The sequence below is a fragment of the Chiroxiphia lanceolata genome, chromosome Z (assembly GCF_009829145.1).
Source record: "Chiroxiphia lanceolata isolate bChiLan1 chromosome Z, bChiLan1.pri, whole genome shotgun sequence".
In the NCBI taxonomy this organism is placed as follows: domain Eukaryota; kingdom Metazoa; phylum Chordata; class Aves; order Passeriformes; family Pipridae; genus Chiroxiphia; species Chiroxiphia lanceolata.
The window spans coordinates 72,670,488-72,742,576 of NC_045671.1; the positions used below are offsets into that span (position 1 = coordinate 72,670,488).

The window sequence follows — 72,089 nt, forward strand, 5'->3', positions numbered from 1 at the left end:
ACTGAATGTTTGGGGCTAGGCTATAATGAATTTGAGCAAACCAGTAAGGATTTCTCACAGTGTGCACAGCTAAATTGCAGCACTGGAGCACAGTCCACTGCTTTTGTTCTTTGTCTTTAATAACACAAAGAAATGAAGGAGGAAAAATGGCTCATTGGTTCTAAACTCTTCTCACTGGGAGCTGTGACGTATGGAGGAGGAGAGAGTGGAGTGTTTTTCTAGTCCCTGACACCTATAGCTCACATTACCGTAAGACATAGCTCAGACTGACTGCAGAAACCATGGCAAGTGTCTGCCCTGCAGAATAGGCTGGCCCACCTCTTGCACACAGCATTGCTTCATTGATAGGAGCCTTCAAGCTGTTTATTGGCAGCTCACTGAGCAAGGTGATCTCCATCAGCACCCTGCCGAGACAGAGCACTCTCACAAACTGCGGGGATTGCTTTTACAAACTGTTGGCCCAACCAACACCATCGTCCTCTGTTTTCAAATGATTCTGCAATCTTTGATATTTCTTTGATCAGTAATAATGGTTATCAGCATTGAGATACAAATTATTATCAATTTTATAGAGAATATACACACAGTGAAATAAATCAGGCAATTATACTTCTGTCAGACCAGTCATTTTATGCTTGGCAAGTTGGTCAGATGATGCAATTGTATTTTCTGTTTCAAAAGCTCTCAGTCTGTGAATCTGCAAAGATTTGAGCCTTAAAATAGAAGAGCATATATGTAGAGCTACACCAAATTTATGCCTATCCAAGTTCTGAAACATTAGCTTATGCTTATGCAAATAGCGGAAAATATGAGCAACAGCAGAGGGATCTTCCAACTAACTCACCCATGTCTGTGCAGCTGGCAGACTGGGGGACTTTGTATGGTTTAGTAGCCCTTAAGAGAGTTTTATTCCATGAAACAATGTAATTGTCTTTTAAACCACTTGTACTTTTTTAACCAAAATATCTTGTGGAAATGATTTTCATGATTACTGACAATTTGACTGGTAAAACACTTGCTTCCATCTGTTTTAAACTTGCTTCTCGATAATCCCATTTAATCCGAGGCAGACTCAGCTACCTTGGACAAAGAAAAGGCTGAGGTTTTCTGTGCCTCAGACTTCAGTAAGTGCTCTAGGCAAGCCTCCCAAGTCAGAAAAAGCAGTTGCAGGGACTGAGAGAATGGGGACCCTAAACCCACCGTACAAGAGGATCAAGGTCAAGACCTTCCAAGGAACCCGAATGTGCACAAGTCCATAGGACCTGATGAGATTCATCTGAGGGTCCTGAGGGAGATGGCAGATGAAGTTGCTAAGCCACTATCCACCATTCTTTAAAAATTGTGGCAGTCAGGTGAAGTCCATGATGACTGGAAAAAGGGGAATATAACATCCATTTTTTAGAAGGAGAAAGCAAAAGACCCAGGGAACTACAGACCAGTCGGTCTCACCTCTGTGCCAGGCAAGACTGTGGAGCAGATTCTCCTGGAAACTGTGCTAAGGCAGATGGAAAACACAGCCAACGTGGCTTTACTAAGGGAAAATAATGCCCGACAAGTTCGGCGACCTTCCATGACAAACTATAGCATTGGAAGATGGGGCAGAGCAACTGACATTGTCTACCTGAACTTATACAACACATTTGACACTGTAGCTCATGACATCCTTGTCTCTAAATTGGAAAGACATGGATTTGATGGATGTACCACCCAGTGCATAAAGAACTGGATGGATGGGTGCATGCAAATAGTTGTGGTTGATGGTCCACATGGAGAACAGTGACAAGTGGTGTCCCTCGGGGTCGGTGTTGGGGCTGCTACTGTTCAACATCTTTGTCAGCGACATGGAGAGTGGGATCGAGTGCACTGGGAGGTAACAGGTTCTGACTCCTATGATGAACCTGGGGCACTGCCTATGACAAGCAGCTGGCCTTGCAGTACTGTAGAGAGAGGAATCAAGCTCACTGTCGTACTTGCCTGATGATGAAGGACTGAAGGGCCCAGCAAGGTTTAACAGAGCCACACACGGCACTAGTTCAGAAGAGATTCGCCTTCTGTATCAGAAACAGTGTGGCCAGCAGGACCGGAGAAGCGATTGTTTCCCTGAAGTCGGCACTGGTAAGGCTGTACCTTGAATCCCCTTTTAATTTCTGGGGCTCTCAATTCAGGAAGGGCACTGAGGTGCTAGAGTGCGTCCAGAGAAGGGCAGTGGAGCTGGGGAAGGGTCTGGACCTCAAGTCTTATGAGGACCGGCTGAGAGAACCGGAGAAAAGGAGGCTCAGGGAAGACCTCGTTGCTCTCTGAAATTACCTGAATGGAAGGTGTAGAGAGGTGTGGATCGTCCTCTTTTCCCTGGAAAATAGTGACAGAACAGGAGGAGACAGACTCAGACTACGCCAGGGGAGGTTTAGATTGAGTATTAGGAAGAATTTCTTCACAGAAAGGGTGATTAGACACTGGAATGAGTTCCCTGAGGAGCTGGTGGAGTCACCACTCCTGGAGGCATTCAAGGAAAGACTGGACGCGGCAACTCAGCGCCGCCGTGTAGTTGCCGTGCTTGCTGCTCGATCGCACGTTGGGCTCCGTGACCTCGGAGGCACCTTTTCCCACCCCCCGGCCCGGCGGTGTCCGGCGGGAGGCCGGCGAAGGGCTCGGCCCCGGTCCCGCCTCAGGGGCGGCTCCGCGGGGCGGGCGGGGCCGCGCGCCCACAGCACCGCGGGGAGGCGCCGGAGCTGCCGCGCCCGGCCCGGCCCGGCCCGGCCCTGCGCGGGCACCATGCGGGGAGCGGCATGAGCTCCGAGCCGCAGCCGCCGCCAGCCCCGGCCCGGCAGGCGGAGGAGGACGAGGAGGAGCCGCCGCTGCCGCCGCCGCCATCGTCGTCGTCGTCGTCGTGGGAGGGCGGCGGCGGCGGCGGCGCCAGGTGGGGCGGCTGCATCATGCTGGTGAAGAGGATCGGCCTGAAGGCGGGCGGTGGCGGCGCGGTGAGTGCGGGGTGGGGCCGGGGGCTCCTTGGGGATGGCGGCGGCGGCTTCGTGCGGGCCCTGCCGGCCCTGCGGCGGCGGTGCGGGCCGGGCCGGGCCGTGCGGGCAGCGGGGATCGGCGCCCGCCCCGCCCCTGAGGGGCCGGCTGTCCCCCTGGTTATGCCCTGGTTATCCCCTGGTTACTCCCTGGTTACCCGCAGCTGACCCCCTGGTTACCCCCCGGCTGAGCCCCGGGGCGCCCTCCCGGGAGGGCTCCGTGCCAGCCGGGGCGCGGCCCTGCCCTGCCCGTCCCCCCGCCCCGGTGCGTTCGTTACGAGTTTTGTCCTCCAGCAGCCGCACCTGCGAGCAGGTGGCCGTAAATAAGTTTTTTTTCTTCCAAAATAAGCGATCCCAGGGTGGTAGGAAGGTAAAGCTTAAGTTTTCCTTTGGAGTTGTAGGACGTGCCCCTTTGTGAACTGAAGTACTGCAGCTTTCGTGACTTACTGCGCTTTCAGTTTCGTCTCTCCGCACTAAGCACTAAAGTGCTTTTGTGCAACTGAGGGAAGCTGGAGATGAGCGATCTGTGCACTCGCCTGAAAGTGTCTGTGAGGAAAGTTGCGTTTGTAAGCGTGGCAACGGTGCTTGATTTCTTCCCAGCAGAAACGTCTTTCTGGTGGCTTAAGCCTGTCCCTCCATCCGTGTGTGCTCGCATGGTGCCCTGGAACCAGACCAGAGATGACACTTCCTGCAGTGAGTGGGGACGGGCGGCTTGTTTCAGGCAGGATGGACCTGGCTGGGGTGATACAACCCATCCTGTTTTGTTGGCAGTGAGGCCAGAATTTAAGATGGGGCAGAAGAACCCAGCGGAAGACACAAAGTAACAAAACAGATGATCCTGTCATTGACGGTTTTTGAAGGCAGTGCCTTGCCGTGCTGCATCTCTTTCGGCAAGTTGAATGAAATCACACGATGTTTTTTAGCAGCCTGACTTGCTATCTAGTAATAACTTTTTGTAGAGTGTATATTCATGTTTATGTGTTCCTGAATGATTTAATATTCGTTTACTCACAAAATAAGGCACGCTGAAAGCACTGTATATGCCAAAAGCTATAAAACAATGTAAAGTTTGTGTCAGGGAGCCAGTGTCTGCTCTGTGTGTCGCCTGCCCTCCGAGAGAGGATGGTGTGCTGTTTTATGTGAATGTGAGCAAGTATGTTTAGCTGAGCATTAACAGTGTAGCATTAACATGATCATGGCTAGAGCTCAAGAATGTAAACAAAAAAATCTCTCTTTGTACATTAAGAAGATGTTAAGGTACTTTTAATACTTGAATAAACCAGAGGGGATGTTAAAAAAAAAAAGTTATTCAATGGAATTCGTTAGTCAAGTAATTAATTTTTCTGTAAGTTAATTCCAAAATGACTGTTTCACGCTTCTTGTTACCCATCATTTCTATGTTTGAGTCTTTCAGTTATTTTTTAGAAGTGGTTGTGTCTTTCAAAACTCAGATTTGACTCCTTCAAGAGGTGCAGCTGATGTCTGCTGTGTGGTATATTGGCTGTTCCAGGTTTGTGTACAGCAGCTCCCATTAAGGACTCTAGTGTATATAAGATGGAGTAACCAAATCTGAAGTCAGACTAGGAAAATTACTCTAGAAGAGTCTAGGAGAGTTAATGTTTTAATTAAGAAATGCAAGCTTTTTTGTCAGCTCAGATGATGTTGTGAAAGAAATAGAGGATGATCCCAGTATATAGAAGAAAACCAGTTACATTTATTTAAGCATGAACAGAGAATAGGAAATGGAAGGCAGAGGTAGGACAATTTTAAAAAGTATCAAAGGACTTTGATTTCTTTCTCTAACTTTGAGAAAGCTCAAATGGAAATTGAATCCATAACTGACAAAGGTGCTAACCTGTTCTTTTATTAATGGATGGAATGTTTATTACAGTTGGATTAAATGTTAAAAGAATGCTTTTAAGTACTTAAAATATATTCTTCTATCAGTTTGAAAACTTAGCTTCTAAATTATATAAATTTTTGCTATTATAAAATGATCACAGGTTTTGCTTCCTAGGTTTATTTTTTACCCCCCCTCCCTCCTAGTTGAGTGCTTAGAGGACTTTGTGTTCCTGTGGAGCATCTCCTACAAGAGAGAAAGGCTTGGGGCTCTAGCCTTATCTTTTGTACATTGGTGTAGCAGTGGTGCAATTATACTTACATCATCTTCGGGTCTGCATCTCAGTTCCTGACTGAACAGTCTGTTTCCTGCTCTGTTGCTGCGGTTCCTGCACCTCCCTGTGATTCTCATGTGGCTGTCACACTGCTAGAACTCTCTCTGCTTAGACTTCATTGAAAGAACTTATTCACACTAAAATATGAGGGGCCGGATCATGGCTTTAGATGTAGTTGCAGAGATCTGTTTGATACCAGTGGGAGTGCATCCCTGACATCTGAAAGGGGAAGCTTGCTGTTTGGTCTGCTGCTAAACAAGTAAATACAGAAGTGAAATTTCTGTGAGCTGCATCTTTGGTCTTTGAAGAATGTCTTAATTTTTTATTTTCGTTTTTACTCTTTTGTCACATCAGATCTGTAGGACAAAGAGGAGGAGTATGACCAAGTCTGTCAGGCTGTGCAAGGATTTTTCCTTTTACCCCTCCAGCCAGGGCACAACAAGCTTCTGGTTTTTGATTTATCTGTAACTAAGTTTACCCTGTTGAATGCATTGGCTTCACTGAATCAAAGAACTATAATATAAATTCTGAACAAATGACTTTTTTTGAATTGAGTTACTAGTATGTAAAACTAGTAAAAACGATAGAATGTTTAAGTAAATTCCAGTGGAATTAAATCAGTGAGGTTCAGAAATTGAAATAAATGATGCCATGGGACATTTTGTTACTGGTTATGCAATCCTGTTACATCCGAATTATGAGCACTGGTAGTATAAAACTTAGCGTGACATTGACAATATTCATTCCACACACTTCCTCTCTATGCACCCTATTGTTGGTAAAGTAATGCCACACTAAGGAAGCTTTGCAACAAAATACAGTGCCATACTCTCTGAATCAAGTGCTTCTATGGGAGAAGTCCCCAAATGGGTATCAGAGAAGTCACACCCCTGTACCTCTTTGAGAATTAATCACATGTTACTTTAATATTCTTGTGCCCTATAAAATGCCCCAGCTATTGTGAAGCCCAAGACCTTTATGTTTTTTAGAAACGTAATGAAAGCATTCTGAACTGTACATGTTGGAAGTATGTCAGCCTTATTTAAGCTGTTTTACTCAGCTATAAGTTACAGGTTCTCACCCTTACTGTTAGCGTTTTTCTTTTTGATATTTCATAAAAAATACAGTACAGTGAAACCGAGGCAGCATGATTTAATGTTAGGAGGCTTTTCTGAAGCAGCTCTGAGTTCAGTAAGCTGGTTTCTTAAATTTCTTGTTTGTAGGATTTAAATTGGACTGCTAGTAGTAAACACGTTCAGTTGTCAGTTTGGGTGTTGAGTCCCATACAAGTTATTTTTCATGTTAAGTCTGAATAATTAGAGATGAACAGTATTACCTTCTCAAGGTTGCCAGTGTAATTCCAAATCTTCCCATCACGTTAAATTGACGCTGAGTCTGTACTGTTGCAGGAGTGATTAGCTACTGTCTTTGAAAACAAACCACTCTGGCTTATATTTATACTGAGAGGACGGTTTTGCTGTTATGAGTCTACTGTTACTGATCCTCCAAGTTCTGTGAATGTGGAAGGTTTTGTGTTCAGAAGTACACTAGGCTAGAGCAACAGAAGCTTTGTATGACTATGACTTGTAATTTATTTAGTACTGGAGATCCAACCCTTCCCACTGCACAATGAGCTTGAGTAATTATCTGCCCCGTGGAGAAGCATGTGAATTAACTAAGCAGTGGGTGCTTTTTAGAGGAGTTCTCAGTGTCATATGTCTTTCTATATTTTAGGAAGAAAACTTCAGTAATAGATAAATCTGCTTGTTATTTGGTGTAGCGTAATATGCTGGTTACATGTTATTTCTGTAAGAAGTAGTTTAGTTAGGCAATTACTACTGTCTAAAGCTGAGCTTTCAGAATGTGGCAGGGTGTATGGCAGTTGTTTGGTTGGTTGGTCTTCCTCCCTCAGTGGCCTCAACCGTGAAGACAACCAGAAATGGAGTTCATGTTTTATGTGCCTTAGAAGATTCCTGCTTCATAAGCTTATCAAGTCTAAACTTAAACAGGAATGTATTCCCAGGAGAAAATATAAGATGTTTTAGACACCAAGTGTAAATTATGTAAAGTACCACTTATTTTCTTGTATCTTTGTATAAGAAGGCAGTGACAATTGTTTTGTCACACCCTTCATGACGCTCCCAGTTCAATGAATCCCAGTTGTATCTGCAGCTATTCTGACTGCAGCTTGGAGGAAGCTGCTTCAGCATTCCACTATACCTTTGACAGTGTACTTTTTATTTCTGTAGGCCTCCTGTGCTTCTGTAAAATAGACATTCAGTAATGTGTATTGCTTAAAACTTCTGAACAAAGCATGGGGTAAGAGGAGGATCTTTTTGTAGATCTGATAAAAACTGTTAGAACACAAGAAGCGGAAGGTTAGCAAGGCAGGCACATCATGTGTTTATGCAGTAACAGAGCAATAATCTTTTTCCTATCGAGATATATGTTTGAATACACTTTAGTAAACCACTGCTGAATGCTGAACTCGTGTCTTTCATTGACTTGTTTTCTCCAGGATCACATTCCTACATAGTAGTCATCCCATATGTGGAAATAAAAAATTGTTTTTTCATGCTTGGATTGGTTAAATTCAGCTACATTAATTTCAATCTGCCATCGACTTTTGTTGTTCTTCACCATTGCCTTATAACTTTTCCAATGTGAGTTGTGTTTTGTCATCAGTGAACTTTGTCACTTTGCTTTTACCCTTTTTTACAGCTCAGTTATGAATGTACTGAACTGCATAGCTGCTAGGACAGAGCACTGGGACTGGTCTGGTAACTTCTCTTTGTTTTTTGTTTATGTATTTTCTTTTTAATTCCTGTGAAGAGTTAGCTTGCTTTAAGAACCTTGAGTGAGCATCTTTGAGGATGTTTACTGAATTTCCAGAAAGCTTATTAATGTGATCTCCCTTATGTATACATGTTCGTTTGAGAACTCCAGGATCTTTTTAAGGCACAGCTTCTCTTTACAAAATCTGCACAGACTTTTCCTCTTTGAACGAATTGTGGCTCTGATACTCCAAACCTGTGTGATATGATTTAGGTTTTTCTTGAGAGAGCGCATTGCGATCTTACAATCCAGAGAGAGATCTGCTGAAGGTATTTCTTTTGCAAGTGAAATACAAGTTTGGACAATGTATAACCTGAACTAGTTGTGATTTATATTGCAGTTCACAAGGCATGTCTAAAACGCTGTACTGGTTTGGAAAGTGCTTTCATTTGTGCTCTGTGGTTTTTTTTTCTACTGAATTTTTGCCAATTTTGACAAATGGAGCATTTGTGGGAAACAGTTGGAATTAATGTTGATCCCAAGTACTTCTGTTTGAAAATTAAAAAGAATAAGACACTAGCAAGAGGTAAACATGCACTATCCCTAGAAAGCTACCTGGCTAATATGTGTGGACAAAAAGAGAATCTGTAATGTGGTGGGATGGATTGGAGCATACTATTTGTGCAAGAATAAGCTCAAATGATTAAATAGTCATGTAGAGAGGCCTACCAGGAACAATTTGCATTTGAAATGGTTGAATTTTGGGGGAAAACTAACAAAATATTGGAAAGTGAATGCACTTTATAATTTGGCATGATCTTCAAGATATGAATGATTCATACATGAAAGCATGTTTCTCAAGATGTTTTTCTGATTCTGTTAGTTCAGTTGTTTTCTTGAAAACATGAGAGTTGACATAGTAGACTGCAGTGCAGGTGGTAGTGTGAAAAATAAGCACTGGTACCAGTTAATTTTTGTGGGGGGGAAATGTTTCTGTAAGCACTTCTTAAGAAAGAGAAAGTAAGAGAATTTGTTATCCTAATGCATATGTTATAGAAGGACAGTAAGTGCTGTTTGCAAAGTGTGTCTGTACTGGAAGTAAATTAGCAGGTAGCAGGCTCTCCTGAGAGGCCCTATTTCCTGGTGGGAAAGAATTTCCAGAGCATGGTGTGAGGGGGGGAGAAAGGCAAGTTCCTGTGGTTTGTCAATTCAGAAGTTCAGCTTGAGTTTGGTTTTTATCTGCTTGAGAGCTAATAGGATTATTTGACTGTAAAGGTACTTTAGGGAGATCCCTTCCCCTTCAGGACAGGATCAGCTGTGAGGCCTGGGCAGGTTGCCTGGGGCTTTTCCAGGTGAATATTGAAACAAACCCTTCGAGGATGGAGAACTTGTGTCCAGCTTTGTGGGCAGCAGGCTCTGCTGCTTCGCCCTCGTGGAAGCAAAAAAGCATGCTGTATTTATCCAGTTGAATCTTTTGCTTAATTTGTGTGGCAAGACTACATGGCCTTCATCAAAATATGAAAAGTTTGAAAAGGTGCTCTGGAGGACTTCGGGATTTTAACAGTGAGAAGTGATTTTTTTCTGAAATAAGCACATTTCCTAAGAGACACAAACATTTAAGCACGTTTGAAATGGATGTTCTAGTTCTTTTGCAACCATTCTAAAAATTTTAATAATTAAATTACAGATTTAAATCAACAGATAAATAGTTACCTAAAAATTTGTGAATAAATGAATACTGTCAATTCTAGCTTTGCTCTGAAGATCTGGGACTGACTGTAAGATTGCATGTTGATCTTGAATATTTTAGGATGAATTGTACTAGCTGTTCTTCAGAATGTCTAAGATAAGGTATTCTTACTGTTACTATATTGTGTCCCCCCCCAACATTAGCAGTTGTTGCCAGCTGGATTTTTGATTCTGACATCCTCTCATTGATTTATTAAAGTTCAACAGCTGTTTGGCTTTGAAAAAAAAATAGTTGTATTGCCTCCCAGTAGTATCCATGTTACCTTCAAATTAACTTTTGGATTTGTTCTGACTCAATAACAGCAGAAATAAAAGTTAGTTGTTTTTAGAATTCGATAGTGAAAAGAGGCATAGAAGGAGCAAAAGTGTAAAACTGGAGAAACAGCAGGTGTTTTGTTAGAACTTCTAGGACTTCAGATTTTATAATGATGGTCTTAAACTTGTATCGTTAAGCATTTGAGATTTATAATTGCATAATCAGTAATGAGCAGAACATTACTTAAAGTTTGACAAACAGCTGCATTCGAAAGCAATTATAATGTTCATACATAGTTTCTCTGCCCACACACTGGTCTGTCATGTGGAGATGATCCATGTGCATTCCCAATACAGCCATTTGCACAAGGGTTTTTTAATTAATTTAGGTGTTTAAGATGCTGTAAAGAAAACTGCAAATCATCAACTGCAGTCTGTGTGGATCATAGATTGGTAGCTATTAGTATATTTGACATAGAATGCTTGTCTTAATTTTGATAGGTACATGTTCCTTTCAGGATTTAAATTCTACTTTTCCAGGTCACGTCTTGAATCCAAAAGGTGATTTCTGTTTTTTTTGTTTAGTAGTTCAGTGCAGCTGACTGTAAGCTGCATGGTGCTGCAGAAATGACTTGCAGACTGTTTTGATCTCCAGGAAAGATTCGTTGAGGCTCAGAGGAACAAAAATAGTTTTTAAAATGACTTCTGAGTTAAAAACATGCATGTCTTTCTCAGTATGTGTGTACGTCATCTTTCTGTTAAATCATGTAAATCTCAGATCAAATGTGCATGTAATAACATTATTAAAAAATCCACAAACAGACCAAAACTTTATTTTTAGTAGCATTAAAAATGTTTGCTGAATACAGAGCAGATGTCCAGCATCATGCTTAGTGATATAAGGGTGTGAGAGAAGTAGAGGCAGGAGAAAGTTCAGGGAGTCCCTTACTCACTCCATAATATAAAATTTGCTTTTTCCAGAGGAAACCACTGTGGAAGGGATGTTCAGACTTCAATGTAGTCAGTGTTAAGTGCTAGTCTGGCTGGTATACATATTGTCAAAAAAATACTCTTAAAATTGTTATCCTGTTACATTATGTAGAAGTACTTGCAGACTTCTTATATGAGGAAGAATTTTTTTACCTCCATAATCTTTGGAATCTTTGTTATTTAGAGATTTAAAATTGCATGGTAATCTATGGAGAAATGTTAATGATGCTTGAAAGTTATCAGACTCCCAGAGATAATCTTTTATGCATGATATTATATTTTTTTCCAGGAGAAAGAAAACTGTTTTTTTCAAGTCTTCACAGTTTGAAGCAAGCTGCAATGTAGAAAATAAATTGAATCTTATTAGGTGGGATACACTGCTGTTACAGGTTTTGATAAACTCTGATAGATCTAAAAATTATTAGAGATCTAGGCATTTAGACTGTTTAGGCTATAGGGATTTCTTTAACTTTTTTTTGCTATAATCTGTTAGCTTAAAGGAATCTTGTAATACAAGCATTTTCTAAACCTGTAATTTCTACCAATTTGGATAAACTTTACTGAGTAGGGGAGAAATTCCAAAGGTGTCTCTGCTCCTCCTTCACCATAGACTGTCTTAACTTTTTTTGAGGTTCAATGGAAGACCCTGAGTTTCATGCTCTCCCTACTCTCCACCTGCTGAAATGAGGGTCTGGTTGATACTTGTCACTGGATGATGTCTCTTCAACTTAATCCTGAATTATTATGTTGCACAACAAAAGACATGTTCTTTTATATTTTGAGTAAACCTCAGGTATCTCTGGGAGTACTAGCTGAGAATCCTGTACTACTCCTTTCTAAGAATTGCCAAATCCTCTTGGAGTGTAATGGCTTTGGAATAGCTGGAAGCACTGGAAAAAAAATAATCTTTTGTGGCACAGGTGTTAGGGGAAAGAGAAAGAGTAATTTCAGAACACAAAACAGCTACTCTGTCAATGGGAAGATATAAAAGAAGCAATCATAGAATGCTTTGGGTTGGAAGGGACCATAAGGATCATTTAGTTCCAACCCCTCCACAATGGGCAGAGATTCCACCCACTAGATAGGTTGCTCAGGGCCTCATCCAGCCTGACCTTGAACACTCCTAAGTATGAGGCATCCACAACTTCTGTGGGCAGCCTGTTCAGTGCCTCGTTACTCTTTGAGTAAAGAATTTCTGCCTAACATCTAGTCTCAGTCTCTCCTCCTTTGCTTTAAAATTGTTTGCCCTTGCCCTATCACTTTTTGCCTATGTAAAAAGTCACTCTCCCTCTTTTTTATAAGACCCCTTCAGGTAGTGAAAGGCCACAATGAGGTCTCCCCAGAGCCTTCTCTTCTCTTCCTGGAGGCTGAACAACCCCAGTCCTTTCAGCCTGTTGTTGTAGGAGAGGTGCTTCTCATATTTGTGTCCCTCCTCTGGACCCACTTCAACAGGTTCCTGTGTGTTCTGTGCTGAGGACCCCAGACTTGGACACAGTGCTCCAAGTGGGGTCTCATAAGGGCAGAGTAGAGGGTCAGAAATCCCATCCTTGACCTGCTGGCCACTTCTCTTTTGATGCAGCCCAGGGTGCAGTTGATCTTCTGGGCTGTGAGTGCATATTGCCAGCTTATGTCCAGCTTCTCAGCCATGAGAACCCCCAAGTCTTTCCTTGCAGGGCTGCTCTCAGTGACTTCTCCAGAATGCGTTCCTATCTGGGGTTGCCCTGACCCAGGTGCACCACCTTACACCTGGACTTGATAAGCTTCATTAGGTTCTTGTAGGCCCACTTCTCAAGTTTGTCCAGGTCTCTCTGGATGGCATCCCTTCCTTCTGTTGTGTCAGCTGCACTGCTCTTGATCTCACAGGCTGTGTCACTGATGAAGATATTAAAGGGAACTGGTCCTGAGACGGAGCCTTGAGGGACACCAGTTGTTGCTGGCCTCCACGTGGACATAGAGCCATGGACCACAACTCTCTGGCTGCATCCAGCCAGCCAATTCCTTATCCATGGAATAGTTGATGCCTTAAATCCATGTGTCACCAGTTTGGAGATAAGGATGTCACATGGGACTGCATCAAAAGCCTTTACAGAAGTCTAGGTTAGATGATGTCTCTTGGTCTCCCCTTGTCAATCGTTGCTGTCACTCCATTGAAGGCCACTAGGTTGTTCAGCAGTTCTACTTGACTCTGCTTTGGAAAAAAAAAAAGAAAACAGCGATTCTGGTTAAATACGCTTTACCCAAGGGTTCTGCACATTTTGTCTGAATAAAAAGATTCCAGATGTTTTGTCTGGGATCCAGTCCTTGGCTCTTGAATGGCAGCATTTTCACAGAATCATGAGCACTTCAACAGTTTGCTAATTCTTTCTGGGATTGTTGACCTGTAGAATATGTCCTCAGTCTCTGGCGTAAGTAGCCCTTTATTTTCTCATACTTTGATGTTTTCAAATACAAAACCAGTTGATCTTCTGATTATGTATATAGTTTTGGTGAAACAGCACTGTGACCTTCATAAAGTGGATCTGTTTTGTTGTCACTTGTGGGGGTAGCAGGGAGAGGTATACCATTTGTCATGCTGCTGTGGAAGGGTTGTGAATAATGCTCAAGGGGAAGAAAGCCTAAAGGCATGCTGAAAGTGAGAGCAGTACAGGCAGTGTCAGGAATGCAGCAAATGATTCTCTTCAATCAGGAAGAACTCGAGGGAACAAACTTTTTCAAGTTCCCTGGGTATCTTTATTTGTTTTGTAATAGTTTTTCTCCTCCCTTTTTTTGGCTTATTGTTGTTTCCAAGGGCTTGGTTTGTAGGTCATCGTGAAAACTGGTTATGCTCAAAACGTGTTTGTAAGAGATGTTTGCAGGTGTAATGAACTGGATGTCTACAACCACTGCATGTGTTTTTCTCTCTTAGCACCAAGGTGTTGGCCGGCCAAGTGTATACCATGCAGTGGTGGTCATATTTCTGGAATTCTTTGCCTGGGGACTCTTGACAACTCCAATGCTAACAGTAAGTATCATTCATCAACTGTTATCTTGGCAGTAATGACAAATGTTAGTTTCCTAATTCCTAGGGGTTTGGGTTTTAATTTGTTTTGCCTATCTCATTACCTGAATTCCAGAAGTCTTAGCATTCAACACTGTGCAGTAGTTAATATACTACAGCTGAGATCTGGACTGCTGAAAGACTGAAAGGTAGTAGAAAATAAATCAGCAATATGCTGTACTGCTCTTTTACTTGCCTTTTAGAGTAACATCAGTTTAGTTCATTGATGGAAGTATCTCTGGAAATTCTGCTTTTTTAAGACTTCATAGTTCAATTCATCTTCCAGTTCTGACAATTGATTAAACTGTGTTCACTGTTGTGGTCTGGCTGTGTTACCAGCAAGTAACTGAAAGTAAAATGTAAAGGCATTCATGGAAGTTAAGGATTTCATAAGTATTTACTCTGTTCTGGAATTACGTTGTTTGCCAGATAAACACATAATTTGTGTTTGGTGATAGGATATGAACCGTTTCATCTGAAGACATGGATCTCATTCATTGAAATTGGGCCTGCCAGAGAGAAGCCATCAAAAGTCTGTTAGTCCAGGTTTTCATCAGTTAATATCTGAGAGCACTTTGAACACATGACGAGCAAAGTTTTGTGGGATTGAAAGAGTTAATTATTTTTCTTCCCCAAACTTCAAATAAAATAATCTGCATAACTCTTGAAGTGTGTTTGTCTAACCTTCCTAGAGCCAATCACTGAACATAGCTTGATAATAAAAAAGTCCATATAAAACAGTTAACCCATTTCTGTAAAGCAGGTGTCTCATTAATGACCATCCTGTCATGATGTCCTGCCAGTGTCAAAAATATGGGCAAGCTTACTGGGTGGTCTTTTTTATTTTTTTCCTTTGCATTTTTTCTTAACCAAAGTGCTCGACTTCAACTTGCCCAAGCCTGACACTTCTTATTTTCTCCAGGTCATTGTCAACATTCAATCTTATTAAAATGTTACGTATTATGAAAATAAATTGCATGTATGCTACAATAGCTGAGATTATTTAAAGTTAATTTTTTAAATTGCTTTTTCACTTCTTTTGGCATCTGTCAGCAAAGCTGTACTGTTTTTTACATGACACTGTATTTGGAGAAGAAAAGATTTAAAGTGTTTGTAAAGCGCACAAAGGCTCTTTTGGTCACAGACTGCCCAAAGCTTACTGACATGTTCTGTCTTCAGTATGATTTTTTTTTTTTAATATGTATCGTTGGTAGAACTTGAGTAAAGCAGTTCCCTCTACCAGCTTGTCAACCTGCATTTCTCTAATCTATAAAGTTACAGAAATTAATCTCAAAAACTTGAACCAGTATCAGCAGTGGTTCCCTCCCAGGAAAAAACCCCGGAAAACACTTCACAGAAAGACAATTAGATTAGGAAACTCTGAGTTTCCTGCTCTCTTTTTTTTTTAGCTTAGAAGACATCTGCTTTTGGATCTCTAATTTGAACCCTAACTTTTTTCTTCCATTCATATAATCAGATCTGTGATCTTAACAGGTGAAAAATTGTTTTAAATATCTAACCAAATGATGACACCAGAAGGGAAAAGGGGTATAAATGAGAAGAATTATCTGACCAGTAGTTAATATAAGAACCACCACCTTTATTAAATGTATGATTTGAGAATCCCAGTCATCCTTGAAAAACGTTGCTGACACTTTTCAGTGACACTGCAGTATTCTGTTTCTTCAGGCTAATGGCTTTCTCAGTATGCATATAAATAATTTTTGTAGTTGGCGGCACTTACCTCTAAATAAAGAGCAAATGAATTTGAATTTTGTCTGCCTACTTGCTTTGATCACTTCAATAACTTTTTTTAATCGACCCTGTAGCACCTGTGAGGCCCCTTAACTCTCTTGCATATTTATGGTAAATCTGTTTAGCGTAGATTAACGTTCTTGCCCTTGAATTAAGACTGCTGGTAAAGCACCTTAAATGAATTTATAGCTGTATTTAAACACTCAGAACTCTTGCTAGTATTTATAAGTATCTACTTGTTCATCAGTTGTGAATATGTAACTCTTTTTTCTCATCAGTGTAAGTTAGACAAATCTCATTTTCACTCCTAAGTATTGACAATGTTTGAGTCAACCTTTTGAAGGAATTAGCTATATCAAAAATTTTGTAGTTTTTACTGCACAGAGATGCTTTTTGCTCACATTGATCCTCTTATTTTAATATTTTCTTACGAAGACAAATAGGAAGTATAAGATAATTTTTTCTGGGACTTTTTTTTTTTTTTAGTTTTTAGTTTGGGATAAGATAAAAGTTCACATAGAGCTATCCTGTTTTACAAATCAAATTTAATCTTGGAATCAACTTTATTCTGTCTCTCCTGATTCAAATAATGTTTTTTTTTTCCTGTCAGGTCCTACATGAAACATTTCCCCATCATACATTTTTAATGAATGGTCTTATTCAAGGTTTTAAGGTAAGATCTTTTTAAAACCTTTGACCTAAATATTGTGTGTGTTCTTGTATTTTACTTGTCTCACCTGAATTCTCCATAAGAACTTACAAAACAAAACAAACTTACAAAATGGCTTTCTCAGTATGCATATAAATAATTTTTGTAGTTGGAGGCACTTACCTTATAAGGATTTGGCAGAACAGGGATTTAGTGCAGTAGTCTGTACACTTATGTTAAGATTGAGAGTGACTATATTAGAATAACAGAGGTAAACTAAAGTTAACTGGAGTTGACTTCCAGTGTACAGAACCATGCATTTACTGAGGTTTGGACTTACAGCAGAGTTGGATTGATGAGTGAACAAAATACTAATTTGGAGGAAAATGTTCTTCTAAGCTAACAAATGTTAGCTAAAATGTTCTTCTGCAGTTAACAAACTTAAGAAATCCTTCACTTATTTTAATTCTGTGTAACACTGAACAGATTTGAGATGAAGGCCTAGACTCTATGAAATGCTGAAAAACCTAGTATTTGATCCTTCATCATTGATTCTGTACATCGAACTCTCACCTTTGCCAGTGGAATATCATAATGGTGTCCCATAATCTCAAGTTGCCAAGCTTGCTCAAGTGATCCTTGTAGTTCTTGCAGTGTACAGATGTACTGTACACGATGAATACTTGATATAAAGCCATAAATGTTATCTTAAATTTGTTTCAGAGGACAGTTAATGTTACCCAAAACTCTCTTAGAACAGTCCAAAAGACCCTTCAGTTAGAGAGGAACTTGGGTTTGAAATCTAGCACGAAGTCTCTTGATAGAAGCGTGGAACTAGACTGTATTTTGGAGATTTTAAAGAAGGTTTTTCGATCTGTGATACTCCTATATTGAATTAAATGCATCTAGAAAAAACGTATGCTGTTTCTTTTTTTTTTTTTTTTTTAAATTCACTGGGGTTTAATAGATCTGAAACATAAAACATCAGAATCATGGAAAAGTAGGTTGTAGAAAAAATTGTGTACATTTTCGATTATCAACAACTTTGTGTTTAATTTCAAATCAGTTTTAAATTTTAGTCCTTCCTTATATGGTGGTTAAAGTGGGCCTTGGAAATGTATATATAGACATATTAATTGTTTTTCTTCTGTCCCAGGGTTTTTTGTCCTTTCTCAGTGCTCCTCTAATAGGTGCTCTCTCGGATGCATGGGGAAGGAAATCTTTTCTTCTGCTTACAGTTTTCTTCACCTGTGTCCCAATTCCACTGATGCGAATAAGCCCATGGTAAGTGGTACAGACTTGTCAGTAGAGCAGATATTCAGTCAGAGGAGTAGTTTGGATAGATGGGAAAGGGGCAATAAGACAGGAAAGTAACTTTCTTTTCAAGACACGACTGCATTATTCTGGAACTTTTCTGTTTAAGAGATGTTAAAACTGAGTATCTTAGAAGTGGAAATAATGAAATGTGATTAAGTAACTGTATTCACACAAGTAAAACAGTACTTGAAAGGATTTGATAGTCCTGTCTAACTCAGTTTTAAGCTCAGCTGCCAGTTTTTTCCCCTTGATGACTGACAGTAATAAACATGTTTTCAAAGCTAAATGAACCTTAGCATTGATTTGCCACAGAAAAGTATAATTGCTGCAAATGAGATCTTCTATCTCTTTGGTTAGGACTTTGTTTCAAAGTCAATAACCCTCAGTTAAAACTTCAGTTTCATTTACATTAATTGTGAAACTTGTGAGATTACAAAAGAACTTCATGCACATGGAATGCATTCAGAGTTCAGCTTCCACAGCATTTTATGATAGTTTATTCCTTAACTGACTGAGAAAATTAGTTCTAAAATAGTTTGTTTTTCTGAACTTAAACTTGAGAGTGTAAAAATCCCTTTGTGTCCTACAGGGGCCACTTCTTTTAGGCTGATGTAAACGGGGGAACATAAAAAATTGAGATGCTGTTTTCCAATGTTTAAGTGAGATTGCACAAACATTCATCTCCACGAAAGCTCTATTTTAGTTCTCGAGGAACATTTCTCTTAAGCTTAAATACAAACTTGCTTATTAGTAAGATAAAAAGCAAGAAATCTTAGCTCAAACTTTCTGATTGTTGCTCTTAAATTTTTAGGTGGTACTTCGCAATGATTTCGGTATCTGGAATCTTTTCTGTTACCTTTTCTGTAATATTTGCCTACGTAGCTGATGTAACACAAGAACATGAAAGAACTACAGCCTATGGACTGGTAAGATATGAAAAAAGGGTCAGATTTTGACCTCCCTGTTGAATTGGTTTGATGCACAGATTGTTTTCTAGTTGTGATGGTTTGAGACCCCTCAAAAATCCAATTTCCAAGTTCAAGCCCCCCTCCCACAATTTGCTTCAGTGTGAGAGGTTTTTCAGACAAAACACAGCTACTCAGCATTGGGGGAAGGGGAAATACTTACAAGGTTTATTTACATACATTTATATAGGTAACAACTATCTCTTCTGCGATGCAATAATATATTTACATTAGATTAGATTTCTCTTTTTCTTCAACAAGAGTCCAGGAAGAAAAGAGAAAAGTCGTTTTCATAGAATCATAGAATCAGATGGGTTGGAAAGGACCTCTGAGATCATCAAGTCCAACCCTTGATCCACTACCACCACAGTTCCCAGACCATGGCACTAAGTGCCACGTCCAGCCTCATCTTAAAAACCTCCAGTGATGGAGAATCCACCCCTTCCCTTGGCAGCCCATTCCAATGGCTGATCACCCTCTCTGGAAAGAATTTCTTTCTAATATCCAACCTAAACCTCCCCTGACACAGCTCAGGGCCGTGCCTTCTTGTCCTACTGCTGATTGCTTGGGAGAAGAGACCAACCCCCACCTGGCTCCCCTCTCCTGTCAGGGAGTTGTAGAGAGTGAGGAGGTCTCCCCTGAGCCTCCTCAAGGCTAAACAACCCCAGCTCCCTCAGCCTCTCCTCAGAGGACTTGTGTTCAAGTCCCTTTCCCAGCCTCGTTGCCCTTCTCTGCACCTGCTCCAGCACCTCAACATCTTTCCTGAACTGAGGGACCCAGAACTGGACACAGTACTCCAGGTGAGGCCTCACCAGTGCTGAGTCCAGGGGCAGAATCACTTCCTTGGTCCTGCTGGCCACTTGCTTGTCACTTTTCAGGTCACAGTTCCTTTAAATTAATTTCTGTGGTATTAGTTAGTGTTTTTTATTTTTAAGGCAGCAGGTTTGAGTATTGCAGTCAGAATTTTTCTCTTCTTGCTTTGTGAAAATCCCAACCCCTCGAGCCCGAGCCTTCAGGGGACTGCCTTAGAGACTTTCACTCCTCCTCCTCTCCGGTGCTGCTGCATTTTGGAACTCCCTTCAAATGGAAGCCCATCTCTCTTTCCAAAAGAGGGTCTCTGAAAGAGGTTTTGGGGAGATTTAATTCAATCTTACCCCCAAAACCGTCTCTGCTAAGTTTTCTCTGCTCTGTTGCCAGCTCTCCCTCCCTGCAGGAACATCTCTGCGTCTCAGCCGGCTCTGTGCCGTCTCTGCCGCTTGTTATCTCTTGGCTCTCAGCCACAGCTCTCCACTCAGCGCTGCCTCTGCTGCCGCTTTTCCATCTTCTGCTGCCCACTCGCAGCAAGGAAATGTCCTCCAGTTCTTAGCTACAGTACTTGGCCCAGTTCAATACTGTTCCAAGCTCCTGCAGCCCCCAGCCAGGGGGGCTGGGGACTTTGGCCCCCAGCGGGGCTCACTGGCCTCTCTCTCCTCATGGCTCAGACCGTGGCTGCCTCCTTTTCAACTACCTCAACTTCCTTCTCTTCCACCTGTGCCATGTGTTGATTTTTACAGTAGCGAAATGTAGCTTTTGATTGGCCCTGGCACACCAGGAACACCACCCCCCGGGGTTAACCACTTTTCTAACTCCAGGGGAAAACACTTCTTATCCCAGGACACTGGTTAATGTGAAACAGTTGGTAAAGGAATGAACCATGCCTCAAGACACAGAGTTCAGGCAATGAACAGCGTGCTGGGCACTCATAGGAACACCATAACAATTTGACAGCTTCACCTGCAGAGAGGGCATGTGTAACAACACGTCTTAACTTCCACAAGCAAAACATGCAGTGCTGTTAAAGGCAGTGCAGGTTATTTAATACTTCATCCAGCAATACCTTTATCATATGGAAATTGCACTTTTAGTTCATATGACTTGTTTTTAATGTAGAATGTCTTTTTTCTATAGTCAAAACAGGTAGGAAGGATGAAAAGGCATAATGCAGCATTCGTAGTAACTTAGTCATGACCTTTCTTAATTAGCAAAAGATGAGGAAAATGGTTCAGTTAGTACAAACTAGTCCTTTCAGTAATATAATTCCTGCTTAGTTTGCTTTCCTAGTATTTATATTGATTTAAGGTTTGGAGATCTGTTGGTAGATGCACTTAGCCTTGGAACATTTTTTATCCCTTTATCTTCTGTGCATCTGTTTTCACTATGCAGATATTCATTGAATTCATTTTTGGCTGATTATATGCTACTTTGGGCTATTAAGGGTTCCCTTTATTTTTAGCCTTATGAATGTATGATTACTGAGATGGTCATTTAGCAGTTAAGAAAATAAAGGACTTAGTTCTCTTGGGCTTGTGTGTGTTGTTACAGCAGAGCACAAAACAGATTTAAAAGTTCTGAAATTCTGACATTATTTCTGCTATATATAAAGAGGGCCATAGGTATATTTGAAGCATTCAAGCAGTTTTTCTTGACAGAAACAACTTTATCTAAAATTCTATGAAGTGATAGACAAAAGTGCAGTTGTTTTAACGAGGTCTGTTTCTGTTTGTTGTACCTTTTCCTTATTTTTTTTCCCCCTAAATTGGTATAAACCTAAATTTCTAGCTTGTGTTCTTATTCTGTAAATAGTTATGGTTTAATTTTGGGGACTGTAAAAGAGCAACAAAAAACCAAACCAGCTGCTATTTAACCTTTTTCTGGTTATTTTTATAGTGCAGTTTAGTTACAACACTTGATTTTTCATCATATTTTGCTGTATGTGAATATAGTATGTGATCTGTTAGTAGCTGCATGTCACTACTGCACAGTATGATACAACACAGTCTTGTTGAAGTTGTTGTCAGAACTGTTGTCATAGCTAATGATTTCCTAGTTTGCTGTGCTATCCAGTGGTAACTACATATTTAAAATGCAAACTGTTAACAAAGGCATTATGTATTATGTTTCTCTGTGTATTACCTGGGAGTGCTGACAGCCAGGTTCACTTAGGCAGGCATTTAAATGTGCTGACAGCTTTTTCAGTCACATCGCTTCAAATTCATAAGTAGGAAACAAAAAATGATTTTAGTCTATTTGAAAGTAAGAGCCATTTTCTTTTGAGCCAAACCCTCTCTTTGACTGCAAATCCTGTCTGGTGTGGTGTGCTGTTGAGGAGGTTGGACCCATACTTACTGTCATAAGTGGTGGGTGTTATTTTTCTGGGGTTTTGTTTGTTTGGTGTTTTTTGTTTTGTTTTGTTTTTAAAACTTGGATTTTTACCAGTGTGGTTTTTTTTTTTTTTAAAACCTTGGCAAGGAGTGGTGGTGTCAATGAGCTTGTGAACTGCTCTTTTGCACAGGTATCTGCCACTTTTGCAGCAAGTTTGGTGACTAGTCCTGCCATTGGAGCATACCTGTCTGCCAGCTATGGAGACAGCCTTGTTGTACTAATGGCCACGTTGGTGGCAGCTGTGGACATCTGCTTCATCCTGCTAGCTGTACCAGAATCTCTGCCAGAAAAAATGAGACCTGCTTCATGGGGATCTTCTATATCGTGGGAGCAGGCAGATCCTTTTGCAGTAAGATGCGCTTCAATAAGTAATTATTGAATATTTGATGATTAATAAAGAGTACTTATTAATTGCATTTTGTAATGGTGAGAAATCTTTAATCTCGGTAGCTTGACTACTCAGTATACAATAATCTTGCTTCTCTGTTCTTGCCCAAAAAATCTAGATGCATTTAAAAACCAAAATCAAGCCAAACTTTGTGGATTAAATAATTTTTTATTTGAAAATAATGTTTCATGTGAAAGCCCAAGGGAGAGTGCTGTAGTTTTGTCACTTATGTACTCTGTTTTATTGTAAGAGAAATGCTTAATTCTTACACCACAAAAGTTGATATTTTAAGATTTTCCAGATTCACTTTATGTTTGTGCTTTTGTCAGTATCTCTCCTGATTTCCAGTTTTGGTTAAATGTGATTTCTTTCTAATACAGAATGGATCTACAAAGCCTGATTTTTCTACAGGCTTATACAGAAAAGGCTAAAACTTGTTGTCCAATCTTTGTAGTAACTTGTTCATTTATTCAACTTGTGTTTGTGTTACACCTTGATTTCTTAAAAGAGGAAAGAGTGATTGTTCTTCATGAGATGCATCCTGCTGGGAGCTGGTTGTGAATATTGAGAGATGAATGGCATGCTTGAAAGACTGCAGTTACAGAATTTCTTCTCCACAATGTGTTTGTTCCTCAAATTAATTATTATCATGGGTAAACAAGTAAAAGAACTGTACAAGGAAAAAATGCTCTAATAGTTTTTGAAAAGAAACAGTTGTAAAGAGGCTATATTATTTGCTAACATCTTTCAAAACAGATTATTATGGAGATCGATTAGAAGATGTACATTTCCCTAAATAGTATATGATGCTGTTTTCAGGGAATAATTGTAAATTTGGCACTGAACAATAGCTTCAAAAATCTAGTGGAAGCTTTGCAGAAGAATCAGTTACCACAAACTTTATTTAATGAGGTTGTTTTTAACTTGACATTCACCTTAACAGTTTCCATGTGTGTTTTTTTTTGGGTTTTTTTTTTTTTTTTTTGGTACAGTAAAATGGATGGGTAAATGCATGGGTAAAAATGGAATTAAAAAAAATTTACTTTCTGCTTGTTTTATGCTTTCCTTAGACTTTGTATAAATGTTGCAATCCTTGCTTTGTTACTTTTTTTTACAGTCTCTGAAAAAGGTTAGAAAAGATTCTGCGGTTCTCCCGATCTGCATTACAGTGTTTCTCTCCTATCTGCCCGAGGCTGGCCAGTATTCCAGTTTTTTTCTGTACTTGAGACAGGTAAATGTTGGTGTCTTCACATCTTAATAAGGATGTTTAAATAAGTATTGCCTGAGACTTGTCTCTTGTTGAAGACTTTTCTCAGAAACCTACTTTCTGGCAAAATACAGCTTTAAAACTGCAGGCAGGGTACTTTGCTAAGCAAAGAACTGAATAACACTTGACTCCCGATGATAAACCCTACAATAGCTTAAACATGTGTTAACCTTAAGCAGACCTTTGTTCCCATTCAGTGCAGCAGTTTCTGGGTCTTGAGGCGAGATCATGCCTTGTGAAGAGCTGTTGTGTTTATGGGAGGGAGAGAGAGCTCTAGTTTCGGGATACATGACTTCCTCTGTGTCCTATTTTAAGGCATTTTTTTTATTTCTATGGTTTTCTTGGCAAGCAGTCAAGGATTATTCTCGAAAGTGGACACTTCCTGTATGGATTTAGAGTATAAGCAGGGATCAGTGTTTTCTTTGAATAAGATATCTCTCTGCTAGTGATTGTCCTGGGTTGTGTTTGGCATTTGTTTTTTATGCATTTTCTACTTCTCTGCAGATTATAGGTTTTGGATCTGCCAGCATTGCAGCATTTATAGCTGTGGTAGGCATTTTGTCCATAATAGCTCAGGTAAGCTTTGTTCTTTACAGTGCTTTATTAACCAGTAGAAACAACGTTCAGGCAGACACTTCTTTAAGCTTGTCTATAAAATTTTTACATGCTCTAATGTGCCAGTGTATCTTGCACTCAATAAAGGTTATATTCATTATATATTACGTGTAAAATTCCTTCCTTTTATGAGCTTTTGTTAGAAACAAAATGAAACCAAAATTTGCTAACCTTGGATCAGTAAATTCACTGGAAATCTGACTTAAAGTTATTTAAATGATGCAGGAAGTTGGTTACTTAATACAAGGCTTTCTGAAAGGGAAATGTGTTATTTTAAGCAAAAGTCATGCTACTTGCAGCTATTCAATTAGCTCATCTTATCAAACTTGCATACAAACAATGCCAATATTGGCCTGGTCTGTCCAGAGTTACTTAAGCTGAGCTTGGAGCTGAGGTATGGTTGCTGTCATACAGCAAGTTGGTTTTTGAACAGGTCCTTTGGATCTTTTGAAAATCAGAGTTTTTATATGATCTTTGGTATCTTAATGGATACAGTCTATCTTCCTGTTGTGATAACAAGAAGAGGAATGGCACATGCAGCATGTTGTAACCTTGCTGCCATCTTTAGCAGAGTGAAGGTCTTACTGTTTTGATGTAAACAACACATTCATCAGTGTTTACCAGTTTTACTGGTGTCAGTTGTGGCCTTCGTTATCAATTCAAGTCATTATATTAATCCTTGGTTTGTGGTTTGTTCTGGTGCTGTTACTTGCACTGACATTTGCCAGTCATACTTTATGTGGATGGGTGTTTTTGTTAAAAATCTCTCAAATGGCTGCCCTTCTGGCTTACAATTTTCGGTGTTAAAATGGGGAAGCTCTATATATTTTTGAACTCTTTGAAGAGTGCAGCTTGTTGAAATAATCTTTGCTTCATAAATTTGTGTTGGCATGTTGGATATATCCAGAAAGAACTGAACACATGCAGATAGAATTATTGTGGTTTTGCTGTTTAGCATTCCAACTTGCTTTGTCTAAGAGTGAGAATCAAGAAAGTGAGGAAGAGAAACAAGACAAGAGAGGAAGTGTGCTCTTCTCTCAAGTCCTTCTGGTTCCCCTTCTCTGTCTTTTTACTGATGCATTGCTGAGTTTCTCATGTTAAATTAAAATGTGTGCTCCGTTAACTGAGTCAAGTTGTCCATATGGACTTGCTTTACTGGGAACAGACAGCTTCTTGCCATGCTGTTGTACCTGAATTGAGACCTCCTTCCCCCTCAGCAGTAACACTTGCAACAGATGAGAAACACTGTTCTTCCCTTAGGAATAGCTTCCATGGGTGAATCAAAAGGTCGTATCAGCGCTGTAAAGAGTCAGCAGAAAATACAGTTAGGAATTGGCCTTGGCCAGATTTCAGTGCATGTGATGAACTTGAGAAAGCAGCAGGATTTATTTCCTTGTTAGTTTTAGCTGTAAATTTGTATAATAATTCACCTGACCTAAAAAGTTTATTTTTTTTTCTGAGCTAACAGTCTTTTTTTCTTTACTTACTTTTCTTTACTTTTATCTTTTGTAGATATTGGTAAATTCAACTCATGTCCAGCCTCTACTGTCTTAACTTGGTACCAGCTTTATTTTATGGAGCTTTCTAGTATGTAATGAAGCAGGACTGTAGAGGTGGAAATGAAAGGCTGTTTACAGTAGAAATGGACACTGAGATCTAATATCCATAAAAAAGGCAATACATATACTTCTTGATGTCCTGAAGTAGAAACCCCTCTAGAGTTAAGAATATTTGTACATGATTATTGATATGACTCATCTGTGTTTTGGACTTAATACAAGGGAAATAAGAGCACAAATAGCATGAATTTTGTCACCAGTTGAAAGGTCTTCTGAATTACTTTGTGTAGCAGAAATTACTTTAACAATCTGACTTTTTAAAACAACTTTTGAGTGAACTGTTTTCTCTTGCAGACTGTGTTTCTCAGTATCTTGATGAGGTCTATAGGGAACAAAAACACAGTTCTCCTTGGCCTTGGCTTTCAGATCCTTCAGCTGGCTTGGTATGGTTTTGGATCTCAGTCTTGGTAAGTTCACATTTTCATAGGTACGTGCCTGTTAAGGAACAGAAAGTTTTTTTCCCCCAGAAATGCTACAATTTAATTCTGTTGTCCTGAGTATTTAAAAGTTCTGTGGACTAAGTGTTCTCATTTTCATTACACTACCAAAATTTGGTCTGTATTTTGCATATGTAGGAGTGATAGAATTTTCCATATATATGGTGTACTAACAGCCCTTTTGAAAAGGGAGTCTTTGCACCACTTTGGTTCACTGAGTGTTATATCTAAGAATGTGGTTAAAGCTTTTTTCTAAAAGCCAATTAGTAGCATGTTCTCTCTTGTCATTCCACTAGGTCCTGGACCTATTCTTTTTTCTGTTTTTCTAACGTGCCTTCTTTACTATAATTATATTTGGTCTTGGAAACTATCTAGAGCTTCTTTTGTAGGAGAAACTGTCTGTAAGTAAGGGCAACTAGAACCATAAGCTAGAACAGCTTCTTCTTTACCAAGTTTGTCCTGCTAACAGTGATGAATGCTGTTTCTTTATCAGAGCACTTCCTGTAAGTTATAGGAGCCTCACTGGGACACCCTGGGAAATTGTTTCTTTGTGCAGCATTTGGAGAGGGAAAGCTCACTTCACTCCCATTTCCCCTTTTTCTCTGTGTAATAGCTAGTGCAAAAGCAAATCAAGTAGCCTTCTGTTCTAATAAGTTCAGGATAATTCATGGGAGGGGAGCAGGAAGAGGGTTCTAACCAGATAATTTCCAGTCTTCAGGTATTTTAATAAGAGCATTTTGAAATAGCATTAATCTTTAAATAAGGATGCCTTTGTGGTCCTTTTGGGGTGTGGGGAGTAATTACAGTCTCATTTTTAATTCAAATTATGTGCTTAACACAGGATGATGTGGGCAGCAGGATCTATAGCAGCCATGTCAAGCATTACATTCCCAGCAATCAGTGCTCTGGTTTCACGAAATGCAGAGGCAGATCAGCAGGGTGAGTATTGAATGAATTCCTCTTTAGGCATCGTACAGCTTTTTCTGTCTAGAAAGCAGAAGAATTATCTAGGTGTACTTTCAGTTATCTTGGTGAGTAATATCTTTACTTGGTAGTAGTTGTGGAAGTCTGCCAAGCTATGTAGAGAGGAATTTTGCATTGCAAAGTACATAGTTCATGTCTGACCAGCTATTTTTTTAGCTTCCTTTAAAGGTACTACAAAACCAACAAAAATTTTTCTCTTTTTTTTTTCTTTCCTTTTTTATTAAAAGCAATGTTCTCTAAGTAGACAGTGAGGGTTACTGTAACAATATTGCCTTTTTAATAGAAACTAAAAGCACATTTTACCAGATTAAAATAAGTGTATGCAGGAAGCTTTATTCTTTATGGAAAAGTTGTCCCTATTTAATATAATACTTCGGATTTTCAAGGAATAAAAAAGGAAGCCAAAGTAACTAGTTGATCTGAGAAGACAGAAAATTTATTGATGTGAAGAGGAATGTACAGTCAGAAATAACTCCTCACTTAAAATAAAATAAAGTTGTCACTGGTGTATAATAACTAAATTTAGTGTTTTCTTAAAAAAATATCCTGTATATGTGCGTTGTAAGTATCAATCTTGCTTTAACATTGTACAACGTGAAGCTAGGTAAGTGCAGTTAGTATGAGTGGTACCAAGTAGGTGCTGTTCCAGGAGGCAGATTTCTGTTGAGTTTGAAAGGTGCAAAAGACAGTATTTACATGGATTTTTTTCAATTATTCCCCTCTCCCCCATTTTTTTTTTCTAATGGAGACATCTAGAAGCTTTTTGAAGACTTGTTTTCTGTTTGTATCAGGAAAGGAATAGTTCAGTTTAGCTGTCACAAGCCACTGAACCTTCATTTTACAGAGGGAACTGTTGTTAATAGCTCAGGCTTTCAGTGCTTCCAAGAGTGATGTTTTGCCACCTAGTGGCATGAAGATTTTAAACTTACATGTCAGCCTATGAAGTAAAAACTTGGATAGCTATCATTTTGGCATGTTTTCTGTGCTTCCATTTTACAAGTTACTGCCTTAAGAAGGCAGCAGATAACACAGAATATTAATATAGTAAAAAATAGCACTTTGTAGTATCTCAATATGTAAGATCATCAGAAAGGTTTTTGCAGCGTTGTCAAAATTGCTTAAGTTGAAACAGAAATACGCCTATAGCACTTTGATTAATCAAGCTTCTAAAACAATCCAGTGCAAAACTGCAGCCAGTCAAGTATTGTGAATTTACTGCCCTGAATAAGTTACGTGGTACTTAAATAAATCTTGGTCATGGTTTGTGCATATTTTGTCAGTCATGGTCCATAACAGGTAGATGCATTACTCTAAATTTCACTTGACAGTAAATTGAATGGGTACCACAGTTGAGCTCTGCTGTCATCATTGGAGGCTTTGGGTGAGGGTGGATGAGCTCTAATATAAAATAAAACCTGTACATAAATTTCATCTCTCTTATTGCTTCCAGTAGCCTACAAGTGACAGAACTGTGGTTATGCAGAGGATTATTTTAATCCAACAGAGTTGTCTTCAGTGTATTTCTTTAGATCTTGGAATATAGAAGTAATTATGAAATGAGCTTTTTTGGAACAGTTATTAGAATGCACTCAAAGCTCTTGGCTCTAAGTGTTTCTTTCTTGATTAAAAAAAATATAAAATCCTACTCCTTTTTTTTAAAACTCTGTAGGTGTTGTCCAAGGAATAATAACTGGAATAAGAGGACTGTGCAATGGCCTGGGACCAGCACTGTATGGCTTTATTTTCTTTCTCTTTCATGTGGAACTCAATGAGTTACTACCTGATCATACTTCTGGAAAAAAGGCAATGCAAGTTCCCAGTGACAAGGTAAGTTCAAAATTTGGTGTGCAGTTTGCAGCATATAACTCATGAGGGTAGGAATCTGTCTTTTCTGGTTGATTTAAAATCTTGGTATCTTATTCTTTAACTACTTAATTCTCACCTCTCAGCTTTATTAAACTGTTAAGATAGCTCATAATTTAAATCTGATAGTAAATATTTACATTTACAGTAGTAGCAGGAATGGTTTCAGTATTGTAACAGAATACTGTTACTTCTTTTGATGTAAAATGTAAAAAGAGTTGGAGTGAGGTTGTATCATTATAATTATCCACAGGAAGCCCTTACAAGCAAATACAGTCATGGGCTGTGTTTGGAGAGTGATAATAACACTTGGCAATGCAATGACCAAGGACTACTTTTCAAGGATTCTTACCCACAATACTGAAATATTCAAAAGCTTCTCAGATAAATTAGCAAATGAGGGTATTAATTTATGGAAGTTTCCTAAATATCTTTAAGTACTTGTGTGCATAGCACCTCTTGAAGATTTAAGTAATACCATTAATATGTTCTTTACATGTAGAGACCGTCAACTGAAAATTCAGGCCTCTGATTGTAACAGGAGTTGAAGGAAGGGAAATATCCTGTTACTGTATGCTTAACTGCAGCTACTTTCCTCCTTCATATTAGAGTGGCTTCCTACATTTCATTTGGTAGAGTAAAAGTAGACTGGTTTGACAAGTTTCATCTTCTGATTTTTATTTAATTGACTTGGATGCAGAAAGTTGTTTAAAAAAAAAGTGGATTGCTGACACTTCCTTTTGTAGAAGTTTGTCATCAAACTTGGCTGATTTAAAATTTGTCTTACAACCTTTCTGGTGTTTGTTTTTAATTGTGGTTATGAAATGTGGATAAATTGTGGTTTAAATTTTAAAGTAAACTGCATTGAAGCAGGAGAGAATAAGTCCAAATACCACATTATTGTACATGCCCACAGCCTTTCTCTGTGGTGAGAATGGTCTATAGTGCACAGCCTGCTGTTGCTTTCCTCACTCATGTATTAGTTTTTGGGGATGCTTGTTTCTTTGGATAACTTGATTCTAAAGTATGTCAACCATGGAAAAGTGAAGTTAAGAATCCATTGAGTATTTGTACTTCTGGATGTTGAAACCTTATTCTGCTAATCTTCAGAGAAGTCTCGCTGATTTAACAGGCATGTTGCCTGAAGTAAAAAGAAATTACAAAGAAGCATCAGTCAACATCTGTTTCATCTGCTGGGTAATCCTATTGTCAATTGGTAGTTTTGTGTGTTTCTGGTTTTTAGGTCAGTGTGGCAGATCGTGTGAGGAATTCACGGGTGTTGTAGGTGCAGAAAATTTGTGTTGCAATGCACATATGAACCTGTTTGCAAAAACTGCACAGTCACCATAAATACATTGCCCATGTAGCGGTGCAATTCATAATGCAGAACTCAATGTCTGAAGCTTCATGGAATTCTTTAATGTGCTTGTTTTGCCACAGAGAGCCATCGTTCCTGGTCCACCCTTCCTGGTTGGAGCGTGCATTGTTCTTCTGGCTTTCCTGGTCGCCTTATTCATTCCTGAGAACAGCAAAGCTAGCAGTACCAAAAAACACAGCAACAGCATTGGCAGCAGCCTGAGCAGCAACCCAGACCAAAGTAATGGAGAGGACATTGAACCATTGCTGCAAGATAGCAGTGTGTGAAGGCTGAACTTCTGAGGGGACTGTGGAACAAATTCACGCGCTGAATTGCAGCCCTGGGAGCTGGGTGGGAGGTACAGAGTGTCTGTGCTCTGAGGGGAAGGCAGCTGGGTACAGGAGAGAAGGTCACGTGCCATATGACACTTGAGGTCGATGTCATACTTGCAGGAGGGGTATTTTGGGATGGCAGGTCACAACTTGGTGTGATTCTACTCAGTATCGGACTGCAAACGCTGTGTCAAACTGTGGTGTTGGGTAGAAACCTGAACATGCAGAGACAATGGAATTTTTTTAACAGTTTGAATGTTCAATTCCCAAAGTTGCATCATAATGCAAAATAAATAGGTTTGAGCCAGAATAGTTTCTGCCACCACTATTAAAGTTGTGTTTTGCGTTTCTTATGCCTTTTGTCTGCATCTATGCCACATGTAGTCTTCATGGTATAGGAGGGACTGATCTCCATATAGTTCTGGTATCTGAAATAATGGTTATCAGTAGCATTTTCTAATATTACTTACTAACAAGAAGTCCAGTAGTTACCAGAAGGCAGTGATAAAACTGAGATGACAGAATTCTGAGTGTGTGTGATCACACATGACAATCGTTACCCATAAATGAGGATCATATGGAAGTCTTAAACCCACGTTCCAGAATACTCAGTTCTGAGCAGTTAAAGCAAATCCAGATGGCACCAGAGAGCCAGGTCACATTAATGCTTTACTTATAAAAAATAGGATTTTAATTTTAAAATGAGCAGTGTCAGAAAAACAGACACTCCTGACTTCTGAGTGGGAGCCAGAGTGGTTTACGTTGAGAAATATGTGTATTTATTGCATTTTGTCACTTTATCTGCCATATGAAGTAATCTTTCTTATTAATTCATTTCACCCCTGCCTTAACTGCTACTTAGGGTTCAGTTATTAATCATATTTAGCCTTCATATAACTGTCTTACCTGCTGAATATCATGGATATATTCATATCAAATTTCCTTTCTAAATGATGCTTTAAAGGAGTTATGGATGGCTACAAATATGCTAATTTTTAGAGACATTTTATGAAGAATACACAGATTTATATGAATTTTGCTGCAGTGTAAATGGACTATTAAACCCAACTTTAATGAAGTACTCCTGTGAATGTTTTATATGTATGCAATATATGTAGATATTTCTAAGGAGTTTCAAATTTTTACACATGAGGTGCTGTGTAGATCATGTATTTATAAATGTAATGAGGGTACAGACAGATATACAGTTTTTTAAAAGGATTGTGTATTGACTGGACAAATTTTAAAAAATATATATTTTGAAACTTGTTCCACATTGAGCACAGATAACAAACCTTTTGTACTATGTGGTTTGGTTTTTTAAGTTAATAAGCTTCTTAATGCATAATAAATCTACATTTTAAGCTTTCTAGGTTTCATAAGTGCGTGTTCTTCCAAGTTCACCGTTGTACCTTCGCTGCTTCAGAACAGAAGTGGGTTAATGCTGGTGCTGGGTGATAGTACCTGAGTTCCTGCTCTTTTGTGTTGTGTCTGTGTCATCAAGCCTGGTGAAAAGTGTGCTTTCCTTAGAAGTTCCTTTGATGTCTGACATGGTGTCCACTGGGGTAGAGAGGTGGAAAGAGTTAAAGGAAGTCAGTTAAACAAAACCAAGAGTAATTTCTGATCCGAACTACTATTCAGTGCTACTGAATCAAGATGCTTTTTCTGATAAGGCTTAGGTGTGTTTATGGTTTTGTTTGGGGTTGGTTTTTTTTTGTTTTTGTTTTGGTTTTGGTTTTGTTTTTTTAATTTCTTGGAGTTCAAGCCTGGGCTTTTATGCTGGATATTTTATTTTTGCTGCAGGGCAGACTGCAGTTTGGTACGTTTTGCATGATCCCAGTACAGAGTGTCTTAAACTTGATATGGAACTTAAGAGATCATACAGTATGTTAATGTTAAAAGTAGCAGGTGTCAAAATTAACGCTGCTAATAGTATTCCAGCAGTGGATCACATTTTCAGAGTAGAATCTCAGAGTCACAGAGTGGTTGGAGGCACCTTTAAAGGTCATGGAACAGGGACATCTTTCACTAGCGCAGGTTGCTCAAAGCCACCCTGTCCACCTGCCCCTGAACACTTCAAGGGATGGACCATCCACAACTTCCCTGGGCAACCTCTTACCACCTTTAAAATGAAATTTTTCTTCCTTATGTCCAATCTAAACTTACCCTTTTTGGTTCAAAACTGTTCCCCTTTGTCCTGTCACTACGTGCCCTGGTGAAATGCCTCCTCCTTTCTTACAAGCCCTCTTTATATATTGGAGGGTTCACCCAGTGTGCTAACAGAGCACATGATAAAGGTGAAAAAAAAAGTGAACTACAGATTAGATAGACAATTAAACCATATTTTTATTAGTGGTACAAAATATTTTGCTGTTCTCAGTAAAAAATTAATAAATAAGTGATGCTCTGGAATAACACTTCATTATTTTTGGAAATTTTGGTTTGACACTGTGGTACAGAGATTCAAAGATTTGATTCTATGTTCAGTTTATTTTGATACTTGATTTTAATGTCTGTCACTATTGAGAAAGATACCTCACAAAGATATATAGATCCAAATGGGAGAAGTGTGTTGCTAACTGTGCCCACTAAGTCAGGATGCTCGTTTTTCAATCCTGTCCTCTAGCTTTGCAAAGGTCTGTGTTAATATTCAGCTAATGTTTCCATCTTCCATCTTCAGTCAGTTGTTCTTGCAAACTAACTAAAGGTCTTGAATTTTTGTGTCATTAACAAATGGATTGGAAACCCACTAAAACTCTTCCTTTGGAAGATTTTTTTTTTTTCCCAACAGGTTAGGAAGTTACTTTCCCAGTTCAAGTTGTACAGAGATTTTATGGGTGACACCTTTACTTACGCCTCTTTTTGCAACAAAGTTGCACGACGAGGGAAACATTTTCAAACCTGTTTTCAAAATGCGCCCTCCGTGCAACAGCTTTCTTTTAAAAGGAAAAATTTTCTTTCTCATTGTTAAAACGTCATCTTTATCTTGAAGAGACATGTGAAATGATTTCATTTTTCCAAAATATTAGCGTAGTACTGACAGGCCCTTTTCATCAGAGAAAAGGTCAGGAAATTTGGAACAATTACTTGTCTTTCTGTGAAAGAAAAATGTGAGTTTGACAGCATTTTTAAGCACTTTGCCATGATATAACCAGTGAACCTCTGAGGTACAAAAGACATTCATGATGACTCCCAGCCTGTTTCCAAAGTATTTCAAGGATTCCAAGATTAAAAGGTCTTGTTGTTACAAAATTAACCACATTGATGACATCCTGTAGCAGTTTTTGCGCTTCTGGCTCCAATTTATTTGCTGCACTGGCTTGTCCATGAGACATCCAGTGACTGAATTTCACTATTACTGTAACCTTCTCCCGTGCTCCTTTTTTTTTTAAATTCCATTCAAAGCAGCCACTTCATCAGTGATTACACTTGTACATTTTTTCATAATTTTTAATAAATGGTTTGCTTTTTAGAAGCTGTCTTTCCCATAACATCTTTTCTTTAGTGATTAACAAAATCACTCTTTATGTGCTTCATCATTTAAAAAACTGAGACAGGTTAGGAACACCTGTAGTTTCAAGCCTCCCACAACCCATAACTTGTTCTCATATTTTTTCTTCAAACCTTCAGCAGTGTTTTCTGTGAAATTTTGTAAGCACCGGGTTGAGCATCACATGACTTTTAAACATCACTGATAAAACTTGTAAAGATTTGTCTTCATATCCTGGATGACTGATTTTTAAATGCCCTGCTAATCCTTATGTCTTCTTAACGGCACAACGTATGCTCAGGTGGAGGTTCATTGTTAGCAATAGTGCTAGTGTAGATGTTTTATCAGTATTACCTTCAATCTGCAGGGCTGGGCTTTTTGTGAGGGTTAGTTTAGTTTCGACTAGGTAATACAATCCGTGGACCACTTAAGTGGGCACATGTAGATGTCAGTATGTCACAATGCACTGAAAGTGAAAGAGCAAGTGGGGATGTCACTGTCAACCCCCCTCTGTGTTGTGAAGCACCCAAAGACCCCAAGGATACCTTGTGTACTGCCTACATCTGGTGCACAGACCAAATGAGAGTGCCAGTGTCAAGGCATGGTAAATATTAGTAAAGTTTGATACCTTTCTTACTGTTTTTAGATTAAAAATAAACAGTAGTTCTGATATTTTCTTCGTGTACCCCAGTGGATTGCCTTGGTATTATGGTAACTTAAAGCTGGATGGATTGGATTTTGCAAAGTTGTGTGGGGTAGCACGTGCTAAATCAATGCTCTGTGAAATGCCCTTTAAGTTGCCCTTTAAACTTTTGCTAAGTTCCTTTATTTTCTAAAGTTTACCAGTAAAAGTGTGTTATTTGACCTCCTGAGAAACATGTGCACTTCATCTGCCACGCACTCTCTCAAGGTCTGAAAAGAACTGAAGGCCCTTTCAGTAAATCTGTTGGGCAGACTTTTGGAGGCTTTTATACTTTTAACGTAAAACCCGTTCTGTGAGCTCACAGTGTGAGCCTGGAGTCTTACCCCAGTGCTCCAGAGCATGTTTTATTGTAATGTAAGAACATGCAGTAATTACATTTAAGGCAGTGCCTCACTTCCTCAGGATGATTAAGGGCTTGCTTCTCTAGGGCAGCTGCTGGTCTCCATTTGTGCTGAGATGTGCTTCTGATCCAGAGAAACAAAGGCCTAGTTCTGATGCAATTTACCTTTTTTTTTTAATTATTATTTTTTTTTATTTTTTTTTAATTATTTTTATTTTTTTTTCAGGAGAAATCAAGGATAGTCTTACTCCCCCAAAAGTAGGGCAAGAGAGGAGGGATAACAGTTGAAAGATCCGGAAAATAATACTTAGGAAACTTGCTTCCTTTTCCGCTGTTGTCAGAGATTTTGCTCTGCTGTGTACATGCATTTATCACAAAAATATGATGTTACTGTACTCTGATTATAACATACTAGAAGATTATAATAAGTCCTATGATAAATAAACCTATTATTTAGGTTGGACAAGTGTGTTAACCAATCCGTTATGTATACTGGCATTAAGATTTCTTTTACCAAGAAGAGAATTTGATTTTAAAAGTTTTTTAAAAAATTCTGCAAAAACTTTCAAGTTATGGTCCAAAAGCTCTCACTTACAGGATCTTCCAAGCTCAGTTGGCTACACTTAGGCAATTCCTGGTCAATCTTAAAAATGCTGGGAACGAAGAAGAGTAGATAAGCAGAATAGCCTAATTTTTATAGGACCGAGGAAAATGAGCATGATTTCTAGTCCTCTGTTTAGTGGCATGCTGTCTCACGTGTTGCATTTCTGGGGTGTGGTGGTGAGATTAAGCGTAGAAGGTAGTCTTGAGTCCCACGTGTTTAAAGATAGAAATTAAATCAGTTTTTTATTTTCGAGGCAATTTCTCTTGAATAAGCGTTGCAGAAAAGAAGGTACTATTTGTCTTCTTTCATTACTGTTAGTCTTGCTCTGTTTCCCAAAAGAACACTGCAATGGAAGGATGGAAGATGGTGGGCAAGGTTCAAGATACACTCCCAGGCCTAGCATTGCTACTCTGCTGCCCTTGCAGCCTGTCTGGTTTGTGTTGGTATAAAGATGCCTTTATGTATCACATTTTCAGCACTAGCACCTTAGAGTGAGTGTGTTAAAATCCTTCCTTAATTTGAAAGTAAGTGCTGGATCACTTGCTGAATCCCTGAGAAGTGTAGAACTGTTTAATGTAAGTGCAGTGGGGCTGCATTAGGTGTTAGCAATTTAAAAGTCAGAATATTTTTTATAGCCCTTGTTTTTATTGGCAGGAAACAACGGGCACTTCTGATTGCATACTCCAATGAGAATTTAGGCTTATGGATCTCAGAAAGTTACTCGTATCTGAAATGTCCCTTAACTGCTGCCTGATGTATCCCTTAATGTTTATGTATCAATATAATTGTGTGAGAAACAGGCTGTAAAGAAAACCATGCTGCTAACTCTGCACCATCTGAACTAAGGCAAAAAGCTGCTCAGCAGGACCTTGTCTAATGACGATGCAGTAAAAAGTGATGGCAAACAACAGGCAAGCAACATCAGCCATGACAAATGACTTTTCTACACATGTGGAAAGTGTTGTTCTTGAAAACTTTGCTGTGGCTGTATTTTGTGTGGAAAATTTGTCTTATAGGTTTACAGGCAACCATTTTTCTTTCCCTTCTTCTCCTCCCAGTTTTGATGAAGAGTATTTTTAAGCGTATTTTACACTTTGCAGCAAAATACTGCAGCCTTTTCCGAAAGTGACTGTAAGACCCCAGCCATGGAGCCACAAGCTCAAGCAGGAATTTTACTTTTAAAAATGTACAAGATGCCAAAAGTTCGCCCACCAAACCTTTGCAGAGCCTTCGGTTCTTTGACGCCTTGGAACAGCGTCGAGAGAGAACGCTGCACACGTGTTCTCAGGGGATGCTTTTACTGATGAAATATGACAGAGAATAAGGATCTTGGGAAAAGCTTAAAAGGGTAACATACAATAAATACAAAGCACTTCACAAAGCACTGGCACGGCACATGCTAACCCACACAACTTAGCAAAACCCAACCACTGGTTGTGAGCTACCCACGATATTAAGTAGAGAGTAAAGAAAGAAAGAGATTAGGAGAAGAAGGAGGAGTAGAGATAGAGAACAAGAGAGAGTAAGAAGAGAGGAGAATAAGAGGAAAAATAGATTATCTAATAGCTACCACCAAAGAGTCCTGTGGAAATCCAGCTTTGCATGGTAGAGGTAGGTCCTAGGAAAGAGAGAGTGAGCCTACAGAGGCTCACAGTGATGAGTCCTCTTTTGTTGGAGAAACTTAATCACATATGGAGGTGTCTATGGCACACAGATAAAGCTTTTGACAACTTGATGTCTTTTCTCAGAGAGGTGATTCAAACATCCTCTGAAAATCAGTGAAAGAGAAAAAAAAATGACAAAATTGTTCTAGTAACAGACTGAAGTGTTAAACACTGAAGGAAAATGAAACATACAGGTCTAAGCATCCTTTCATGTTGCCTAAAGCCCAAAGCAGTTTTTTTTCCTTGCTGTCTTACTTCTTTACGACTGCATAATAAACAAAAGGTATTTTTTCATCCTTGGCATAATCTGTAACTGGCTTATAAGTAGCTGAAACATCAAACCTCTGCAGGCTTGTCCAGCTGTCTAGCCCATACTCATTGTGCTCGTGATTAAATGCATTGGGAGTTTTAATTCAATACAGGTAGTGGTTCCAGAAAGTTTGAAACATACATTTGAGTAGAATAGCAGAATATTTTAAATATTTATACGTATTTAAAGATACGTATAAAAGGTGTACATTTTATATTTTTGTTAACACTGTGACAGAAATAAAACTGAAAAAAAAGATTGAGAAATATAAATATTCACTAGGCTATGCCACTTTGAGCCAATTGCATTCTGCATATCCTTGTCAGGCACATGTTTTGACCTCAGGGAGAGGTTGCAGGTCTCTGTGCAGTCCTTGGAGGAAAAAGAGCTGATAATTTGTGACTTTAACTGAGTGGTTAAGGGTTTAATCTTCCTTGACAACGGATTTCCATTTTTCCTCAAGAAGCAAGCTTTCCCTGCCAGTGAGTTAGCTTTCATTTTTCAAACATGAAGGCACATTTGGGAAAATGCCTCAGGAAATACAGATCACTGGAACCAAGCAATCCAAAATGAATCCAGATTTTTCTTTTATTTTTTTTACTGCAAATCACATGAGAACAGAAGATGTGGCAAGACAAAGTGAAGAATTCAAATTTTTAGCGTTTTAGAATAATTCTGAAATTATTTATCTCTGTGTGTGAAATGCAGCAGCAGCACCACAGCTGCCCTTCTTGAAGGTTGAAAGGAAAGAAAAATGCGATAAAGGTCAGGCCTTTAGACAGCCTATTATGAGCAAAACACTTTCCTGGGGTAGAGCCTCACCCGGAGTGGGCTGGTGCCACCTTGACATTACAGCATCTGTCAAAAGGAAAAACAACTCATGACTCCAGGTAATAACTGAAGGTAGTAAAAACAACTCATTTGCCCTATTTCTTCCATCTCTAGGGGGGAAAAAAACCCCATCAAGCTACTGTGTAGCAATAATATTAAAAGTTCTGCACAGTTGCCTCAAGCAGCTGGTTGATGTCTTGGTCTTTTATTTTATTACAAAATACACAAAAGTAAAAGCTTATCTCTAAGTTTGTGGAAGGAGCCCAGGGCAAATATATTTGAATTTATTTGCTTTTATTCAGCATTAAACATAGTAATATTTGGAGAATGGACAATAAAAATGGAACAGGAAAGATACCATGTATGCTTTTTGAAGTAATTTTTTAAAATTTTCTTTTAAATTAGGGTGTTTATTTTTCCTTAATTGCAAAGACTCCAAACTCAACCTAGGAGTTTCAGCTTGTGCTGTTATATTTCTAACACATTTACCAGAATTGCTGACCCACCTAAGGTACAAGGTAAGGTTATTAAAAGTGCATTTGAGATAGCATGGTATTACTGAAGACAGAGATAGAAAGAAAACAGCGTGATTTTATTAACTAACTGAATTTTCAAACCTCATAAAAACCTCATGAGGTGAGCAAGCTTTATCTGGATAAAGCTACACTGAGGATTAGTACTGGTGGCAAAAACTTTCATTAATATAATTTTGTTATAAAGTGTTCCACATGCAGCAAGACCCAGCTTTGAAATGAAATATTTTTTGACATTCTGTTGATCAAGGATTTTGGCCAGGGTTATATCTGAGGTGCCCCTAGGTTTTTGAATTTAATCCCATGAATCAAAAGCTAGCAGGAAAATCTGCACATTAAACTCGTTCTCTGAAAACTGAGGAACTTGACCTTCAAGGAAGAGAATTCAGCCCCATCTCACAGGTCCGTTTTCCTGTCGTATCCTGCTTGCCACTTTTCCAGCATTCATTCTTTGCCTCAGAGGAAAACTTACAGCATCAGGTGCCTTGTTTTTACAGCTGGAAGACTCCAACTGTTGTGGTCTCAGGTGTCCGTTTTGCAACCGATTCCAGTCGGATACACTTCCTTAACCCCAGTGCTGTAAAAATGCCTTTTATTTATTTCTTCACGCTCCAATATTGTTTTCTACCTGAGCTGACAATTCTTTTCTGCCCCTGCGACTCCTGAGGAGTCTTTTTGCAGTAGTTGGTACGTGATATTTAGCAGCAAATAACCGTGCTTGAGTTGGAGTGCTCAGGAGCCTGAAGAACACTGATTCAGAGATTTCTGGTGTGGCTTTTGTCCTGCTCAAGAAAAAGACCCAGAAGTCTAAGGAAAGGGTGACACAGCAGTCCTCTTTAGAGCACTGTATGTGCTGGTCACTTAAGACTTAACTGCATAGTTTATTTACTGCCTAAGTTGCAGGTGATTAATCCCATTGGCAGCAGGGACTGAGAGTGCCTGACACTGCTAGTTGCAACTGTCCAGTAGTAAAAAACTGCTAGTAGTAAAAAATCTCGGAAAATCTTGACTTTTGTTTTCACAAAGCTTCTTAAGCTTTCATGTCATGGCCTCAGGAGTACTTTAAGGTACAGGTGTCCTTGTAAAAAAGATAGTACCACTTTACTCCTAAGTGGAATTAGTCATAGAAGAAAATCTTAGCTGAGGAAGTAGTACATCCATTCACAAACCCCAGAGTGTTGTTTGAGTTAGAAAGTGCCTTAAGGCACTGAGCTTCAAAAGCTTGGGTAAGACATCATACACACACCTTGGATGTCAGTCCGAGACCTTGTCAGCTCTTTTAGAAAATACAACACTTGCATTATGTCAAAAGGGTATTGAACTATCTGATAAAATTATATCTGGCATCAACCTTACACTCAAAGGACCACAAAGAGCTTTACCAACTCGAAGAAAACTGTATTTCTAATGCTCCATAAGATAAGCCCCAGTACAGACAGATTGAGGGAATGAAGAGTCCTTGTTGGCTCTTTGAAAGCTCTAGCTGCGAAAGCTGAGAGCAGTTTCATTAGTGCATTCTGTGGATAGATTAAAAATCCTCATCTAGTCATGCACAATCCCGTGTAGTCTGTTGTTCAAGTCTGGCAGAAGTTTTAGTAAGCTTGAATACTTGTCTCCTGTTTGTTCATGTACAGATTAACCTGGATTTCACTGAACTGAAAAAGAAATCTAATTTATTAATTTTCCAAAAAAAAAATAAATCACCCTCTATGCGGTAGAAACGTGTTTGCCGATGCAGATGATGGAAAGTAGGACACACCCCTGTTTTATAATTAAACATGGCAAATAACGAGATACCTTTGGCGAGAATCGACTGTTGTGTTAAATGAACTTGCAAGTGAATGTAGTCAAACACTGGAGGAGTCGTGCCTCTGTGAGGTTAGATGGCTAAATTGTTGAAAAATAAATGGAAGCAAATGAAGATAATTGATCTAAAAAAATATAGAGAGAGGTTTGTACAAAGAATATTAAGACTGGTGTGACTGAAATTTTAACAGAAGAGTATGTCAGAGGCATAGAAACAGCCAGAGAAGGGTATGGTATTTGTTAATTGCTACAGAATGCCGTACATAGTTTCATTCATATGATTTGCCAGCAAGAAGGAAACACTTGAAATATTAATGCCATCAAGGTGAGAGATCTGGAGCCATTAAATACTCATGTGGGAAATCTAAAGAACCACAAGTCTTGGGCATTCTGCTCGGGGTTTACAAGTGGTGAAGCAAGTTAGGGAGGTGAGAGATCCCAAGCAGTGTCCACATCAGAGGATTATATTAACCACACGTGCCAGTTAGTGTATGGCAATCAACCCAAAAGAAATCGAGATATGTGAGAGTTGAGTCGGCAGGAGTGCTTGTCCTCCATGGTGTGCCCAGTGCTTCTGGTCAGACTGCTTAAGTGCACAGAATCATGGAAGAGCTTGAGTTGGAAGGGACCTTAAAGATCAGCCAGTTCCAACACACTTTCCACAAGACCAGGTTGCTCAGACCCCCGTCCAACCTCACCTTGAACACCCCCAGGGATGGGACATCCACAGCTTCTCTGGACAACCTGTGCCAGTGCTCTTAGAGATCTTAGTTGGGTTCCTAGAATTTGGCTGGGGTCAACCCACTACAGTGTCACCAAGGAGGAGGGGTGCCAGAGGATAATTTCTTTGGTGGAAATACTAGTTCTGAAACGATTTGGTTTTAGTGTTTTTCCTTTATCTCAGGCAGATGAGCAAGTGCAACTGCATTATGGAAAATTTAGGAAGGTTACTCTCTGTACAAAACTGAAGCCTACATCAAGAAAAGTTCTAAGTATTAAAAAAAAAAAATCAATAATGAAGCATATATATATGTGTATTGATGGTACTTATTGCTGGAAGGAGGAAAATGGGTCCCTGATGATGTAATATGTTGTGTGGTACAGAGAGTAAAAACTGGGAGTTGAGATCAATGAGCCTCTGGCACTTCAAAGTTTTTGTGCTGTAGAGAGTGAAGGCTGTGAAAGGGTTTAATATAAAACATTGTAAAAATTGTCTGGTGCTGGCACAACACAGCTTGATCCAAGAGGTGACAAATCTGCACAACCGTGAGTCTGGAGAATCACTGGAACTGTGAGCACTCCTACAAAAGCTACTTGTAGCTGCACGAGATAGTAACTATCGAGTCAGTCAGAAAAGTGTTTCCAACACGTTTTAGAAAGCAAACAAAAACATACGCTTCCTACAGTTGGAAATGGGGGAAGAAAACAGAAGGCACAGATCTAGATCACAGCAAGACTGGGGACACCCTATTTGACTTGAGGGAAGCTGGAGTTACGCAGCTGTCCTTGGGCTGCAGAAGGACGTACGTGGGGCATCAATGCAAGTGCCTGAAAATGTAACATAAAAATAGACAGTTCCCAGTGATTGAATACTTTTGCAAGTATTGAAGGAGAATCTGAGGACTTAAAAGAGATGAGCCCTGTGGTGCACTCTGATGGCCAGAAAAATCCAAGTCATCCCTGGACACTTGCAGGGATGGCAATGGCCCACCAAGAATTATTAAACTTCAGTGCTTGACTGCAAGTCTGCTCGTGCCTTGGGACACTTGGGATGCACAGCACCTGGCACTGCTGAGGCTAATTAAATAATCTGTTAACAAGCAGTGTCTGTGTGTCTTTGAAGACCTATGTTCTGTTAGTGGTAACTAACAATGTAACAGGCTGTGTGTTGTTTACTCAGTACCTTTTGTTATATCTGCCTTAGGAGATCATCTGGCACAACAAAAGGAGATTGGTAGCTGGAAGGTAGTCCTGGACTTCTGGTTTTGTTTACAGTGGTCTTCAGGGGATTTAGTCTGTGATCCCCTAGGCCAAAAGCCTTCACCACACAGGTGGTTTGCAGGCAAAATGTTTAGAGGCTGACTGGACATCCCTGTGAAAGAGAGACCTGTTACAATGCCCGAGGTATCTGTCCAGTGTACAGGAAAACCACTCTGTGAGAGCAAACTGTTCAACAGGGACAGTTACAAGAAGTGCTTCAAAACTGCTCTGAACCAAGTAGCCAGTGCAGACTCAGCCTGAAGGAAACAAATTTTCTTTTACCTTTCTTTAACCCCTCTTGTAGTGTAAAAGATGAAATCTGCCTTCTCTCCCCCTTTTTAAAGACACCTTCTACATTAGGGCTTCCATAATAGATAGTGGGTAATTTTAAAGGATTCTGAGTTAAGGCCTCAGTAGTAGCTCTCTGCCTTTGCTGACAGATCTGTTCCTCTAGGGATATTCCTCACATGAATTTTAACAGCAGCCCAGTTTTCCATGCCACTGTGGGCTTGGCCCTCAGACTCAGTATCTCAGTTCACACCTTGGACTTATCCTGCCTATCAGAATCATTTGCAAAGATACCTGCTATGCTGGCATTTATCTGTGCTGAGTAGTTCTGCTGAAGTCAGAACAAAATTAAGTGGGTATGTAAATCTCCGCAGAATGACATCCTGAGGCTGGAAGGACCTTAAGCAGGTTGTGTTTTAGGATATGTTAGCCCTGTCCTTTACTGGCAAAGCCAGATTGATCCTGCTGGTGCTCACTGCCAGCACGAGCATGGTGTGTTCTCACTCTGAATCATCCAGACCCATAACTGCAGTTGGTTCAGAAATGAAATCCACACAATAAATCCGTCTGCAAGGCAAGGTGATTAATAGAGGTTTGTTGCAAGGTGATGGTTACTCCCAATTCCAGTTGATCCAAGTGTGAGAAGAGCAATTTTAAAGCTGTTTGCAAACAATGGCATAGATATACCCTTTAGTATACGAAGACAGTACTAATCCCAACAATGCCTTAATAAGAACTGTTTGATGATAACTGTTTATAGCCTCATAGGCTTACCTTTAAAATTTTTTGTTAGTTGTAATTTCTTATATAATTTCCTAAAACTTCCATTTTTTCCTTACATTAATCTGAAGGAAATGTCTGCTTCCAAAATGTATGTTCTGCTCTATGACCTTTACACCCTGACATGGCTGACTTAATTTTTTCAAAGGTAGTGTAGCTAGTGAAGATATCCATTGAAACAGTTGTGTATATGTTTTTGCAGGATGTGACATTTTCCTTAGGATCCGTTCTTTCCATTCCTTTGCTCTCTCTTACCATGTATTTTGCATTACTTACCGTTCATGTTTCTTTGTATCTTGACAAAACAGCTTGTTTGAAGCTAGACCTTAGATTACAGAGAGAATTCAGAAAGTTACATCACTAGATTGTAAATGTGATGATTATAAATAAATGCCTGCCTTATGATAAATGCAGTCTCCTGAATTTTCTTTGTCCCTTTTGTATCCATGCCATGTTTGTTCTGCTGATGCCTGTGATTTTTTGAGAGTTCACTTTTAATTAATAAATATTATTTCGCAGCAACAATTGTAATAAAAAAATAATATTATTTTCATCCAGGTATCAGAAGATACAGCTCACAGATGACACAGTAAAATTAAGCAACAATAAATAAGCTATAACACAGTTTCCTGCACTGTGGCAATCAGAGCTGTTATGAACTTAAGATTTCCCTATACACTTCAATTGGAAAACTAAGCATAAATGAAGGACTAACATATTTGTAAATTAAATGTTACCTTCATGCAGATTTTTATGTCCTGGTGACTAAGCTACTGAAATATGTTTGCAATTTATTTGTCATCTTTTTAAGCTACAACTATAAAAGGTTTTATTACATTTCAAAAATATTTAAACTGTGCTAGAATTGAGTTATTGTGCTCTGAAGCCAAGTGACCACTAGCTGGCAATGTTATACAGCTCTTCCAGTTGCAGATTCATTGCATAATATATCATGGTTTGACTCAAGACCTTTAATTTTAAAAATAGAAAAAGAAATTGGATTTCAGTGGGGCTGGGCACTTCTGAATATTTCAATGCTCAGGCTTCCAGTAGATTAGTGAGAAAATAGGAAGGGCAGTGGGCAGAAATAGTTTCTAAATTAATAACCTTTGCTTATAGGATTTCTTTTGTTTCTCCAGCTCTGTGTTTTTAGTTTTAATTTTGATTTTACTTTTTTACTCGCCTCAGACCATCCAGGGTGATGAAAATGAAGCTTTGTATAATAATCTTCAAATAGCCTAGACTATGCTATCAGCTCCTTGAAACTGCAGTGTGGGTGTCCTTCATTGCACTTATTTCAGGTGTCTTCCCATCACATTCAGATGTCTTAAAACGATAACATTTCCTACCTATCCACTGTCATTTGTTTCCTAAGGCATGATTTCATGCCTTCTTCAACTCTTAACAAGGGAGACAACAACAAAAGCAATTCCAGAGTTCAGGGCAATGAGGATGGTACCAATGGTAGAACAAGTCGACTACATTTCCATGGTCATGCCCAGGACACTCCAACTGCCTTTATTCACCTTTATTCTTTTATTGCTACTAGGTCCCTGACTTGCAGGTAGATGGAGACTCACATGTGTATGAAACTCTCAGCAGCCAGAATCTATCATTTCCTAACACGAAAAAAAAATAAAAATATGAGGGGATGAAACACTGAGACAAATGAGTTTTTAAAAAAATGCTTTCAGCTTTTTGTGCTGTCAAGTTGTGTGTTTTACCCAGGAAAAGACCAGGCTGGGTAACAGAAAGGTGGGGTAAACCCCTGCTTTTAATTCTAAAAGGATCATGGAAAAGAAATTGTGCTCGTGACTGGAAATGTTTCATCTACAGTTATTACATGAAGAGGTTGGAGATTCTTATATCCACAAGATTTTTGGAAACAGGTCGATTCCTGTTTGTTCAGTTAGCAAACAGTCTAGTGCACAGGTCTCAGTGTTCATTTTTCTTTCTCTACTCAATGCTTTCATTCGGTCCCTTCAGAAATAAGTAAAGAACAAGGCCCTGGTGAAGGCAAAACTGTTACAAGGAAAAGTCATTTAAACAGAGGCATTTGGAAGGCAGATGTGCAGAGTATGTCTTTTAAGTCAGCGTCAGCATGGAATAAGTTCAGCATAGAAAGCCAATTATTGCATTCAGAGCAACTCTTTGCTGGTCCAACTGTAAATACAGTGGGAAATCTGGCCTGCAGTGACTGAAATCAGCTACTTAAGGGCTCCTCTACACGTGAATATTTCCTCCACTTTGAGAAAATTTCCATCTTTAGAGTGGATGGATGTGTGAAAAGCAGAACTGTAGATTAGACACAGCACACTTTTATCTAAAAATAAGAAGTGGCTTCCAGCCAGCAATTTACCCAGTGGAGTTTTGCTACAATTGGGATGCTAGCAAAGAGGTTGAGGTTTTGGTGTGTAATTACTTCTATATCACTTAGGTTTTTACGTTATTGATACCCACCAACCAGGCTTTAATACAAAAACTCTTTTGATCATGCACACTCTTTTGCTGTTCTTTTATCTTTTATCTGAAATACGCCTTGTCTCTTGGGAGAAACTGTTCACTTTACAAAGGTTAATGAAATGTTTACTTCAGGAAACTGTTAAGTCAGTAGATGTCTTTCTGTGCTGGATAAATTTTCAGATGGCAAACAAAGGGAGCAAGCTGGAGCTCAAATTGTGAAAAGTATCCTTGTTTTCCTTCATAAGCATTCATTAAGGAGGAAGACTTTTTGGTGCAGTGATAGAAATTCTTTCTCACTAATAAAATATAATTCTGTTTTAGAATATTAAAAATGGGATCAATTTATATTCATTACAAAGATTTTTTCTGAAATCCACCAGGACACACCAGGGAAAAATCTTCTCCATTTCTCAGATGCTGGGATTTGTCTTGTATTTTTTTGAAAGTGTGCCTAAAAAGATCTATGCTAATGATCTCAAGCCTTAGCAACACTTAGAACTGAGACACTTACTCCAGGGTTTTTTTAAGTTGAAAACAGTCTGGTCTCATGGAACTGGCCACAAACAGATCAAGCCTAAACAACACCTTGCTGAATTACACTCTTAAAGTGATGCACTGAACAAAAATTGATATTACAGGCTAGAGGAGTTTTATATCACCAGAAAATGGCAAATCTATTTATCCTGTGATACCAAATACCTCCTAATTTGCTTCTCTTCAGATCACTGCAGCTGCAAAAAGGATGACTAACTCTTGATTAGCGTGTTTCATTTCTAATTTGACTCCTCTGCCATCTACCTGAGGCAGTGCCTTCTCTGAAATGGTGGCACTGGGGGCAATCAAGGTGGAAGTCATCAGAAGATTTTGTTTTGAAAGGCTGCTGAAGGAATGAAGAGTTTGCCAGATGTAGCTTGTCAAAGACAACACACTCAGGTTGACAAAGAGCTGGGCCAATAGGCACAACAAAATAGTGGAATTAAGGTGATTAAGTGCTGGATGCTATTATACTTATTAATAACAAATGTCTGTTAATGTTTTGTCGCCAGTTGTACTTCTGTATTCTGCTGTGGGTGTTTATCAGGGTTTCTCAAAAAAAAACCCCAAACCCCAAAAAACTATCCAAGTGTGGCAATGGGGATCTTTTAATTTGTCCAAAAATCTGGGGGGAGATTGTTTATCCAAAAATTGTCAAAATTGCAGAGACAAGATGTTCTCTATAGATGCTGTTCTCAAAGAAGCCCACTTTATAGTCTAGTTCTTTTTCTACAATGTTTTTTGGACTCAGTCAGGTTCCTTACTAACTCGTATTGTTATTGTTGTTATCATTGTTATCATTGCTATGATGATGATGATGATGATGATAATGATTGTAGGGATTGTCTCAGAAAGGCCAGCAAATGGAATAAAACCAAAAATGGGAGTTCATTTCTGTGTATACCTCTAACCCTTTTCGTCTTGTTTACTGCAACAAGAATTTAGACAGATGCAAAAATGACATTGAATTATAACTTGCTGGGTTTTATTGTGTTGTGCAGCTATATAACCTGATGGAAGACTCTTTCCTAGCAGGAACCATGCCACTTGCACATTTGCTTTATTGAAATACAGTTCTCAGCTGTAGGCAGAGGTTACGTAAGCAAACTGGTTCAAACACACAAAACTATGATAGTGGTTGTTACTTCTGTGGAATGTAAATGCTTGAGGTGGTCTGGTCATTCCCATGCTCTTCTTGACTGTACCTGATCACTTTCTCAATAGATTTCAGTAACATCAAATCTTACTTTAAATTTTTCCTTTGCATCTCCTCTGCAGTTAAACTGTTTGCTGACCCTTGTAAAGAGAGAAGATTTTTCTTCTTGTTCTTTCTGTTTTGAATATGAAAATGTGAGAATAAGAAAGTGTAATTTTTCTTGACCTCAGGCAGAAAACTTACCAGCTAATAAAGTACTGGACTTTTTTAATGATGACTGCTTAGTTTCTATTTTATTTATTTTCAATCTGTTGAACACCTCTAATTACATAATATTGCCCTTATGCTTTTGCATTTCTGAGGATTGTTTTGTTTCTCACTTGCAGCTGAACATGCACGCAGCCAATAAAACAGATTTTTTTTTTCATTACTCTATACAATGCATCAGACTATCCTGTAAATGTTGAGAGTGATACTACGTTAATAATAGACGTGTTTTGAGAACAGCTGACAAATTTCATAGAAAAAAACCCCTTCAAACACACCAAGAGTCCAGAAACTGAGCCTGTTTTTAATTCTTTCCCAACTTATCATCTTTTCATTGTTCTCTGTGAGACTTGAAAATGAACTGGTTACTGGCTAGAGCGTAAACCATCATTTCAATACTGCCCATGAAGTACACCTCATCCTGATTCTGCATCTTATTGGTACTGACAACTCCGACTGTACTTCCTGTAGAGTATATCAGTAATTTATAAATAGAAAAGCAGAAGATAGGCTCCTTTTGTACTTGGCTCCAGAGCAGCTTTTCTCAGAATTGTGGAACATTTTCTAACTGTCCAAAATTCAAGATAGAATTTTCTGAGAAGATTCAGAAGAATCAAGAGAGTGAGGAGTTTGCTGTAAGCTGAGAGACTCCATGAAATATTTGACTAATCCAAGAGAAAGAGAAGGAAATATGATTTAGAGGTATCTGAGAAAGGACAGGCACCTACTAAGAAATATGTGAGAAGCAGAGTCTGAAGTTATAAAAGGAGACCTGAAATTTGGAAGCGGAAACTACAAATATTTGGATATGAAATGAAGACTGTCACCAATGGCAGTAAAGTACTTGAACAACATGGTAGATGGTACAGTGTATTTTCTGTTCAAATTTGTTTGAGACTTAGATTTTTTTTATGTTCTTTGAGGTAAGCCCTTAGGTTCATGGGCTGTGCTGTGGTGTAGAAGGTAGGGAGCATAGCAGTAACTTTTTGGTAGTTCCTTCTGCCCTTCTACTCTAAAGTTTCTTATGAATAAAGGCACTACTCTACCCCTCAGAGATAAGATTTAATATACCATTACCTTCTGGATTTTTTTGCTATAATACTGCCTATTAGAGCTAAATTTTAAAGGACTGGTATCGATTGCATTTTCAAAAATACAGTTCCACACAGTGTGATATACAAGGACAACAAAAAGAGCCTGTAACCTGAGCTGTGCATAGACAGGATGTATTTTACTGAGCTGGGTAGTCTTTTTTTTGCAGCTTAATTAAAAAGTCTGTGTCAGTAGATTGGGAGATTCGTTATTAAACCTAAGGGTCAGGATTTTCAGCACAGATCTGCAGCGTGCAGGAACAAGTTTCCTTGAAGCTGTGCCCCATGTGGTGTGTGGGGAGCAGTGGAAGCACCAGGCAGTGTATCTCCTTTCAGGCAGCTCTTTGGCTTGACTGATGTGTCCTATTGTGAGAGATGAAAGCAGCTTCTAAGTGGAAGAGTTTTCCCTCTGTGACCTCCCTCAAGGGTAGAAAATTGCTGAATTCATAAGACACTTTGCATTGATTGAAGTCTGGTTCCCGGGTTAGATTCTGTGGCAAAGGCATCCTGTTTTAGGGGCTGATATCCTTGCATAACACAAAACCACAGTTAATAAAACATTAGAATATTCATAGCTTTTCCGTTGTGGCAAACCATATCTGAGGACCAGGGCTTCCTGACAGTCCTGAGGTACAATTCTGAAAGGACAAGTGATGGGGAGGGATCTCAAAAGTTTTTCACGTAGATAAGGTAAAGAAGAAATTCTGTGTTGATAAAAAGGGGAAATGAAGCCTTTTTCTCCTTCTGGAGGCATTGACCTTTTGGGCAGAATTTTTGAAGGTCTGTAAGGGCTTTGTTTATTTCATATTTAATAGTTGCTTGCACCTGCATTGGTACTTAAAATTTATTTGCTGACTTTATTGAAGTGGTCAAAAGTAAAGTAATTTATGATTGAAAACGATTGTTCTTGCTTGTAAAATTTGACTTGTTTTGTATTTTTCTTGTATTATTAGTCTGCCAAGAATTTCCTGTACTTATTTAAGGGTTATTGTGGAATTCTAATTTTCGGAAGCAATCGTTTTAAATTAAAACCTTTTCTGTGGAAGTCAGTGGTGGTAACAGCACCGATTTATTTGGTAGCAATGGAGGAGATATTCTGTACTTTTCATAATCCCAGTTAAGTTTGTAATTATGAAACCCTGGTGGGTGTGTGTGTGTGAAATTACTGCTTGCAAAATACCTGGTACACTTCATGGCTTGTTTTTGAAAGCTGGCTCTTTACTGCACCTGGAGAAATGTGGGCATGCATTCACAGTTGAAATCAAAAGCCAGAGGTCACACCCATTTGCCTAATTATTTAAGTGTAAATTTTTTTACCAACGATACTTTATTGAACTCATAAACTCTCTGAGTCATTAAAGTATGAATATTTTAGGACTCCTGCCTGCCAGTGAACATCTTTATCTGTTCCAGATGAAAGTTTTATATTGTTCCTTCTAATGCATGAGATGTAGTAAAAAGAGAGCAAGGTGGAATTCATCTTGAAATAAAATTTTTCATAGCTTTGTATGTTTTGATGCATTTGGGCTTTTATTATAGCTATGAATACTAAATCTCTGATTTTACATTGCAAAAATAGCAATTGTTTTGCTTTTGGTCTTTTCTTAGGTACCTTTGGTAGTTAGAGGGAAAATTAATTCTTTGCCTATAGTGTACTATTTTTTTTGACACTTCTATTGGGAGATAGATTTTAAAACTGCTACAGTCACCACATTCATTCCTCCTGAGATTTCAGCGAAATTAGGAACAAATTTGGTCATAGCAAAGTGAATTTTTATGGCAAAATATAGGTAATAATCTGTCTTTTTTTTCCCTTGTAATTTTCTCTTTTAGATAGGGAAAAATATTCCTTTCTTCCCTTAGTGAAGAAAGATTTTCTGCTGAATTTAGAATTGCACTTCCAGAAATTGTGTTCAATAATATATAGTGTATTTTTTCTGGTACTATTGTCATGACATTCATGACATATTTTTACCAATCTTTAGGATCACAGGAGCTGCAAAATAGCTCCTTTTGTCTACATTAAGATCTGCTTTGTTCGTGCTGCCCATCATCAAAAATTAGGTGACCCAGTCATTCTTTGTGCTTTTCTGCTTAACCTGGGATCTTTGAAATAACTTGAGACAAATTAACTGAAAAGACAATAAAATGAAATATTCTCATGTTGCTAATAATAAGACCTGCATTTTTCATAGTTATTATTTTAGAGCAGTATGTTTTCATAAAACCATAAAACAGCTAGTCACTGATATAAAATGCTAATACAAAGCATATAAATATTTTTCCATCTGTTTTCAAAATTAGATTTTTTTTTTCTACAAGCTGCTCTTTGTATGCTATTAACTCAACTGCACAGTGATAGAAAGCCGGGATAATGATTATTGTTTCCTGCATATACTGTAGAGAGTGGTAATTTGACTGACAGTGAGAATGACATTGGGATGTTTGAGAATTTTCCAGGCCCAAACAGACTGTCTTACAAAGTGACCAAAGCACTATACACAGTAATTTGCAAGCTTTTCGACTGTATTTCTTTAGTGCCTGTTTTATTCTTGAGCAGGAGATAATACACTTGTGAATAAATCTCTGAACGATCCATCAACCTGCACAGTCTTTTGCAGACTGCAGTGGTTTTTTTTATATTGATTATTTTGTGCCAGTGTTTTTACTGTAGCTGTGAGAAAAAAAACAAAACTGGTATGTTTCCACTTAGCTCTCTGGAGAGACCCACTCCAAGCAGTTACTGACTTTGTCCATGGGCAGGGCCTGCTCTGTTATCCATAGTGTGTGGACAAATACTTTCCATGAATTAAAATTCTGCCAGCTAAGAGTTTAAGGAAAGAAGTCAGCTTTTATCCCTCCACAGAAGGAAAAATATGAGATTAGCCTTAATTCTTCACACCCGTACTAGTAAGAAAATTTGAGTGATTTCTAATTAGTGTTTTAAATTTAATCATAGGGAAATACACAGTTTTAAATTTTTTTTCCTGCTGTGAATTTCCTTAGGCACATTGCTGCTGCATACTTCCCTTTATTTGCCAATACCATTGGTTTTCATGAGTGGGGTCTCACATCACTTTTGTGCAGGACTATCAGCCTGATATCCTGGAGCTGAGTTTTGGTGAGATCACAGCAATCATGGAAGCACAGAGTGGGTGAGGTTGGAAGGGACTGCTCAGGCAGGGTCATCCCAGAGCACATGGCACAGGACTGCATATGAATGGTTCTTGAATATCTCCACTGAGGGAGACTCCACACCCTCTCTGGGCAATCCCTTCCAGTGCTTGGTCATCTGCACAATAAAGTTGTTCTCCCTCCTGTTCAGGTGGAGCTTCCCGTGCATCAGTTTCTGCCCATTGCCTCTTGACCCATTGCTCAGCGCCACTGAGAAGAACACAAGAAGCCCAGTTGCTTAAATATATTGATGAGGTCCCTTCTCAGTCATCTCTTCTCAAGCCTGAATAGTACAAGTTGCATCAGCCTTTCCTCATAAGAGAGATGCTCCAGTCTTCTTTTTATCTTTGTTGCCCTCCACTGGTCACTCCAGGAGCTCCTTGTCTCTCTTGTACTGAGGAGCCCAGAAGTGGGCATAGCTCTAAGGTAAGGTCTCTCTAGGGTTGGGTAGAGGGGCAGGATCCTCTCCATGACCTGCTGACAACGCTCTTCCCAATGCACCCCAGGACACCATTGGCCTTCTTGGCCACAAGGACACACTCCTGGCTCATGGACAGCTTGCTGTCCACCAGGACCCCCAGGTCCTTCTCTGCAGAGTTGCTTTCCAGCAGGTTGGCTCCCAGCCCGTGCTGGTACAGTACATAACTAAGGTTATTCCTCCCCAGGTGCAGGACTCTGCATTTGTCTTTGTTGGATTTCAGAAGGTTCCTCTCTGCCCATCCCTCCACCCTGTCAAGGTCCTTCTGCAGGGCTGCACAGCACTCTGGGCTATCAGCCACTCCTCCCAGCTTTGTGCTGTCAGCAAACCTGCTGAGGAGGCACCTGCCCTTTGTTCAAGTCAGTGATGAATAAATTAAACAGTACTGGTCCCCGTGTGGAACCTTGGGGGGCATGACTAGTGACAGGCCTCTAACTAGACCCTGTGCCACTGATTACAGCTCTCTGGGGTCTGCTGTTCAGTCAGGTCTCAATCCACCTTTCTTTCCACTTGTCCAGTCCACAGTTCCTGAGTTTGCCTATGAGGATGTTGTGAGAGAAAGTGTTGAAAGCCTTTCTTGAAGTCAAGGTAGACAATATCCCCTTCTCTCCATTTCTCCAGGTAACTGTTTCATTGTAGAAGGCAATCAGGTTGGTCAAGCATGATTTGCTCTTGGTGAATGCATGTTGGCTACTCCTGATCACCTTCTTGTCTTCCATGTGGATAAAGATGGCCTTCAGAATGAGGTACTCCATCACCTTTCCAGGGAGTAAGGTGAGGTTGACTGGGCAGTGGTTCCCTGGGTCCCCTTTCTTGCCCTTTTTGAAGACTGGGGTGACATTTGCATTTTTCCACTCCTCAGGAAGCTCTCCTGATCACCACAACCTTTCAAAGATGATCATGTGCTGCCTTGCTATGGAAGCCACCAGCTGCCTCATCACTTAGGGATGCATCCCTTCAAGGAAGATGGACTTGTGGATGTCAAGTTTGCCTAGAGGTACTCCAATCCAGATCAGAGGAAAGTCTTTCACTGTTCCTTTACTCCGATCTCCTTGGTCAGAGATTTCTGAAGCTGACCTTTTAAATGAAGACCAATTCAAAGAACTCATTCAGTAACTCTGACTTCTCTGTGTCCTCTCTTACCAGGTTCCCTGCTCCATTTAGTAACAGTCCCATACTATCCTTTGTTTTTCTTTTGTTGGTGATGTATTTAAAGAAGCTATTTTTCTTGTCCTTGTCATCCTTGGCCAGATTTAATTCCAAATGGGCCTTGTCCTTCCTCATCTCATTTCTACTTACTGTGCAACCTCTCTGTGTTCTTTCCAAGTGGCCTGACTGCTTCCACCTCCTGTGTGTTTCCTGCTTAACGATTGAGTAACAACAGGAGTTTCTTGTTCATCCACACAGGTCTCTTGCCCCGTTTGCCCCAGTTTCTTGCTTGTGCAATCAAGAAGAAAATGTCTTTTTCTTGCCTCAGCATCTTTTCTTTTTATGGCCAGAATCACCCCGTGGGGTATGGACACTGATGTCTTTCAGCTGAAACAGACTTTCTAAAAATTGTCTTGAAACAGCCTTAAAAGAGACTGGAACCTGAAAAGTTAAATGCAGGAGTTTGAATCCGACCCTCAGGAGACAGAAATAGGGAAATATTTTCCATGCATTAATTTTTTTATGTGTGTCTTCTGACAAAAGTGTTGGTCAACTGGACTTCACAACTTTATTGGAAAATACAAAAATCACAGGGACCCCTCGTGAATGAAGAACTTTTTCCAGCCTTTTATGACAACACCTTTCACAGTCAGTTGAAAGTATTTCTTCATTTTGAGAATATTTTGGTTCATAGACTTGGTTTCTACTTGTATTCCTACTGTAAATTCCAGTATAATAACACATTTGCTCCTCATGTCTGTTTTGTGTTGCTTGACATCTGCTAAAGTTCCCTCTCCCAGCTTTCAAATTTTCTTTTTAGAACTTCCAGTTTTATTCAAAGGTTGCTTTATACTAGCAAGAGATGCTAAATTTAGAGCTTGAAGAACACTTGAGGGAATGAGTGTGGACCATTTGTAAGGAAATCATCTGCACTTCAGCAGCATGGGTAAGAGGTTTAGATAATTAACTTGTTTCTAAGGTTTTGACCCTAATCAGGAAAAGAATTGTAGGAATCCCTTTTTGCTTCTTTTCTAGGGCTGTGGGGGTCTAATATCACATGGATTGTTGTTGCTTAGCACGACTTTCCAAAACCATCATGAAATACCTTATATGACTTTCTCTCAAAGTGAAAACCTTCATACAGTTATCTTTCATAAGAGAAAAGAGAGACTCATTCCCAGAGGTCTCTTCCATATTTCTTTAGCTCTGTAAGAAGAAGCAATCAGCAATTCCTAAGTATGTCTGCAAGGCACTGAAGGGAGAAAAGTATCCACATTTTTGACCCCATCTTTTAAGTGGAAAATAGAGAAGATGGAATTGCTTTAAAGGAATCAGAGAACACCATGATGGATTTTTCTCAGAGTCTCTTTGTCCTTCAGTGTTTTCCTGTCAAGCCTTGTTCCCATCATGCATCTCAGGCAGCTTTGCTGGCTTAATTGGAGTGTGAGTTGGTTAGGAGCGTTTTTGACAAAATGCATTTTCACTGGACTTTACCAGGTGTGACTAAACTTTCAGAAGGGAAATTCAGTCTGGCTGATGCAGTCTCATATTACAATCACAAAAGAGGAGGCAATGGTACTTTCTTCATACTCAGTGTGCGAGTTCAAGCCTCACCTCATTAAATAACCACCTGCAGAAACCGAAATGCCTCTAACTAGAAAATACTAAATGAAGCTCACTCCTGGATAGGCAGAATGTGAGAGAATTTGGAGGCCAAACTTGAATGGGAGGGTCCTAAAGGCCACGTGGTTGCTCTCACTGCCGGGACGTGGCCGTTCTGGATTGCTCTTCAAGAGAGATTTGAAAGGTCAGTTTATTTCACTGCTGGACAGAGCAGGAAAACATTTGAATCCAAATCTCACGGTCAGGGTGGGCAGAGGAATGGTTGTCAGGGCACTTTTGGAATTTGTAAAGAGGGGTCTATTCCCTGTGTGATAAATGAACCCTTTGTCACACTGCACAGCACGAATAGCAATGTACTTGGGGGAACTGAAACATTTGAACAGTTCTCTTCACTGAGATAAATCTGTAGAAATCTGCAGGACAACTGAAGATATAACCTGTGCAGTAGGATGGTCTACCCTGGAATGTGGTCAAGCAACTCTAACAATGCCCTATTTAAAAGGCTGTTGGTAGTGGGGTGAGGGAGGGTCCTTGCATCTGTGTCTTGCTGGTTTTGGTGTTGAATTGTGCTACAACCAGTCTGATGCATCAAACCCAAATTTACATCCTGACAGTGAGGCAAAGGTTTGGCAGATAAACTGCAAAGCTGACCTGGAGACATATGAATTTCAGTCAATCACTTTACACCATGAAGTCCAGTCCACTTTCATATGACAGAGTCTTCTAACATAACCCTTTTTGAGGTGTATGTGTGGAGGGGATGCCCCTAAAGGATAGTCTTTGAGGCTGAGTGAAAGAGATATGTCCATGGTTGTTGATATGGGTGATATGAGCCTCTACTTAATAGTAACTTCTTTCTTTTTTGCTAGCTTTAATATAATGAGTTTGATATAGTGCAATATCCTATCCTATCCTATCCGATCCTATCCTATCCTATCCTATCCTATCCTAGTAGTTCTAGCTTCTATACTGTGTAGTAAATAATTCTGATTAAGATCTTTTTTCTAATTATTTGTCATAATAAATAATATATTTTATGTAAATATACCCAGTTTGCCATTTTTAATGGTGCAGGGTAAAGTTGTACTTAAAGTTGAACTTGGCAAAGCCTGGGGCTAAAAATGGATCCAGCCACACCCAGGCTCCTCTCTGAGAAGGAGTTTTTAAAGCCAGGGAGTCCTTTCTGCACCTCGTGACTGAACAGGAGGGTTTCTCTAATAAACTTTGTCTGAAGGTCCCACTCCAACTCATGACATCCTGCCATTCTTCAGTGATTTGTAGATGAAGCTGTGGTCTTCACTTTTCAGGTACACTGAGTTTCAAAACAGTTCTCAATTTCCATTATTTAGTGCATCAATGTTAGTGATCTGTTAATGATCTTCTACTCACACCTCATTCTGGGACTTGACTCCTTCTGGCCATCAGACTACCAAGTTTTCTGATTACCCAGCCAAGTATTTGGCGTGCACTGAGTCCAACTGTTTTGCTTGGATGTACTTTTATTCCTCTTCATGTTACTGTACATGGAACAATCCCATTAAGCAGCTGAGAGCTGCATCTCCTACATCTCTTCTCACTATGTTCACCCTGTGCTTTATCTAGCTCACTTTTTATTTCTGGAGCTTTGCTGAACCTTGGCAGAAATGTATACTGCAGAATATATTGAAACAGTCCATTTCAAAACCACTTTTTCTTGTGCTTGGTACCCACAAATTCAGGTCCCAGCTCCTCAGGCTGTGGAGTTTGTGGCTGCAGCTCACAGTGCTTAAAACTGAGGCAGGATCAAAACTGCTTCTGGAGAGTTTCTTATGTTTCTACTCCTGGGGCTGCAGTAGTGCAGAGAAAACTAATATGGAACTAATACAGCCTTGAAAACTTATAAATTAAATTATTTTTTGTAATCTGTTCCTTTGGAGCTGCACACTGTCCCTGGGGTTTGTACTGTCAGACAACTTACGCACATACAAATAATATGTTTACTTTCTGCATATAAAAGCATGTGTATGGAACAACTTTGGAAATCTGGAGTGGCTGAAATTGAGTGGGATTGTTTTGAATAATTCAGATTATTTTACTTCCAGTGAATTCACAACTATCATTCCTTGGGAGACTTGCCAGCTTCAAAGGAAATACAAATTACTATAAACTCGTCTTGAGATGAAGCACCGAAAAGACTGACTCATCAGTGTGAAAGCAATTCAGACCAATAAATTTGAAGGTTCTCCAACCAGTATGAAACAATAAATTGATCCTACAAAACCTTTCAGAAAAATTTTTTTTTTTGCTCAAAGACTGAAACATTTTCATACTACCCCAGGAAAAGTGTATCATCTTTCACAAAACCTAGACAATAAACACTTTTTTTTTTTACTTCATAAAAATCTTGAAATCTGGGATTATAGCCATTTTACACTGAGAGATAAACCCTTGGTCTTCCAATATGTCTTTTTCTGCAGAAAAACAAAATAAAAACTTCTGGAAGAGAGCACTAAAGTAGCATATGAGAAACCCAGGTGTTATCCTGCTCTTCTTGACTGGGGTCAGGAATTCATACCTTGTTCTGCCAAGTCCAGGTAGATGCTCTGACCAGCTGCCTGTTCTGGACCCAGTAGCTACTTCTTTGATTACCCAATCCATCTTGGATCTGGGAGGTATTTTGGTCTGCAACCTCTATTTGCATTTCCTCACGAAAGAGAAGATGAAAGAATTCCCAAACAGCTCCGTCTTTGACTGTGATGCTGTTCCAGTAAAGAACTCAACCATGTGTGCAAAATTTAAACCTCAGTTCTGGAGTTCTGGAGTTCTAAAGTCCTTGAGGAATGTTGCACTGTCACATGTAATACAAGTACTGCAGAATGTATTGCAGATATTTTAGAAACAATATAGTTTAGATTATATGCTAAACAATCTGGAATCTAGGAGTGCCAGGGCTGGTGATGCTCTGACAGCTTACTGTGTGATAAATATGATAACTATTCTCTGGGTTTGAAGACTTCAGCTATCAAAGTTTCATCCTGTAATTTGTTAGCTGACATGTTAAGGGCGTAAAGACCAGTTAGTCATTAAGATATCAGCTGGATTTAGTACTATCATGGAGGAATTGGTTGCCAGAGGCTGTGGAAAAGAGTGCAGAGTTTCCCAGTTAATGGCCTACCATCACCACCTGAAGACTGGGAAGGTACTGGCTGCCTGTCACGGGCTTGTTGCTCCTAACCATGCTGCTGCTGGCAGTACTGTTTATATCAAAATTTTTAAGTCTAGCTGTTTAAAACAATATAAGAGAGCAATTGACTCAATTCTTTGTTTAATTCCTGATCATGAAAACATAGAATGGTTTGAGTTGGAAGGGATCTTAAAAATCATCTATTTCAACACCCCTACCATGACCAGGGCACAGCTTCTCTGGGCAACCTGTTTCAGAGCCTCACCACACACACACTAAAGAATCTCTTCCCAATAACTAATCTAAATTTACTCTCTTCCACCTTGAAGCCACTACCCTTCATCCTATCACTCCATGCCTTTCTAAAACATCCCTCTCCATCTTTCTTGTAGGCCTCTTTTAGGTACTAGAAAGCTGCTGCATGGTATCCCTGGGGCCTTCTCTTCTCCAGGCTGAGCAACCCCATCTCTCTCAGCCTGCCCTCACAGGAGAGATGCTCCATTCCTCTGATCATCTTTGTGGCCCTCCTCTGGACTCAATCCAAAAGGTACAAATCGTTCTTATGAGACCTGGGTGGGGTCTTGCAGAGCAGAGGAGAGCAGAGGGGGAGAATCTCCTCCCTTGCCCTGCTGGCCACGCTGCTTTTGGTGTGGACCAGGATGCAGTTGGTTTTCTGGGCTGCAAGTGCACTTCACTGGGTCGTGTCCAGCTTTTCATCCATCAGGATCCCTAATTCCTTGTCCTTAGAGCTACTCTCAATCCATTCTCTGGCCAGCCTGCATTTGTGTGTGAGATTTGTGCATGTCCCAGGTGCAGGACCTTACACTTGGCCTTGTTGACCTCCCTGAGGTTTGCACTGACCCACCTCTCAAGCCTGATGACTGTAATGGAGTGTTATGAGAAAGGAAAGTAAAATACTTGGTGACCCATTCCATTATACTTAAAAAATGTTCTGCGTTGGGTTTTACATGCTAGTGAAAGGAGACACCTCCATGGGTGACAGCTAGCTGTCTAGCTCTTCCTCCTACTATGGAAGGCAAATCTTGGTTTATTAAATACTGCAACGAGTTGTCCTGACAAGATGGCAACTCTTTCTTGGGGTGGTTTGGACAAAAACTTAGCCCATCCAAATTAAGTGCTGGTGTCAAAACTGACAGCTGTGCTGATGCAGTGACTGTATATGCCAGGGATGACACCGACCTTTCAACTCTGTCAAGCCTACTCGCTGACTTAAAGAAAAGAATGTGGACAGGAGTTGGAAAATCTGTTACAAGGGGAGAATAAATTCTGAATTAGCAGGACTAAAACCTAGGCAGAACAGAAGAGAAAGATGAAAACCAGCCTGAGAAAAACTCAGAATGTGAGTTTTACTGTTCTCACTTTTACTTGCCAAAATGCCTCTCTTCTAACAGTGATTTTAACACTGCAGACATGAGAAAAAATAATCAGGTGCAAAGTGATGTCTCCTATTGGAGATCCTCCTTATGCAGATATTTTTTGTGCATTTAAGACAGGCTAGATATATGGGACAAGAAGGTATTGAAAAAATAAAACCGAAGAACAATTCTACTCCAAAACCTTATGGCAGCCAGAATTTCTTGTTTATTCCTGATTTCCATATGCAATACTTTCAATTTACAAGTAAAAAGACATGTTTTATTTTCCTCTAGGACAGCAGGACATGTTTATCCTGGATACAAAGTCGATTTCTTTGTACCCCACCCTTCACTGCCACTTGTCCCCTGCAAGTAGCACAGGTAACACCGACTACCCAGTTGTTGCATCTGGGGTCTTCAATATGCTCTTTGTGGGACATATTCAGCCCTCCATTGAGCATGCAAGTATAATTCCCTGGATTTAGTGATGCTCAGAGAGGAATGAATGCTAATGAATGCAACTGGGCTGTCTCTGTGGGGCCTGGTGGAATGAAAATGCTTCTTGCCAAAGTGAGCACACGCGACCGGCTTCAGCAAAACACAGAGTTGAAACGTGTATTTTATGTTGCATAATTAACTCGTTTTTCCCCCCCCCAACTTTTTCACCGATATCTGAAATGCAGATCGAATGTGTTCTGGGAGATTTTACTTTTTATTTTATCAATTTATTTTAAACATTTGGTTTAGCTGTGCTGGCAAGGTCCTGAATGCTTGGGCCCTAAATTGTAAGTTTTTCAGAGTTTTACCTGTCTTTGTGCTACTTTGCTGCCAGGTAACCGTAGAGGCTACACTGTAGTGTGCAATCACTCTTTTACTTCCTACTTTTTTATACGCAGCTGGTGCTGGCAGGGTGGTGTGAGCTGCTATCTGAAATCTTTATGCTATGCAATAGAAGTGGTGTTTAACAGCTGAACTTGTGCTACACCACGTCTTGTCTGAAAGCCTTGTGCTCATTGCAGGGACAGGTCAAACAGAGGCATTTAAAGTGTTTGCATGTTTCTTCACGTCTCCATTTTCTGCCTCTTGCCAAATGCCCTTCTCACAATCGCTGCTTCTGAACCTTGGAATGCAGCTCCCCAGACCTGGTTTGGTATCCCCAGGGCCAGCTGATAAATTCTCTTACAATGATATACCATCCCCAGTCCTTCTCCCACAAGCAATTTGCCTTTTGTGCCAAGGAAAAGTGGCTCGGGTCAGAATATTCACATATCTAGAATTTTTGTAATGCCATGTGGATCTTTTTTCCTTGGAACTGTAGGGTGGTTTATTCTATCAGCGTGGTATGTGAACCCTTAATTTATTTCTCAGTTTGTCATCAAAGGGTTTGCACACACTTCCTAACTCTCTGATTTTCCAGGCAAGCTGAACCTAAATTGTTACCATGACAAAAGCAGGAAAGCTTTCGAATGTGAAATTCCTACTCTGATGTGCAAGCAGGTGTATAACTGAATCCAAAATTTTCAGTTTTAACCAAGTAATTTGGACAGTAGCCTCACGTGGAATTTTTTCATTTCTACCTTGAACTTATTATGATATAAACTGAAATGTACTTCTCTGCAGAATGTAGCTAAAAAGCCTGATTCTAAATGTGCATCTCATCATAGTGGGTACACAATCACCGATGTTGCACAACATTTTGCATACCAACAGCTATATAAATTAAATTATTGCCTTTATTAAATTTGGATTAAAGGTTAATTACAGCTCTTTTAGCAATGCTGAGTGCAGCTGCTTGATTTGGGCAAAGCTACTCAAAAATACTGTCTGCTGTGGTATTTACTTTTCCTTGCTTTGATTTTACATCAACTTCTTAAATATTGTACTGAGACATATTTGACACACAAATATTTTCCAACTAAATGTGCTCAGGAATTAAATGATTTGTTTGAAGTGTTGTGACATTGACGTTAGGATCTTTCAGTCTTTACATGTTATTTAGACACAATTCCCAATCCCTGGGCAATTCTTCTTCATTATAGTCAAATATTGCAGCAGCTCGCGTGTGTCTTTTCTACCGTCAGGATTAGTTTGAATAGTAAATGGTTTCTCTAGCAAAGATGGGAGATTTTGGTGCCAAAGCAGAGCATTCAGTGGATCCAGCTATATGGGCAAAGAACTGTCTTATGTAAGCAGTAGAGAACGCCAAGGAGGGGAATAAAACTGTGATTCCTGTTCTCTACAGTTAATTAGATAGTTAGGCCTAAAATAGAAAGCACCATCTAACACTGCTCAGCAGTAAACCCTATCCTAAAGATGGGGTCAGTCCTATGTAATGAGAAAAGAAAGATACAGAGGTCATTTCCTTTAAATTAGTGACTAGGACATGCAGTAGTGTCTTTATTGTCTGATCTGAAGAAGATATTTAGTCCAACACACTCTTATTAGGTACTCCAGGCTTTTGTTTCTCCTTCTGTGAAGTTATTTAATTTTCTATGAATATTTTTATGGAGTTGTGGGTTAGACTATCTAGGTGAGTGCTCTAACAATTGTGTTATCTCTTCTACTTCTTCCTACCAATTTTCCTGGGAAATTCTCATCAGTTGTGTGAAGTGAAACGGCCTCAGGTAGAGAAACTGGGAAATAGAGTAACAGCAAGTGCATGTTATTGTGTAATTCAGGAACTATCCAGAGATGTGGAAAATTTATACGAGATCCTGATCCGAATCAGTCCAAATGTTGGGTAAGATTCATGCTCTGATCTACTGGATTGTGTCAGAGAGCACTTCCTTTCAAAAAGTCTTGCCAGTCACAGTCTTTTGCACAAGATCTAATTCATATTATTTTCTGGAACTTGTGCTACAAGTTCAAAATCTGTCTCCAGTCATGCTTATATTTCTGCTTTCTCTCATTTCTTCACTTTCACTAATTTACCACTAAGCCATACACTTAATCACGTGCATAGCAGATGATAAAGGGAGCTAAGGACACTAGTGCAAAAAATCCTAAAGAAAATAGTTTATTTAACACCTGGAAAAGCAGAGAGAATCTTGTATTCTTAAACACTGGCCACAGATTTTTAGCTGATGGAGCTGATACTATAGTTCATGACATTCAGAAAATAATTTAATTGATATTTTTGGGGGACTTCAAAATTATTTGAAATGCAGTTGTAGGCTTGCACAATCAAACTAGATTTGAATATGTAAATTATTTCCGTGGAAAGTCTTAAGTCATCACAGTGAGACTAATGAAAAATGTGCTTTCTATTAAAAAGAAAATAAAATTTCCTTATTTAAAGTTATGTGCAGTTCCCCTTTTTTTCCTCTTCTTAGTCTTAAGTAAAGCTTTTTGGTACAGATTTGAGTTTCACAAGATTGTGGGGTGACATATGAATAGACAAATACACATTCACAGATTTACATCTTTGTGTTTGTCTAGCCTGCTAGTACCTAGATAATACAAATCCATTTGAAGCAAGAAGAGTCTCTTGTAAGGGACAGTTAGCACAAGTTTAGAGTGCAGTTCACAGTTTTGCTACAAGCATCCTGTGATGCTTCTGAAACAGTGGGTACTGATACTGGTTTTTGCATCAAATTATGAACTCATTGGATTCTCAGTTTGCCTTAAATTAAATGTGCTTACCCAGTATCTAGAATCATGTGTCTTGACCGTCTTTGGAATCTTTAGGTACTTCTGTCATCACTGTAAATAATACACAGTCATAACCACAAAGTGGAAATAAATTTACAGTCTACTCAGGCTGAAGGTTTGTTTCTATAGTAAAATGTGCATACCAGGAAGAGAGAAGGTACCTTCCCTTGCTTGGGCTGTAATGGGTTTCTTGGCTTCTAGAGCCTATTGCTCCAATAAACTCTAGAAAAAAATTTCCTCCATTGCTCTGGAAATGGAATGATTTTGACAAGCTGAAACTGCTATTTCATGTTAGTATTTCCTATGATGTTACTCCAAACCACGTCAGCAGGTACGACATAAAATAAAGTGCATTATTCTCATTACTCTTCTTAGCACATCTCCTTCTAAGCAGCTATAGAAAGGAACTACTCTAACTACCTTCAGTGAAAACTGAAGGATGTTTGGAGTTGCAAAGTTTTTCTGGATTTCTTCTCAATCCTTTAATCTTTTGTTGATCTAAGCTAAAGGCTCAAGCAAAAGCTTTCAAAAGAGCTCAGTGGATCATGATTTCTTGCTAGAGGATGATGGCTGCTAAGTAATCTTTCCTCTTGATTATCATCACAGATATGTTAAGCCACCCAGAAGTAATTTAGTTAGCTGGAAAATGCTTCTTGTCCTCGGTAGTCAAAGTATGGAGGGAAGAGTTTGTTTATGTTCCAGTCTCTGAAGATGAAGGACAAAATGTTCATTGTCAGTATCTTTCCCACTAGTTTTTAGCACCTCTGTGTTCAGTCCTTTACTTCCCACTGTGAAGTTCTGATTCAGAGATGTATCTCTGTGCCTTGGTGTGGCACAATGGGATACTGTGGCCCTCACAATAAAGGGCACCACTCTAATTTATGGCCTTGAAGTGGGAATGGAGCTGGAACACATGAGCACCTGGAAGGCTTGATGTGGGTTGTCTGGCTGGCAGTGGGATGCAGGTAGTTTTTACAATACAAGCAGTGACTTTGGAGGCTCTACTGTCTGCACATCTCTATTTATCGCATCGCTGTACTTATCCCTGTGCGTTCAGGATTGGTTTTTATAGAAAGCAAGAGAAGTTAATGGGCAGTTAATGGGCAAATCGTGAAGATCGTAGTGCTTATACACTTTTTTAGAGGCTTGAAAGCACGCAGTTTTAAAAGACTTGGCTCATTATTCCTCTAAAGCAGCAGAGAGACTGCGGTCTGCTTTTCTCCTGGCACAACTGGCTGGATTGGTGTGACTTTGAAACAGACTCCAAGCTGAGTTTTGTTCTGAGTAATTCATATTTCAGATAACAAAACTGTGGCCAGCTTTTAATGTCTTTTTATAATTCCAACTCTTTTTTTTTTTTTTTTGTAAATTATTGGGGAATAATTATCTCTCTTAATTAGCCATACATCCTATTAAGAAGATGGTTTGAACTGAAGCCATTAGGCCAAGGACAGACGTGCATATTCCCTGCTGCTATAAAGTAAACCAGCAGAGGGTACTAATGACTTTCACTGTTGACTCTCCTGCTTATGTAAATGTTGGTATACTCAGCGCTAAAAAGTATATTTGAAAACAACAGTATGCCACCAGTTGTAAGCAAAAAAAACTGGGTTGTCATCCAGCCTGTATTTTGCTGCCTGCATTCAATTTTCAGGTCTTCAGTGGACATTTCAGATGCTCCTTTATGTGGGGCATGAGGTAGCCAAAAATGTTGGGAAGGTGAGTTGCCTGCACATGCACACTGGAAGACTACAAATCTGAAAATAAATAAGTGTCCTAATTTACCGTCTCTATGTGTTATGCTGTTATGCTGTTACTGTACAGGCAGGTGAATGCCTAAACACTTTGGAAAAGCTGCTTGATGTAATTGCAGCTATGTGAATACCGGATAAAACTTTCCAAGCAAGCTGGTGAACCAGAAACTGGGGAAAACTAAAACATCTAGGCTTTATCTTCAGTTTTCTTTGTGTTTGGCTCCTTGTTCCTGGAACTGGGGAGGGTTTTGGCCCAGGGCCCCCCCAGCCATGGATCAGGCCATGGCGGGGACTTCCTCTTGACATTCAAGTAGGTTCTTGCTTTTAGGTGCTATGAGAATCATTAAATCATAGAATGACTAGTGTGGGAAGGGACCTTAAAGATCATCCAGTTCCAACCCTCCCGACACGTCCCACTAGACCAGGTTGTCCCACTTGACCTGGCCCTGGACGCTTCCAGGGAAGTGCTGTGCATAGGCCCCTCCAGGGTATAAAGTGGGCTAGGCAACAGGAGACAAATAAGAGAAAGTGGACCTTAGTAAATAAATGAAATGCCATCAGTAAGGCAATGAACAGTGAGGCACCACATGGCGAGGTCTCCAGGCACTGTAACAACTAAAACCTGTCAGCTGGCACGTTGTCTGCCAGCAGCTCCTGCCGCTGTCCCAGCCAGAGGCCATTCCAGCCTCCTCACTGCCAGCAGTGTGCACATCTGTGGTGTCAATAGCATTAATTGTTTATGATATTCACAAGTTCCTTTTCAAAAACTTTTTTTTTTTTTTTTTGGTGCTGTTGCACCTGCAGCGTAGAAACGACGTCTCAAATTCCAGAATCCGGAATCCGGACTCAGTGTGGGCACAAATGTGCTAAAACAATGGCCCAAAATTTAGAAGCAGGTGACCTCCTTCCTGCTTGCATCTCTGAGACAGCACCACTGTGCTGCTAGGCTGTTTTTGAGATTGTGTCTGCGGGGAGGGTCCAAAAGCAGTTTGCCTCCCCATGTTTTTGCTGGAAAACGTGGAACATCGTGTGTTTGTGCACAGGCAGAGGCTCTGCTTGCCCCAGACATTTTGGAAACATGTCAGTTACACTGAGTATAACTAGTGATGGCAAGGACCTTAACCCAATCAGTGCAAGATCCCTCGAAAGGATATTTAGAAAATATAGAAAACTTAGAAAAATATAGAGGTAACCAAAGGATTTGCAGATACTTCCCCAAATTACCTATTAGTATGAACTCTACAGTTTGTATTTGATAATCTATAAGAATTTGGGAATATCACCTCGGTCACCTGTGTTAAAAAAATCTTTCTATACATTTCCTAATAGCAGTTATTGTAATACTATAACTCAAACAGAGATCTTTTTTCTAGAGTAAAAGTTTTTAGAAGACCAGATTTTTGAAATTTGTACCTTTCCTGTAGCAGAGAATTTTCTTTCACTATAAGATGCATTTGTGTCACTTCTGGTAGCCAGAAATATAAAGGATTCAAACTGAAACACCATCCCTTTGAAATGTACCCAGACATGAAAACCTTACTTTCTTCTTTGCTGTGAGCATCCATCAGTCATTCCATGTGCTAGGAGGTTCAAGATATATTTAATCAACGTATTTAACCCAATAATGCCATGGTTGTAGTGGGATTTGAGGAAAGAAATCCTCAAACACACATGTGTAGTTTCACGCATTTGCAAATCAGACCTGGGAAGTTTCACAGAGCCCGTAATAGAGCAGAGGTTCTTTTGATCTGAACTGACAGCCCTTGCTGCAGCACTACAAAAAAATTTTGTATCTTTTTCACAAGGAAAGGTCATGATTTGGCAAAAAAAAGGTTTTACAGTAAATTAACACTTTTGTACCTTGTAAAACTGCTACTCAGATACGCAAAATAATATTAATTAAGGAAGTAAATATGCCATACTTTGTTGCCAACTCTTCAAAATATCCTTTATATCCACTACTCATCTAGGTAGGAGAGATTGTAGGACTGATTTTAAGAAGAACTTCAAATTTAGTGTTCAGTTTTCCCTCTGTGTGGGTAAGTTTGCCCTCCACGCATTGCAACTTACTTGGGACAATGTTTATACCTTAAATTTTTCTTTTAATAAGTTACAGTGCAAAGAAATATTTTCTAGCCTGTGTGGACTGTAGTGCCCTGTTGGATGGTTCTAGGCTCTTCAACAGGGACAGGCAGGGCAGAAGAGGTGGAGGGATGGCACTCTGTGTAAGGGAAGGGTTAGGATGTATGGAGCTCACAGTTGGCAATGGCACAGTTGGGAGCCTCTGGGGTAGAATCAAGGGGCAAAAAAATAATGTGGATGTCACTGTGGGAGTCTGCTGTAGACCTCCCAGCCAGGACAATGACACCAATGAATTATTCTTTGAGGAATAATTCTAAGGGATGCTTCCAAGTCAGCTGCCCTTGTCCTTATGGGGGACTTCAACTTGCCAGAAATTAACTGAAAGCATCACACAGCTGGTACAACCCTGGTCAGGAGATTCCTAAAAAAACTGGATGACAACTTTATGGAACAAGTCCTAAGGGAGCTGATTGGGAAAAATGCCCTCTTTGATCTGCTGCTTGTCCACAGAGTGAATCTCATGAGCAAAGTGGAGATTGGTGGCCTCTTGGCTACAGTGACCACAAAGTGATTGATTTTAAAATGTCTATTGACAGGAGGAAAAGTGCCAGCAAATCTCGACTCTGGACATGAGGAGAGCAGACTTCAGGCTGCTCAGGGAATCAGTAAGTAAGGTCCCCTGGTTTTTGCAGGTGCTGTGGTCCTTCAGTGCTGGTCACTTTTGTAATATCACCTCCTAAGGGCACAGGAGCAGGGAATTCCCAAATGTTGGAAGGTGTATCTAGAAGTCTTTTTCACTTAATATGATAAACTTTACATTTGTCATTTACACGTAATGACGAGATGTGCTTTTAGTGGACGAAGTGCTGAAGTGCTGAAGACAAATCTTTTATGCCAGTCACCCTGCTCAGGTGGTCTCTGAGATTCCAGCACCAAGAGTTTGGGAGGTCAGGAAATGGATGATCTGTCTTTTTAGTTTCTCATGTACAGAGAAGAAGTTAATATAACCCACAACTGAGTTAACATGTGTTTCTTCTTCCCCTCAGTGTTGGCTTTATTTTCCTTCCTATGGTCTTCTAAAGATAATACATGTAAGCAGTTAATGGAATTCTATGGCACTGTGGATGGGAAAATTGGCCAGAGAGAAATATCTGTTGGTAGGGGTATTCACAAACTCAGCAGCAGGATAGGGAAAAATGGGCACATGACATGATGTTGAGCTATGGCTGCAAGTAGAAGCCTTAAAAACTAATACAAAATGAGTATGCTGGATTTTTCCTATTAATAGATTTTTTAAATTAAATTATTATATATTTGTTTATTTATTTGATTCATAAGGTGGTTTTCAGGAGTGTGCTTATACCCCTCAAATAAAAAGCAACTATTGCAAGTGTTTATCTTGTATCGTACTTGTTAAATAAATTTAAGGGAGTAGGAAATATGCTAGGCAGTCTAAGGACATAAATTAAGACAATAAAGTAGGTAACAGATTAAGATGAAAATGTGAGTTTGTCTGATATCTACAAAACAATAGACCCCTGACTATCTTCTTGTCACTTGTCTAAATGTTCGGTGTAAAGATTTATCTTGTATAATATAAATTAATATTACATTTTTAATACAGAAAATCTCCTATGTAAAACAATGTTATAAATAGAATTATGATGTCAGTGCTTCCCAATTCCATTTTTAGTCTACACCACAAAATTACAAAACATCAAGAGGACTGTGTCTTCACCTTTATCAAGATCCATATGTTAAAACAGTTTCAACATATCAAACTGAAATGTGTCAGGAGACTAATCTGATCCAGGCAGCAAAAATATCTTTCCTTAGCTCTGAGGGAGAGCATTTTCCAGTTGCAAGATACTGTTTTCTTCTTACTTGGAGTGTGGAAATAGGATGTGGCTCATGATACCAAGCAAGGCTGTCTTTTTTACCACCTCCTACATTGTTTTACCAGAAAAATCTCTCTTTCCTGATTTTGTTGAGTTATTGAAACTAGAAATCCAAACACAACATGTAAGGATTCATTACTTCTGTTATTTTGATCCCATATGCACTGGGCAGGAAAGATGAACATGAGGACAGGAAACATGAATGTGAGCTCTGTTAAATGATTTCTCATATAATATATTTTTTGTGTGTGTGCAATATGAAACTCAATAGCTAGGATGAAATGAAATCTCAGTTGATAATTAGTTTACAAGGAGATTCACAGTTTCAGATTCCAAATATAGCCAAAATGACTGAGGGCTGAATCAAATTTTCCACATGTTGGTAAAAGTCTCAATGATGGCACTTAGTCTGCAGTTAAAATAAGCTCAGAACTCAAGCATACACCAGAACAGTTCCCCAGCCATCATCTATTTCCCTCACCTCACACTGTAGGTTGTATAAACCTGGAAGTGTAAAAAATGTTCAGGTTCTGTGGTAGAGACAATCTGATTTCAATGAACACTTTAAATAGTTGACATCCAGGAACACAAGTCCTATGGACGATGTGAATACTGAGATAACACCCAAGAGAAATTAAGCTCTTTGACGTTCTTGAACTGAAGGATTTTAAAACTCTTTTCTTTCATAAGCAGGCCTATTACCTGTTAATTTATAAAATTTTGAAACTCTACATTTCCTGCTGCACTAGAATGTTTATAAAAATGATTATTCTATGATTCTACATTTCTATAATGTTTAGATCTTGCAGAACATACTGCAAGTGGTATTTGAGAGCTGTTTTAAGTATGAATTTACAACAAAAACAAGTAGTTAACATAGCTATGACAACAAATGATAACATAGCAATGATAACAAATAATACCATGGTTAGCTTGTGTTGGACATCTTGGAGTAATATGCCTGGTAATGCTGGAATAACTAATTTTGAATTGCCAATGGAAATACTACAGTAGGAACACTTCACAGGTGGAACAACTGAGCAGAAATTTATACAAAATAGAAATTCACTTAGGGTTACTGGTTGCTGAGAAAAAGGCTAAAATACTGTGATAATATTTGAAGTTAAATTAAAAATCGAGACAAACTGGAGGTAAAAAAAAAAAGTTAGGTAGCCCACTTGAATGAAAACTTCACAGATTATACAATCCTTGGAGATATTTGAGACAGGATTCAGCCATTCACACTGTTATTGGACACCATGCAGGGAGACAACATGTGGGTCTCAGCCTGCCCCTTTGAATCTTTGGACTTGTGAAGGAGAAGAATACTTGAAAACACAGTGCACATCAAAGAGAAAAAAAGTTGTAAGAAGAACTATAACCTTTGAAGAATAGGCACTGTTTGGGAACATTTTGTCACAGCTTGAAAGGTAGCTCATATTGTGGGTAGTGAGGGCAGACACCTCAGTATTTTCACAAAGCTGAAGATGTATGTGTGTAGAAGGTGTGTGGTGCTCAGTGTGTGTATTTTGTGGAGATTGTCAGAAAACTGAATGAAGGATTTTTGTGCTGAAAGTATGCCATGTTTGAGGGCTGGATGAGATGAGCCACATTCATGGAGAATTTAACTACCTTCCCTTTGCATGATCATTATTTGAATTCTTTTCAGCCATTGTTAGTGCCCTGACATAACTCAGCGTATTCCAGTAGAATTAATTTTTGTCTGTGCATATGGAATGGTAGAGTGACATTTTTCACAGGTAGTGCTGCCTAATCTGTGCAGAGATATAAACCCAGTGCCAGCTGCCTGGCTGGAAAACTCTGTGGTGGGTGGTGGTGTTGCAATGGCCACCTAGAGATTTATGACAGACAAGTACTAGTAGATCATTTAAGATGGTATTAGTGTCACCTGAATCAGGGTAAAAACAGGGTTTCTTATCACATGAAGTTGTCCCATCTCCCTCTTCAGTCCGTGGAGTAAGTCAGACCCCCTCTGAACGTAGCTCATCACATCTCTTTTAGAACCCCATTTTAAAATTAGATAAATTGTCTGCTGGAGTGTTCTTTTTCTTCATTTACTAGGGCCCAGATGATGAATGTAGACTAGACACTGAAGTTTTAGATGATTAGTAGTGCAGCAAACTTGGTTAACCAGAGG

General features: G+C 39.4%; 1 protein-coding gene across 2 annotated transcripts; it reads left to right on the forward strand.

The window, feature by feature from the left end:
- The first annotated feature begins 2,744 nt into the window (after positions 1-2,744).
- LOC116780881 (hippocampus abundant transcript-like protein 1) lies at positions 2,745-31,096 on the forward strand. 2 transcript variants are annotated; one of them, XM_032676247.1, is made up of 12 exons: positions 2,745-2,978; positions 13,863-13,958; positions 16,360-16,422; positions 17,555-17,682; positions 18,527-18,641; positions 22,012-22,230; positions 23,387-23,500; positions 24,041-24,112; positions 26,065-26,177; positions 27,049-27,146; positions 28,861-29,018; positions 30,495-31,096. In XM_032676247.1, exons 1-12 carry the CDS (start codon positions 2,787-2,789, stop codon positions 30,696-30,698), a joined length of 1,572 nt encoding a protein of 523 aa, XP_032532138.1. In that variant the 5' UTR covers positions 2,745-2,786; the 3' UTR covers positions 30,699-31,096. The 2 variants fall into 2 exon arrangements, with proteins under 2 accessions (XP_032532138.1, XP_032532139.1); XM_032676248.1 differs by having other exon boundaries at positions 13,866-13,958.
- The last annotated feature ends 40,993 nt before the right edge of the window (positions 31,097-72,089 follow it).

Excerpts from the sequence above, each read along its gene's own strand:
- LOC116780881 (XM_032676247.1), top strand. The coding sequence starts at position 2,787 with ATGAGCTCCGAGCCGCAGCCGCCGCCAGCCCCGGCCCGGCAGGCGGAG. Across the intron at positions 2,979-13,862 it reads AGGCGGGCGGTGGCGGCGCG|CACCAAGGTGTTGGCCGGCC; the intron begins GTGAGTGCGGGG and ends TTTCTCTCTTAG. Across the intron at positions 27,147-28,860 it reads TGCAGAGGCAGATCAGCAGG|GTGTTGTCCAAGGAATAATA; the intron begins GTGAGTATTGAA and ends AAAACTCTGTAG.